The 72089-nt window shown below is 45.0% G+C and overlaps 1 protein-coding gene across 3 annotated transcripts; it reads right to left on the bottom strand.

Moving 5' to 3' along the window:
• Positions 1 to 34313: 34313 nt before the first annotated feature.
• On the bottom strand, positions 34314 to 69747 carry LHX9 (LIM homeobox 9). Of its 3 annotated transcripts, XM_035123182.1 has the most exons (6): positions 69574 to 69690; positions 66532 to 66734; positions 62437 to 62807; positions 62189 to 62194; positions 43614 to 43816; positions 40636 to 40893 (listed from the first exon to the last, which is right to left on the bottom strand). In XM_035123182.1, the coding sequence occupies exons 1-6, from the start codon at positions 69688 to 69690 to the stop codon at positions 40636 to 40638; spliced, it is 1158 nt and encodes a 385-aa protein (XP_034979073.1). The 3 variants fall into 3 exon arrangements, with proteins under 3 accessions (XP_034979074.1, XP_034979073.1, XP_034979072.1); XM_035123183.1 differs by lacking the exons at positions 40636 to 40893; positions 62189 to 62194 and adding an exon at positions 34314 to 34424 and having other exon boundaries at positions 69574 to 69747; XM_035123181.1 differs by lacking the exon at positions 62189 to 62194 and having other exon boundaries at positions 69574 to 69747.
• Positions 69748 to 72089: the final 2342 nt, after the last annotated feature.

Raw genomic sequence — 72089 nt, 5'->3', positions numbered from 1 at the left:
ATTCTCCGCTGCAGAATTGACTGGATAATTAGTGTGATTTAGAGCTGCTCCAATGCTATGGGTGTCCTGCATAGGAGGAACATGAAAACCGTGTACAGAGAGAGAGATGCAGGGCCAGCCCCAGAGCTTTTGCTGCCTGAGGTAAAGTATGAGGTGTCCCTCTCCCACATTCCATGTTCAGAAGCCAACCAGACCAGAAGCTGAATCAACACTGTGGGTGGGATAGCATCCTCTGCTGTGCATGAAGTCAGCATGCTAGTTTAGAGGATGCACCTTGGCTGGGGGTGAATTAGGAATGGCTAGAGGACTTCAGTTGGTGTGAAGCTGGTTTGCGATACAATGAATGAAACAGTAGTATCGTATAACAATGTACAGAATACATATGCATTTTGGATAACATCGTGTGAACAAAGATTAAAAACCCAGCACTGTAAACCCAGTGAGTTTACCATAAGTGGGAGTGCAAACATAGCCATGTAGTCCAATGTCACATTGTTGTCCAGAGTGCAAAACATTGCAGTGGTTAACCTTACTAACTACTTTGCAATACAACTGATTGATTTTCTGATTTCATCAGGGTTGGCAGCCACTCATTGATTGTGAATTGGATGCAGGAAAGAAAAGAGAAAAATTAAGAATGCACTGTCAGGGCTTTTACTGTGCAACGCCTGGATGTTTTTAATGATTTTTTAATGTTCTGTTGACAGGCATACGAAAAGCAGTGCAAAATGCAGAGATGATAAGACATCCCTGTAGGATTTACATAAGGGGGGGGGGAGAGAGAGATCATTTTCTATAGCACAGAACACAATGTAAGCACAACAGCAAAATTCAGCAAAATTATTTTTGCAAAACACAGGCGTGTTTCTTGTGTTTGGTTTCTAAGATGTTGTCGTAAATCAAATTTCAGGAGAAGCTTTTCTTTTTAATTCAGGCACAAATGTGAAGGAAGGTGTTGCCTTCGCAAGCGTGTGGGTTTCCAAAATAACCGGATTCCTTTTTGCCTAGCCCAGGAATCTGTGTGCAGCTGGTTCAGCACTCCTTGTGGCTTGAACAAATGGAGCACTGCTGCTGTGAAGGCGCATAGAGCACATTCAGACACAGGACTTCCCTGTGGAAAAGACTACAGCTTAGTGGTAGAGGAACTGCTTTGCATGCAAAAGGTCCTAGGTCCAATCCTCAAGCAGGGCTGGGAGCTGTCCTGTCCTAGAAACTCCTGCTAGTCCTTGCCTTGACTGGGCACTGCCGACACTGCTACGCCACTGGTGGGCAAGGGTGGCAAGGGGAGGTGAAAGTGTGTGAATGCTACTTCACTTCTTCAACAGCCGGTGACAGCACCTTGGCAGAAGTTGTGACCATAAACCTTTGAGCAGCATTTGCTATTGCAGCCAGAATACTGAATTGTGACCTTGTGTCCTATTGCAAGTAAAATTCCCCATTCAAAGCATATTCTGGATTTTGCAAGGACAGCAGCCAATTGCCATTTTTCATTTGCTGCTCAAGCTACCCTGGTGTGCAGCTTACATGCAATATATTGGGGGATATCTTTGGAGAAGGGCCATAGCTTAGTGGCCCTTCCAGCTTTTATTTCCCAGCATCTCCTGGTAGGGAGAAAGCCTCCTGTCTGAAACCCCAGAGAACTGCTGCCAGAATGTGGGCTCTCCATTTCCATGGCTGATGCGCATCAGCATGGGATGTTCTAAAACTCATTGTGATTAGAGAAAACTTCACCAGTCTCAATTGCATCAGTCTGGATTGAAACATCAAGGTGGTCCTAGTTCTTTCTTGTACACCTCAGTTTTCTGCTTTGGCTGCCTTCCTCCTTATCTGTTTACCTCCTCCCTCCTCTTCATTCAACCTGCTGCCCTTGATTCCTGAAGGGGCACTGCTAATTACACAGTAGCATTCAATTAGAAATATGATTGCCCTGTTCAATTAGGCATGCTGGTTTACCGGCTATTGTTTGCATTTTTTTTTAAAAAAAAAGCACACGAAGGAACATTGCCTTGGTTTAACAGTGTCACAGAGTGCATTTATTAATTGACAGCCACTTGAAATGCCATCTTGATGGTTGGTTAGACCGCTACTTGGTTTTCCTCCAATAACTCCAGCCTCTCGCTGTCTTTCGACTATTAAACCATGCGGCCATTGCTATCACAACACAATATGGCAATAGGGGGTGGAAGGGAAACCAGTTGTAGGAGAAGCTTTCTGTAGATGGCAGCACACTTAAGAACAACACTTTCTATACTCCTTCAGCCATATTAGATTGGCTCCAGTGCCACATCAGCAAAGACAATAATTATCATTGCAGTCACAGCCTGCTAGAGCTTAATGTTAAAGAAGGCTACTGTGAAGCATTTTATTCTGATGTACTATATTCTATTTTATTTTATTTTCAGCTGTCTAGGGAACTTCCAAATGAAAAGGCAATATAGAAAACTGTCTATCCTCACCAGGGGCCGCTGATTTCAATGGATCTACTCAGAATATGGCTTATACCACCACTGTTGCTATTCTTAAAGGAGGAAACGGTCCTGTGCATTTAATGCATGGCAAACTTTCTCCCTGAGAAGTTAAGCATAAGGATTTGTGGCAACCGCAGTCTTTGAGGATTCTAACACAGACAGCCCATTTGAAATAATTTATGCAGAAGCTAGTTTTATTGATTTCAAGCCTCCATGTATAGACCCTTAGAAATGAAGCCAGGGTGGAAACATTCTTTCAAATGTCTGTCACATCAGAACCTCTTTAACGCTTGCTCTTTCCTCACTGTAATGTTGTTAAAGAAATTGCCTGGAAAAGCTGGATCATTAAAACCAAATCCAACAAACGACGCTGTATATAAAAACGCAACAAGGAGTTTTTTAAACTTTTCGAATGGCAGAAGTAACTGTTGGATCTCACTCTGGAGCATTGACGAGATGGAAGTTTTAAATCCTCCTGTCAAAAGATGGTCACGATTAAAAACCACTAAGTTTACTTGCAGCATCCATCTCTGCTTCCGTAACGTTAACTTTAGTCTTTTCAAGCACACAGGTTGTGAGGAATAACTGGAACAATGTGTGTGTTGGTGAGGGGGAAGTATGAAAATTTATTTTGCCCCCTTCACTCTTCATCATGTTCAGAGGTGAGCATTGCTGGTTATATAGCCAAAACAGCAAATCTCACGCATGGGAGGGAAGTATCAACAGGCTTGTGGAAACCCCAAAGTTTGGGAAATTATTTTTAAAAAAATATTTGAAAGGGGGAGGAATCCCCAAACAGCTCAGTGGGGACAGAACAGTCAAAGAATTCTAGCTGACTGTTGCAGACAGGGCAGGGTCAGAATATGCAAGAAAAGGCATGGTTGAAGAAGAGCACTCCAGACTGGGACATTTCCTATAGGTTCTACTTGTAGAATTAGCTTATTAGCAGGAAAATGAAATTCTAGTTGCTCAGCTAGCAAGCTGAGGTTGTGTTCAGGTGCTTACTATGAACTAATATTAGACGGGTGCCATATCTCTTGCCTTTTCGGCACTTACTGATACCCTCCTCTTCCAATAGAGCTGTCTCCCAGATGCATCTGTATTGGGAATTTCACTTAATTATTTGATCCAGTGCTTTTCTTCTAGGAAAAAAGGTGCTAGCACTCACCATGAGGTTGTTACGGTAAGTGCCACACTTTTAACCAGTGCTTTTCTTCTAGAACCGCCTCTCCCCATCATGATAAACCGTCCCTTCATCATTTTAAGCCCTTCTTCGTGTGCCTCCTCCACGTGAGATCCAGAGGGTGACAACATGAGACAGCGCCTTTTCTGTAATGGCTCCCTGTTTGTGGAATGCTTTCCCCATGGAGCTTCTCCTGACACCTTCATTATATATTTTCAGGTGCCAGGTGAAAACAGTCCTCTTCAACCAGGCCTTTGGCTGATTAATATCCTACAGCCTTTAAAATGTATCTTTGGGAAGGGGGGGTATTGTTTTGGTTTAATTATTTACTTGTGTTTTATCTTGGATTTTATTCAGTGAACTGCCCTTAGATCTTGGGATGAAGGGTGGTATATAAATTTAATAAATAAAATTAATAAATTTGGGAGAGGGGTGCCAGTACTGCATACCCTTGAGAACCCCCACCAAAAAAATAACTGTTTTAATCTAACATTTGTGGAAAGGTGGGGTATAAATTTTAACAACAGCAACATTAACTAGATGACATAGTATGTATTGCTATATTATCCACATTTTATTTATGTTCCACCTTTCTGTTATAACTTAGGGCAGCATGTATGGTTATCTCTCCCATTACCTTCATTTTATACTCACAGCAAGTCTGTGAGCTGGGTTAGACTGGGAGATAGCAGTAGCATAACTGGAGAGGGCAGCAGTAAAAATACAATGAAAACCAGTAATACAATTAAAAATACAATCAAAAATCACACTGCATCTAGCACAGCAGATTTACAATGGTTACAATGGGCAGAAAAATAATTACATGGTCCCTCAAGACCCTCAGCTGTGTTCATGTGGTCCATGGGTGGGGGAAATGTTGGGACCCACTGGTCTATAGTGACCGGCAGTGACTCTTCAGAGTTTCAGACAAGGAATCTTCCCCAGCCCTACCTGGAGATGCCAGGGACAAAACTTGAGACCTTTTGCATGGAAAGCAGATGCGCTGCCACTGAGCCATTCTTTAATTTGTAAAACACCTAGTTGTAGGTGCTATATAAATAGAAAGAGCAGAGCAGCAGATGTGGCTAAGAGGGAACGCACTCATTTTGCAACTGACAAAATGCCTTGCCACTTCATAGACAGCAGAGATAAGTTACTTTCTCCATAGACTTAGCCAAGACCTGACAAAGAAAATGTCCGCGGTTTGACACTGCCAATTTTTGTAAGTGGCTCCTTAGGAATTGCATCTTCTACGAGCTTCTCTTAGCTTTCGTTTCTTGGACTGAGTCAGGAAACATTAAGCTTGGAGATACATCACCCCAACTCAAAAAATAAACGTATAATCTCTTTTCAAACTCCATTGTGGCCACTTTCAAACGGGGGGGGGGGCATCATTAAACCACTATCCTTTCATCCCTGTTGCCGCAATTAACTGTGAGCTGTCAGTAGGCAAAGCACTTTTCCTGTGGCTAAGAGAGGATTCAAATTTCATATTTAAAAAGCTCCTCTAATGAAGGAAGCAGAACAGTAAGAGGATTATCTCTTTCAGATCTAATACAGAAAGGCTGGAGGGCACTTTGATTTGTTTTTCCAAAGGCCGTCAACCTCCAATGCCTCGATGCATTATTTTGCCCTATTATTTATGGCGGCACTTTTAGCCTAAGACCGGATTCTGTACACATTTAATGAACTGGGGTCAGAAATGAAGGGACGCTTTCCTCATAACCCCTACTTCAAGAGCAGATCTTCTGGAATATTTTGATTCTAAAAACTAATTTGCTGCACATTCCAAAGATGAATGCTAGGAATTCTGAGTGGGAGAATGCTTTTACATTCATGCCATGCTTTTGGGCATGGGTGGCTTTTTCCGTCCATCTCTTCCCACAGTTCCAAAGACAAGTGATGTACAGTAAATGCAGGGAGCAGGGCTGTCCTGAGACATTTTGTTGCCTTAAGCAAAGAACACACGTACACATACACACACACACACCAATTTTCACACACAGAAGCTCAACAGAATCTTCCACTGCACCTGTAGGCAACAGACTAGCTCATGGGGCACAGGGCAGGGCACAGTGACCTCCAATATCTAGCCAATGCTCTGCCGCTCAGCATCTCAGGCCTCTCTATGTTTCAAGGTAGGGTTGGCACCTGCAAGGAGATATGTGCAGTTCGTATCTGCCATGCAGGAGCCACCCATCTCGCCCTTGGGATGAGGTCTGGATTGAAGAACAGAGAGCCCTATATGGTTGTCCTCTTGAGTCATGGTGTTCCTCAGTGAAGCTAGTCCAAGCAGATGAGAGAAAACACCCTTCCTTAACCAGATGTTAGCCTTGCTCAACGATCTTTGTTTCCTTTCCAGAACTTGATGCACTTGAACATCAGGAACGCTGCATGAACACTGGAGGACTTGGCCAAGGTGTGCCTTGGGGTGGAGGAGTTACAGCTAGACTTCTCACTGTGGGCAGTCATGAGGGAAACAGCCAAGGATGGGCAGTCCAAGATTAGCTCAGCCTATGCCAGGCTAACAGGTTGTTCACCCTGAAGATCCGCGGCATTACAGAACCAGTGCATGGAGACTGTGGGCTGCCCAGATGACAAGACCCCCCCCCCAACCGACCTCACAGATGTAGTCTAAAGGAAAGCAGAGTGATACGTTTGACCCCAGCTTGGCTGCCAGAGTTGCCAAAAGGATGCAAATAAGGTGCAATCCAACCATCTTGGGGACTCTCACTCTATAGGACTACCAGTTTAAATATAAAGCTTCTGGGGAGCTATCTTGGAGTTTTCTATTGCAGAATACTGCAAGAAATGAAGTTGGCTGTCGTTTCTTTGACAAATGATGCAAGAAAATGAATAAACAACACTGATGCAGCTTGGTTCAATCCAGTGCTGACAGTCGACATGCATAACCAGTTGCGATGACATCCACAGTGTCATGTTATTGTTGCCGAGTTTCTAGGGCAGTTCACAGTTCCAAGAGGACATCCTGCCCTTCTTTATTTGGTTGCTGAACAAGATGAAGGATGACAATTCTGGAAACTCAAAGCGAAGATTTTCGCAGGGAACTGCTGTTTCCTTAATGGTCTGGGTAATTATTATTCAACCTTCTCTCTCAAGGTATCTGGAGAGATCAGAGCTGCTGATGCCAGAGGCAGCTAAGGATAATACTTCTCAGCGCTGGCCCTTCCGCAAGGATATGTCTATGGAAATAATCCACCTTCCCTTCAGTGGGATTGTTTGCCATTAAATATACATGCAAGGCCTTGCTCCTCCTTGATTAGACAAGGCAATTTAACATTATGTTTTTCATTGCAGAGACGCAAACATCAGCATCTCATCTGGCCCCGCAGTGCGATCAAACAACTGATGTAAAAAATATTTTTTTTAAAAAAAACAAATCAAGGACCTTGACCAGGTATTTGAGCCGTACCTCTCTTCTGTAGAGTTTTCATTTGCTCTTTGAAAAGAGCACCCTGACATCTCTCTCGTTTGAAAAGCCACGTGAAATATTCCCTCTTTCTCCCCCACCCCTTCCCCACACATTGTGCTTACGTTGGATCAGCAAGAGTTGCAAGCACAGAGTGCCACACCAACATTTGCAAGGATTTGCTGCAGGCTTCTCATCCATTTCCAGTGACTTAAGCATTTCTTCACTTCTAGGGTGGTGAGCCCACCGTTTTTTAAATGGCAGGTCTCAGAAAGTGAGCAGGAAACCAGAACAATGCCGATTACCAGAATCATCGCTAAATGAACATAGCAGAATGAAACCGACCAGGTCAGCAAGGTTTAGGGGTATATGCCAAAAGCAAAGTATAGGCCGAAGACAATGAAATTTTCAGGCTGCAGAGGACAATTGAGCAAGATGCCCTTTGTGCATCACCACCCCAATTCTTGGCATCACTGTCACCCTTCCAGTGTTGCTCCACGTGGCTTGCCAGCCATACATAAGAAAGGGATCTAGGGGTCTTTGTAGACCACCAGCTTAACACAGGTCAACAGTGTGCTGCAGTAGCAAAAAGAAGAAGCTAATGCTATTTTTGGCTGCATCAACAGAAGTATAGTGTCCCTACCAAGGGAAGTATAGTACCACTCTATTCTGCCTTGGTCAGACCATACCTGGAATATAGTGTCCCATTTGGGGCACCACAATTTAAGAAGGATATTATCAAGATGGAACATGTGAAGAGGAGGGCAACCAAGATGATCAAGCAAACCAAGCCTTAAAAGGAATGGTTGAGGGAGCTGTGTATGTTTAGTCTGGAAAAGAGGAGAGGAAGAGGAGATATAATAGCCAGTTGAATTGCTTTTGGTTTTCATCTCCATGACATACTGGCTTCTGAAATTTATCTGCTGTCACCTTTTCTTTTTTAACATTTTAATCATATGAAAACAAGGTGTTATGAGCATTATTTTAATGGAAAGGTAAGTTATAAATATTTTTTATCATCTAACTTCCAATAATTGGATTTTGAAACTTTCATTTTATGAGCACAACTGAGTCAGTTGCCTTGGAATCAGAAAGTTTCAGCTTTACGATAGCTATAGTCAGGGTCTCCAACAAGAGAGAGAGAGAGAGAGAGAGAGAGAGAGAGAGAGAGAGAGAGAGAGAGAGAGAGACATAGTATACAACATGTTGTAGCTGGTGTTAGCTAATGGAGAACTAGACCCTTGATATGCAGTGATAAATGCCATTGTGGTTCTGAAAACTATCTGTCAGACTTGAGCTCCTTCCCCTAAGAAAAGCATTTATGCTCCTTAGGTTTCAGCAAGTGCCCTCTGCTGTTTTAGATTGGTGCTATCAGCATGTTACTCTTTATTCAGCATTAGTGCATCTGTGGCAAGGGTGTCATAGCAGAGGATACCCTTCAAAGTGATCTCATCCTAAGCTCCAAAGGTGCTTGGTGCAAATTTCTGTCCAAGCCACATTCTGCAAGGTGGAGAGACATGCTGCTGTTCGCATGCAAATTGGATTGGATGGGAACTTCTGGGCTGGCAGAAGATGTTTTTTTAAGGCCAGCATTGCAAAGAAGTGCATTTGTAGGGGAGCAGCTGGGTAAGCATTGTGGTAGTACACGGTGAAGGGTGTGGGGAATGTTGCTTCAGTGGTAGAGATTATGCTTTCCATACAGAAGATCCCAGGTTCAAACTGCAGCATGTCTGGTTTAAAAGATCAGGTAGCATATGATGGGAAAGGTATCTTTCTGAGACCCCTGGAGAAATGCTACCAACGATCCTATGCCAGATGGAAAAATCACCTAACCTGGCAGGAGACTGCTTCCTGTAATCCTATGACAGGAGCGGGGAACCTTTGTCACTGAATTACAACTTCCAAGGGTGATGGGTGCTGTGGTTCAGCAATCCCTGGAGACCAAAGGTTCCCCCCACCTGCCCTATGGAGTACCTGGCCACTGAAAACACTGGTGGTGGGAGAGGACAAAGTTAATTTAAACTTGCTAGTGTTGGGTGCAGAAAGTTGGGTGTTTCATCACTCGTCGTGATGAAAAGGCTGCTAGTCAGCCGTGGCCCATCTCAGCCACATAGCTGACATAGTACAACCAACAAGAAAAGACTCCCAGCTATAAAAAGTTGTGGAAAGCATTTGGGGAAGTGCAATATATTCCTCCACCAGAATTGCTCCCCTGTGAAAAGACACCTAGATCCCGCATGATTAGTCACTGCATCCATTGATTGATTTCTGTACACTGACCATGTGGAAATACACATTTTGCCACCTGCAGCCTCGCTTACTGGAGTCATGTGGCCCCAGCAGTGGTGGCAGGGGTGGGTGGAGTTCCGTGGGGGCATTGCCCAATGGGATACCACCACCCAAAGCGGTGGCCCTATTCAGGCATTTATACATAAAGAGTAAAAGCAACATGGAACCAAGGAAGGGAGCCATGCTGAGTAGTCCATTCACTGAGTAGATCCCTGCCCCAGGGCCGTCTTAAGCATATCTGGCGCCCTGGCGCCGTGGTGCGAAGATCCCTCCGGTGGCCCCCCCCCTCCCTGTTTCCCAGCGCAGCTGTCTGGCGGGCGCAGCGTGGCGCCCCCCTGGCGGCTCAGCACCCTGGCGCCCTGCACCACCCAGCCTTGCCATAGGGCCGGCCCTGCCCTGCATGTCTGCATGTACAGCAGAAATGTCTGCATGAAGGACTCATATATGGAAATGCCCTCTCCCTGCAGACACTTGCCCTGCACTCATATAGAGCAGAAGGCATTCCTCATTTGGGAGGCAGGGCTACTTGGCAGAGCGCGTAACGTGTTGTTTCACTCATAAACCCAATACCTGAATAGGACTAGTGCAATATTAGACATGTGTACTCAGAAGCAAGCCCTTCTGAATTCAGCAGGCCTTACTCCCAAGTATGTTTATGCAGGATTTCAGCCTAAGCGTGGCTTCATATGGCCATAGGATGGTTAAGAAATGTGGGTATTTTGCATCCTGAACATGATCAAAACCATATTATAAAGGAGACAGGGATATGTATAAGCTGCTTAGAAAGAATATTAGAATGAAAAGGTGATAATCCTATTTAATAGTTGTGGGTTGTTGTTGTTTTTCTAAGATGAAAACTTCAATTAACAGGGAAAGCTAAATTATACAGGGGCATGGGGAAATGTTAATTTTTTAAAATAAAAAAACCATGTAAAATGAGCTTGTCATTTCCTGCAGGGAGTGAGGGGGGGGGGGGACCAGACAAAAATAAGTGAAGTTTGATCTGTTTTGCTGTACTGTTTCATCTGAAAAACACAGACGGAAATCTTGCTGACAGATTCAGGGCACACCTTCCAGCAGTTAAAAGTGGTGAGTACTCCACAATGATGCTTCCCATTTTCTTCCATGCAGTTAATGACTTGCATGACCTCTCCGTCTACACCTCCTGAAAAAGGATTCCAAGACACCTTGCAAACCAAACCAGTGTGCCCTTTTCCCAGTCCCACCTCTGCTGAGCGGCACAGCGACTCAAACTTTCCTCGATCTCTTTTTTTATTGCCTCTTAATTTGTTTCCCAGCCTCTAATCCTGCTTTACCTGTTTCTCTTCTGTTTTAAAAAAATTAACGCTACCCTGCATGCGACACAGCAACAACTGTTTGCTTTGCTTTTTTTTTTGCTCTTTCAATCCTGCAAATAAGTGAGACGGAAAGCTTCATTAAAATGCAAGTGTACACCTGATAATGACTCCAGTCACCAGCCAATTTAACCCTGTAACCTTAGAAGAGCAGGTGGAAGCAATCTGGAGAATGACAAAGATGGTGGCTTATAGGTTATACCCAGTGCTATTTTTCTAGAAGAAAAGGTGCTGGAACTCACCATGAAAGCCTCCCTTGTTCTCTTGTAATGGCAATGGTGCCCACTTGAGAGATGCTGGAACTGAGTCCCAACTGGAAAAAGAAGCCCTGGTTATACCTCCCTATCCTACAGTAGTGATTCCCAACTTCTGTGTTGTGAGAAAACTGTTCATGTGCTTTTAGGAATGCCTTCGTTAAATCATTGCCCATCAAAGCAAGTGTGGTGTAGTGGTTAGCAGAGGAAGTTCATCCATTAAGGCAATTGGGGCACTGGCCCACCAACCTCAGCCTGTGCTCAGCAAGCCCCTACCTACCTGCCCTCTTCCTTACAAACAGTTGGAGATGTGTGTGGTTGCACTTACTGCTGGTCTCCCTGCCTTCCGCCCTGCCCTGCCAGTCCTAATGGGCATCAGCCACCACTGGAGGTTAGAACAAGGTATTCTAACCTTGTATTCTCCCAGGGCAATATCCACTCTTCCTTGGCCCTGGTCTGAACCCTCCTCAAGTGCTGGAATTGTCATTTTACTCCTTTTACTGCCTGGATAGCTCAGCTGGTTAGAGCAGGCATCCCCAAACTGTGGCCCTCCAGATGTTTTGGCCTACAACTCCCATGAGTCCTAGCTAACAGGACAAGTGGTTGGGGAAGATGGGAATTGTAGTCCAAAACATCTGGAGGGCCGAAGTTTGGGGGTGCCTGGATTAGAGCATGGTGCTGATAGCACCAAGGTTGCAGGTTCGATCCCCACATGCAACAGCTGTATATCTCTGCATCACAGGCGGTTGGACACCAGATGATCAACTCTTGCGTAACAATAAAAATCCTTGCCTATAAGAATGGTGGTTGAAAATATCACAGGGAATCTTGCTGTCGGCCAGCTAAGTCTGTGGAAAGAGCCCAACACTTTCGACTCTCATTCCCTCTACAAAGACCTAAACTTGGGGGGCAGGGGAACCTTGAAATTCAACAAAGCAGATGAGGAGACAAATCATATGAGGAAATCTTGAGGCACTGGGTATGTCTGTCCTATGGAACAGATGATTAAAGGTGGATATATGTTGACCATTTTCAGATACTTAATAAGGTAACAGTAGAAGATGGGGAAATAATTGTTCTCTCTGTACAGCAATAATTTTTTTAAAAGCATTTTAACTGACTGAAAAGTTAACACAGGGATCCACCTCTGTGTTCTGGGAGTGCTGGAAATAACAGGCTTTATGCTTTAAGAGGCCCACCCAGACTGGAAAGTTTAATGTCTTGGACACATTGCATTCATCCAGCCAAACTGCTCAGTACTTCTTCATGGAATCGTTCTGCCAGAGGGCTGATTTAGACACTTATCCAGTCCAATAATATTCTCAACATTGTGGGCGGATACCGTCGTGGCATCAGCATTTGAGATCCTTGGACAGAATCAGCGGCCCAGATCCATACCCTGACAGGGCCCACAGCCAATGCCTTCCCTAGCTTCTTTAGTGCCAGGCAGCACTAAATGGTAGCGCTAGCCACCATTTTGATTTCCACAACCAGCACTGAACCACTGATATATTACAAGTGAACTATTCATTTACTGTGTTTGCTATTGTTTAAGATAAAACCTGTTTGGGGGAAAAACTACTTTTGCCATTTTTATGAACATTTTTTGTTTGTTTACAGATAGTTGCCTTGGTGATATCATCTTGCATCAATTGCAGTAGTCACTATATCACCACTCTGTTCATTGTTTTACCATGTAAACCTGCCAGGGTCCACTGACAAAGAAAACTTTCCCCAAGGGCCTTGAGTCCTCTTGTGGAATAACCAGCCTCATATAACCAACATGTTTGCCCTGCACCCCAAAAATCATGGCTTGGCTTTCCCCCTCCCTATAAAAAGCTCAATAACTTTGACCTGAACCCAGGGCCGGCTCTAGGGGTAGTCTGGGTGGCGCGGGTGGCTGCGCCTGCCCACCAACCGCGGCAAGAAACGGAGTGGGGCGGGGGCACCAGAGCGATCTCTGCACCAGGGCGCCCGACGTGCTTGAGACGGCCCTGCCTGAACCCCGAAAAAGGGTGTAGATTACTGCCAGCTTGCAGTCTGTTGGGAGTTGGCCACCCCTGTCATAGAGTAAGCTGTTCTGTCAGGCTTAGCTATGTCCACTACCTTGGGAGGAACTAGGTAATAGGGCCTATTGTTCTCTCCCAGTCTACCCAAGGAGCTCAGTGTGTGAAGATGCCTGGCTCTCACAAGCCACTCTTGAGTTCCTATGCCAATAATTTAGGAACTTCCACTGCTTAGAAAACCATTTTTAACTTACCAAACATTTGGTCTTTTTCTATGCTAGGGGAAGAGGGAAGTTTTGGAACTCACAAAGGCATATTCCAACAGCCTGTATTTCCTGCATATTTTGAAATATTAAATATCTCTTGGGGGTTCTCCCATCAAAGAGTGCTTGCCGCTAACTTGGATCTCGGCATCCAAGGTTTCCCTGTTTATACCGTTTCCCACCTTGAACCAACACTCTCACTGCTATTTTTCTAGAAAAAGAGATGCCGGAACTCACCATGAAAGCCTCCTTTGTTCTCTCATAACGACAATGCTGCCCACCTGAGAGGTGCCGACACTGGGTTCCGGTGAGTTCCGGCTGGAAAAAAGCCCTGACAGCACTCACCAGGAGGCAGCACTTGTTTTGCTGCTAATGGCAGCCATCTTGTGCTGCCACTATAGCACTTTTTAGCAATGTATGAGTACCTCATATTTTACCAAGAAACGCCACTGTGCATAACATAACATAAAATGCTGGGATAGCTCAGTCGGTAGAGCATGAGACTCTAAATCTCAAGGTTGTATTGCAGGGGGTTGGACTAGATGACCTTTGTGGTCCCTTCCCATTCTACAGTTCTATTATTGTATAACATATGGCACAGGCCCATGTTTTCCCCTCAGACAATTGTTCGAACAATACTGATACTATAGCACTGAAGCATCTGAAAGAATATCCATCTATACATTGTGACCCTTCTCAGAGAAATACTCCCAACAACATCTCTCTTACAAACGAGAGGCCACTTTTATGCAACCTCCATGTGGAGCAGAGGCTGGATGCTCCTTCACTTTACAATGAGAATCATTGGGCTGGGTGAGTAGGTAAACAAGCCCATGGATACTATAAAATGGGGGAAGGAGGTCGAACCTTGTTCAGTGTAAGGGCCACATCCCCTTCTGGCCAACCTTCCAGGAGTGATGGGCAGGGCCACAGGCAAAATTGGCCAGAGCCATGTGTGTAAATTTCCCCCTTTATACCATAGGCTAGTTCCTTCACACAGCCCTCTTTATCTTTCTTCCAGGCAAGCAAGAAGGTATTTTCAGAGGACAGGTTCCAGCCAGGCGAAACCACCATATCAAGATGCAAAGCAAAGCTTTGGGAAGAGCGGGGTGTGACTGGGGAGGGGATTTGGCCTGGGGAGAGTCTCAAGGGCCAGAGAGAAAGACCTGGGGGGGGGGCTGCGCCTCAAATAGGGATGAGAGACACTGACAATTTCGGTGTCTCCCTTGACTGGAGACCTTGCATTCAGAGAAGAGCAGATTTTGAAGGAAAGCTGTGTTTCATTTCTTAGCATGAAATTTGGAAATTGCAATTAGGTAGATTTGCCTTTAAATGCAAGCTGAGCTGATTTTATCCCCCATACCTAGTCCCATCTCCCTTAAGTACCTAGCAATGCCCCTGCTTCTTGGACTTGGTTATATTAAATGGCCATCTGCAGCTAGGTTTTTGCACAGCCTGTCACCTAATGGGCTGTTAAGTCTGAATTACTGGTTTTGATTGCCCAAGGCTACTCCAAGCTACTGGAATATGTGCCTAGGTGGAAGCAGAGGATGTAGTTTTTGCAGTATGACACTGGGAGAGAGTAATGAAAATAACCTTTGAGTTGAGAGTTTACTGGGAAGGTCGCTAGGAGGTTTCTGGCTGGCAAGAATTAGCCTTTGTGTGTACAAGTGCTTTTCGGGGACGGGTGCTGGCTTGTACTAGAACTACCTATGCACATTTGCTTCTTATCCACTCATGAGGCACGTTTGTAAAATCTATAGACATTTTTAAAGCCCCACAAATCTCTGTTCACATGGGAACTGACCTTTTAAAAGGCGACTCCAGAAATAAAATAAATAATCGGATGGCAAAACTTCTATGTAAGATAACAATGTCCTTTGCTTCAGAGTGAATGGCAATGAGTTTGGGCTAACTAACCCAGCAGCATATCAAATCCTCAGGACAGAGACTGTGTCTTCTTGTAATGAGTCTTCTGTGCCAAATGCAAATAGAATGTATCATTTGTTGGTTAAGCTCTGACGGTGCCTAATAATGGAAAACAATGAGATCAGAATTGCAAATCTGACTTAGGCTTTGTATCACTTTTAACCACTAATCACTCACAGGATGAAATATCATCATCATCATCATTATTATTAATGTAGGTAAAGGTAAAGGACCCCTGGATGGTTAAGTCCAGTCAAAAGCTCATCTCGCTTCAGGCCGAGGGAGCTGGCATTTGTTCACAGACAGCTTTCCGGGTCAGGTGGCCAGCAGGACTAAACCGCTTCTGGCACAACGGGACACCAGGACGAAGCCAGACTTAACCGTCTGGGGATCCTTTACTCTTTTTTTACCTTTACCTTTACTATGACTGGCAGCCAAGGTTTCAGGCAGAGGTCCTTCCTACCTACTGGGCAACCCCACATTCTAGTATTATTGCATCTCAGGCTTCCTCCTAAAACCAGCTAACCAGGGAGGGAGGGAGCACCTACAGTGAAACACTCCCATATCTTACCTGCATTGTCCAAGGTAAGCAGAACAGCTCAGGTGGCTGCAAGCTGAAACCCCTGCTGTGGGAAGGGAATTCACCAGCCCTGCCTGCAGCAGGATCCTCTCCCTCCCTGAAACTTTCCTTTCCAAATGCATTGAACTTACATACCCAAGGGGACCCACAGCAGCGTAGCTAGCTGCTCGGGTGCCCGGGGAGGCATGTGTGCCCTACTCCTGGGGGTTTGGCAAGCCACCCATGGGGCGGGGGCAAGCCGGGGCAAGAGCTGCTTGGTTTTAAGCAATGAACACCATTAGAGCTGACCTCGCTTCAGCCTTATAAAAAAGCCCACAAAGGTTACTTGTCTGCAGAGCAAACAAACAAAATTACTAGCTGCTAAGAGGGGAGTATCAATTAAATCTTTATTATGGTCATAGACCAGCATAAATAGGGTGAGGTACAATCATTTAAAATCTATAAAACATTTTGGAAATCTAATGTTATTAAAACAGAAGGTATATGTAAAAGACTATAAGAAGCTAAAATAATCTAAAAGAAGGGTTGGGACATTTTAAACGAATAGGGAAGAACATACAAGGTTAGTATATAAAAGGCTATGACTATCAATTTACAAAGAAATTTACAAAGCACTCTGATATGAGTATTCATTCTAGTTTGTAGCGCAGGTCATCAGCCAACTAATTTTGAACGCTGCTATGCAGAACCTGGCAACATTGTACACAACCTGCTGGGTTGGTGTATGAAAGTAGCAGGGAGGTACAGAATTGTCCTGTGCGCCCTGGGTACTTATGGAGTGGTGGGGAGATGAGGCTAATATGCAGGGGCGTCTTAGCCATAGAGGTTAGTGGCGCGGGGAACCACAGCGACAAGTTCTGGAGGGCGCCATGGAAGAGGCGGAGGCTGGACCCGGTGCCTCCCCACATCAGCTCGCCGCCCTCGCCTGCCTCCGCCATACCGAGCGGCGCCTGGAGCCTCCATCCCGTCGGAGTGCTGCCCACCTGGAGGGCTGCCTCTTGCCTTTCCCATCTCCCCCTCGGCGAAGATTTGCCTAGCTGAGCCCTTAATTATAGGAAGACTGTATGATTACTTATCTCCTTGGCTTGGGAGTCACATAACTCCATACACCCCAACAATTCTCTGATTAAATTAGGAACGTCCTAAGGAAAAGTGGGACGTTCCGGGATCAAATCAGAAACCGGGACGGCTTCTGTACATAAATCTGGGACTGTCCCTGGAAAATAGGGACACTTGGAGAGTTTGCTTCTTTGCTGGCCATTTGCAATAACAAAAAAAGAAAGAAACCCCAACTATTCTACAGTTAAAGGCAAAGCTACGTGTAGTATGGTCCTGGGAGACCTGCCCCCACCAAAGCAAAGGGGCAGAAAAGCAAGATTACCAGCTTCCTGCTCGTCTTCCTTTTCAAGATGTTGCTTGAGATCGACTCAGCTTTCCAGCACAGCAGCACATACCTTTCATAATCAAAACACCCAGAAAGCTCTCTTTTGGATAGAAAAAGAACAAAGGAGGAACTTGCCCACCAGCGGAGGCATTTGGGGTGTGTGTCTTTCCTAACCTTTTTTATGGGCTCCTGCACTGCTCAGGAGCCAGCTTTACCCGGGCTGACATCTCTCTCCATAGAAACATGAGCGGGAATGGCAGCTAGCAGGAGACCAGTTAGATCTCTTGCTTACTTCAGATGTGGCTGTCAGGAGAAAGATGAAAGTGCCATTTATGGCCCCGAACACCACCCCTGGATAATGAGCAAGCAAACTACCAGCAGAAGCAACAACACAAAAGTTTCTCTCTTTTTTTGTCTAAGGAGGAGGAGGAGGAGGAATGGACGCTTTAAGAAGAGGCTAAGCATCATTTGTATTCCCGTTCCAAAAGATAACTGAACAGTGCTGACGTCACGGGAAAGAACAGCTTCAATGCAGCATCTGCCCAACACAACATGCGACAGAATGGCCAACCTTCAGAATAAATTATTTGTTTTTAAGGCTGTGCGTGTCACTTGGCACTAACATCTAACCAGCAGCTAAGAAGTGTCTTAGGAAATAAGAAGGGGACAGCGGAGAAAACAGAAGCTCAAAGACAGGCAAAGGGGGAAGAGAGACAGGCAAGGCATGTCGACAGCAAAGTTTTGATTCTATCAAATTTATTAGATGACAGGATAGAAGCTTGCCTACATGAGACTAGTCATCAAAAGCATACCTTGGCCCTATACGACATTACTGCTAATTATATTTGAAAGCATTCTTTAAAAGGCAATGCTTTTAATTGTTATTATAGAATCCTTATATTAATCCCCACAACAGCCCTATGAACTAAATAATGAATATCTACACTCGACTGCTAAGATTTTGGTGTAAAAATGAAGTAACATTGTCAGTTTTCAGAAGGCTTCTTCTTGAGAACAAGCAGTGAATTTTTTTAAAGGGTAATTGGAGATTTGACCTGTTATTTTGACAAGCAACATATTTCCTACATCTAATTATTATTAGCAATAATTGTTGTTTCAGTTTAGTTTAGTTTTTTTAATAAAAAAAAAATCCAGAGAGGCAGTTGATGTCGACTGATCCCTCTTCTTGGTTATTTTTGTTCAGTGCAAAGAGTCACTTGTTATTTCAGTACGAGATAATATGAAAATTGAGAGCGGCATACCCTCGCAGAAAGGGTTCAGAAATCACCCTTATGCTTAGGATGAAGCTGTAACAATGTGAAATGTAGTTATTTATAGAAGGCTGTCTTATACAAAGTCAGGCCGTTGGTCCATCTGAAGCAATTTTGTCTACACTGACTGGATGTGGTCCTCAAGGGATGTGGTCCTCAAGCAAACCTCCCAGGAGATGGTAAGGGGTGAGCCTGGGACCTCCTTTATGGGCTCAACCCCTGAGCTTTGGTGCTTCATAAATACCTCAGACCCCTTAGGAATACAGTAAAGTCTCAAGGTAAGAGAGATTTAAATGGAGATGGCACAGAAGGGTTTCCTGATGCCCCAAGAATGCAAATAATAATAATAATAATAATTAAAATGCTAATAATAGTTTGATGTAGCATTACCACCCCACCCCAACCTCCCCCTCTTCCCCCCTCTTTTATTCCCAACCTACGGTAATACTGTATACAACACTAATGTCTCACAACAAATGAAACTGATCTGTAGAAAACACAACTTGAAAAACTTGCACCTATTTTTGTAAACTAAGAAATCTTTAATACTTTTTGTAGTAGTACTGTAGTAGTAGTAGTTTGATGTGGGAAGTATGTTGTTTGCTAAAAAAAAACAGGTCAAATGTCCAATTATTTTTATTTTAAAATTCCCTGCTTTTTCTCCAGAAGAAAAGGCTTGTTACACCAAAATGTTAGCAACCAAGTTTGGATATTCGTGATTTACTTCATAGGGCTGTTGAATACAAGGATTTTATTTTTTTAAAAAATACAGGTATTATCAACCTGAATTCCCAGACCCTTTGTATTAAAGCTACATTTTCAATGATCCCTGATACTGAACAATTTTTGTTGAGTATTGCTGCACACACCACAATCTCCAAGCAGTAAGATTTCAGGGGTGACAGTGAAAGCCTCAGGTCTGGCTTCCTTGGAATGGAGGCTGCTGGAGACAGTGGGGTCTTTGATATAAGACATAGAGAGAGGCAAAGCATAACATGGAAAGACTCACAGCATCAGTACTCCAACACAGCTTGCCTCCCTCATTAGGTTTTTGGATTCAGCACAGAGAGTAAACCAGGCTTCCCCAAACTAAGGCCCAGGGGCCGGATGCAGCCCACGAGGCTCATTTATGTGGCCCCCGGCAACCCCTGCTGCTGCCGCCCGCTCTTAACGGCACGGCTGCCCACACCCGGGTCGCCAGAGCATCGGAAATAGATTGTGCACCTGAGCAAGCGTCATTTCCGGCACACTTCCGGGCCGGAGGAGGCCCATGCGCATGCGCACAAGCTATTTCCGGTGTTCCAGTGACCCGGAAGTGCACCGGAAATTGCGTATGCGCACAGTATGGTCGTGCGCTCTGGCCCACAGCGCAATCGGTGGTGGCGGCACCGGCCCTCGGCGAGGTAAGTAAAGCAAGCCTTTCTCAGTGCTAGCTCAAAATATGAGACTGCCCCAGATATTTTGTTACCTTGCACAATTGGTTCTGGTTTTCGTAGTGAGGAAGGGGAGAAAGAGCTATACATTTTCCTGAGGCCACATGGATAACCTCTTGACATCTTGACATACACGCCACCAGCTTTTGAGATTTCAGCTGGGGATCTTTCAAGCTTATTTTTTTCAGCCAATAAGGGATAGAAGCTTGATGTATTTCAAATGAGACTTTCTGAAGGCTAGATCCATTCTGGAGTCCATTCTGCACTCCTTGTAGAAAGGCTTTGTATTTCCCATAGTACAATGCAATACATTTTGTGTGCTCCAAGAATGTGACACTCCCAGAAGCGACATATCTTGTAGGTAGATCATGGATCTCAGCCGTGCAGTTTTCTGGGCATGGGAGATGGGAGGCACAATCTCACAGAAAAGCTTTTGCAGGCAAGAAAGGATGCTTTTAGGTCAGGAGGGGTCAGGAGGTGGGGCTTGTGTTGTGATCATGTGGGGAGATGTGACATAATGTTAATGGGATCCGAAAAGATAAGATTTCTGTGAACAAGACTATTATTGGCCTTATAGGGTTTGGTTTTGTCTTTAACTGCTCCCCCAGGAGCCACTTTCCTATTAGTCAGAGACAGAACAGTAGCTGTTCCTCTGACATATGTCAGCTCTGAGGTTGAACAGGAGAGCAATGATGCGGCTACTGGCATGTGTACCAACAGAGGCATTATTCTAACCACATTTTATGTCCAGAATGAACTGACAATCACCACACAGCAGATATTTTATACCCTAGTCTAGGTGCTATCCTACTGAGGGGGCATGTAAGAAACAGGGATTGTTTGTCCTTTGAAATGTTATTGTCATTCATTCCCATGAATAGATGGTACCTACCACATTGCATCCCTCGAGAAATGCTACTGGTCTCTTCTTGTCTCTAGACACAGGGGCAGATGGGCCTAGGCTTAAATATTTAACTTCACCAGCTTTTTCCATTCATGTCTCAGTGGGAATGATGAGCTTTTGACAGACAAGCTTACCAGTTAGCCATTCTTGTATCAGTCTGGTCATTCTGGCCAGTTACCAGTATAGGAGCACAGGAGCCAATTTCTAGAGGCCAAGGAGTCTTTGCCCCTCTCAATAAAATATTTGACCGTGTTATGTGATTGATTATGCTGGGTGGGGCTTACCTCCCCCCCCCCATATTTTATTCAAGTTAGCACCCCTGTATGGGGGTAAGTAAACCTCAGAACTCACTTGAAAAAGAGGGGAGGTTGTTGTTGTTGTTGTTCATCCCAGCCCAAGAGGAGGAGGAGGAGGAGGAGGAGGAGGAGAAGAAGAAGAAGAAGAAGAAGAAGAAGAAGAAGAAGAAGAAGAAGAAGAAGAAGAAGAAGAAGAAGAAGAAGAAGAAGAAGAAAGAAGAAAGAAGAAGAAAGAAGAAGAAAGAAGAAGAAGAAGAAGCTTGACCATCATGGTGGGATTTCTGTTCCACAGAGTACTCCACCAAATTATGCCAACCGCAGAAATCATGACCTAGGAAATATTTATACCCTTGTGAACTCATGACCAAGGGATGGTGGGAACTGCACTTCAGAAACATATGGAGGACACCACATTCACTACCACTGCCGGTGTAAACTATTCCTCTTGAAGGCCCAACTCATAGAATGATCTCTTGCTCTTTGACTCTTGGCATTTCCCTTCTGGTCATGTTACCTGTACATTTCTTAGCAATACCTGTTGCAGTGTTGTCATCAACCTTGTGGTGACAGATACGTGTTAGGCAGCACCTGTTAAGATGCATATAACCTTCCTGCTTACTTTAAAAATTTGATGTATGAAAAAATTTACTTGCACAACGTCTCAAGAACATAACAAACAATCACATTTTGCTGTCTCCAGAGCAGGTATGCTGGCGTAATTTCTTATTTGTACCACAACTATAAAGCTGACTCAGCTATATAGATCCTGGCTATGCATATTGTGAAAACTCTCATTTGTTTCATTTCCAGGGACACTCCCTTAAAGAAAAAAATGCTTTACTCCTTTTATCCACTATGATGATGAAAGCCAGGACAGACCCGTTTCTTTTTAAATGCCTCTAACATATTAGAATCATAGAGTTGGAAGAGACCACAAGGGCCATCCAGTCCAACCCCCTGCCAAGCAGGAAACACCATCAAAGCATTCTTGATATATGGCTGTCAAGCCTCTGCTTAAAGACCCCCAAAGAAGGAGACTCCACCACACTTCTTGGCAGCAAATTCCACTGTTGAACAGCTCTTACTGTCAGGAAGTTCTTCCTAATGTTTAGGTGGAATCTTCTTTCTTGTAGTTTGAATCCATTGCTCTGTGTGGAGCAGCAGAAAACAACCTTTCACCCTCCTCTATATGACATCCTTTTATATATTTGAACATGGCTATCATATCACCCCTTAACCTTCTCTTCTCCAGGCTAAACATATCCAGCTCCCTAAGCCGTTCCTCATAAGGCATCGTTTCCAGGCCTTTGACCATTTTGGTTGCCCTCTTCTGGACACGTTCCAGCTTGTCAGTATCCTTCTTGAACTGTGGTGCCCAGAACTGGACACAGTACTCCGGGTGAGGTCTGACCAGAGCAGAATACAGTGGTACTATTACTTCCCTTGATCTGGACGCTATACTCCTATTGATGCAGCCCAGAATTGCATTGGCTTTTTTAGCTGCTGCATCACACTGTTGACTCATGTCAAGTTTGTGGTCTACCAGGACTCCTAGATCCTTTTCACATGTACTGCTCTCAAGCCAGGTGTCTCCCATCCTGTATTTGTGCCTTTCATATTTTTTTTGCCCAAGTGTAGTACTTTACATTTCTCCTTGTTAAAATTCATCTTGTTTGCTTTGGCCCAGTTGTCTAATCTGTTAAGGTCATTCTGAAGTGTGATTCTGTCCTCTGGGGTATTAGCCACCCCTCCCAATTTGGTGTCATCTGCAAACTTGCTCAGCATGCAACTTGCACGCCACCACAATCACAGAGCGGTGCAAGATTCCAGGGGTTCCAGCCACTTACTCAGGGTTTGGTTTCCTCGGAATGAAACTGTGGTGTCTTTATGATATATGCTATATTTACACATATCTACAACCTGAACCTATGATGGGGGGGCTCACAGCATAAGGCCTTGCTTCTCCCATGGCCTCAGCCTTGGATTCAAGCAGAAATCAAGCATGTCTCTCCCTCTCAGGCTTCTGCCTGCAGCCTGCTTTCACCCCAGCTCCTTCTAAGTACCAGTCAGTTGAGGGAGAGAGTCCCACTCATTGCCCTCTGACGCAGAGCCACTTCCTTTGTCATGCTAACAACCCATACTTAGGGGGCCATTACCAAGAAGCTGGCCTGGCCATTCCAACAAATGAATCCTTGCTAGTTCCAGGAATTAGAAGGGACTCAGGCGTACAGCTTAACGCACACACAGACCCCAGCAACTCACTACAATATTGTGAGGCTTAGCTATCTTATTGGGCTGGTTTGACATTTAGAAAACAACATGTCATCCGTCTTTGAGAGAGAAAATGCTTTGAGCAGGCAACAAAGAAAAAGTTAGCATAGCAAAGAATGCTAAAACAACAAACACATCAAAGCCTTTCCTGAATGGGTGTGCGGGGAGGGAGAGAGAGATTATTCTGGGGGGAGTGGAGCACCCAGGTAGCTTTTACGACAGAATTAAAGCTGGTTTACTTTGGGGTAAGGACCATAGCTCAGTAGTAGAGCATCTGCTTTGCATGCAGAAGTAGCAGGTTCAATCCCCAGTATTTCCAGGTGGGACTGGAAGTGCCTCCTGTCTGAAAACTTGTAGGGTCACCACCAGTCAGTGTGGACAATTCTGAGCTATACTAGTTTGACTCAGTATAAAGCAGCTTCCTATGACCCCATACGAGCCCACCTGCCAAAGAGCGATCCAGCAGTAAATCACACTGTTCAGAGCTGGAGTTAGCAATGAGCAAAAGCACATATTTGCATAACTTGGCTGAGTGTCAGGCCTAATGAGCACAGTGGCTCATCTCCAATAGGTCCCCATGAAAGTCCCCTCCTCCCGACTGCTGTTGATAAGTTTCCTTCTCACCAGGGCTTAACCCAAGCAATCAGATACTGCGTCCGCGTGGAGCTTATCACTGCTCTGCCCTTTTCATGCCTCTTCTGGTTCTGGGAGACAAGGGGGAGAGGGGAGTTTGTTGCAGCAGCAGGGGGAGACACTCATGACTCTTCACCGGCCTGTCTCATCTCTGCCTCTGGGCCTCCCTCCCTGCCTACTCAGGAATCAAAAGTTTTGTGTCTCTTTTGTCGGAATTGATTACTTTTTGGTGCATTCTGCAGAACTGGCTTGTGCCTCTGATTCTGGACTTCTCTCTGCCACAGACTCTCCCAGCTCACTAAACCCTGTTAGCTCTTCAGTTTTTGACACCTCATCTTCCCAGTCTTCTCTCTCTCTTTTCCCTCTGATCATCATCCCACCACCACTCCCTGGGCTCTAAGCCTTTTTCCCTTGGTGGTTCCTCCCACAATTCCTCTGCATCCACCACATAAAGAATTCAACCTGACCAGGTAATAGTAATAAAAACTATGCACACCAACCACACTTCAGTGTCCTTTTGTGTGCTGGCTCTACCATTCACTTCCAACCTTCAGGGTCATGAAAGGAGGGCTGGCTCTACCACTCACTTCCAACCTTCAGGGTCATGAGAGGAGGGCTGCTACACACAGGAATGTTGTCAGAAGTCCTCAGGTGCAAGCCCTTGGCCTCCTGCACACCTATGCATGGTCAGGCAACGCGCCCAAAGAGGACTGCTCTGTTTCTCTTTAAGCTTGATTGTGTGAAAGTTTCATTCAAAGCTGTTATGCTGAAGGAGAAGAGCCTTAAACTGCTGTGTTTGATATAGCGATCATAAAGTTCCTGATCTGAAGATGGTCTCTGGTCATGCTTGTTTTTCCCTCTTGAACCCAGCACTTTGGCATTGCAAGATGCACCATCCCTAAATCCTCCTCCTACAGACTTTGCCAACTCAAGGGCCATATTCCCTTTCTAGGCAACCTTCTGAGGGCCACATGCCTGTGGTGGGCAGAAGCAAAAGTGACTCACTCACACACCCCCTCTCTATCCTCTATGAAGGTGTTATCAGAGTTCAAGGCAAAAATAATCAAAGAGGGTGTGGCCTAGGGTATGTGTGGGAGTGGGCTGGAGAGAGGGGGAGTGGCCTGGGAAGAGTTTCAAGAGCCATAGAGAGGGCTGCAAGGACACATACAGCATATCAAATAATTCGGGAAAGACTGTCCTTCTGAATGCACCTTAACTCTGCTTTTTCAAGAATTGAGTGGTCATTTTAACCAGTGCTGACAAATGCTGCCTTGCCAATACAGTATAAGAATGAGTTCAAGGGCCTGCAATAGGTGTGGTGCATCAGACATGAAATAAAGAAACAGCAGCAGACAAATATTTCCGGCACACATACTTTCTATTCTGTTGTAAAAAAAGAAAGAAAGAAAGAAATGTATCCCTATACGAATGAAAGTGTTTTTGTTCAAAACATCTAAGCTTTTTAGCACTGCTTTCCTGTAAAGCAAAAAGGAAATGTCTAACGTTAAAATTACAACTTCTGTTACACTGTGTATGGAGGTTTTATTTCCGTTTGAATGACTTCAATTAGAATGAGTGTGTTCTGAGTATCTGATGGCAAGCCTGGGAAATATGTATATAAGGTTATGTGTTTGGAGAAGGCTGCGTCAAGCGAAAAGCCTATAATTGCTCATCAGTGCTCTATAGCTGAGTAAGTTATCTGGCACGGTAGCTGTACCAGGAAATAGCAATCATACGATTCCTGCTCTGTATGTGGAGCTGGAAGATTTCCGAAGTCAGTTGTAATGTTCGTGAACGATGCGAGCTCAGCGGTTCATAGGGAGGACATCTTACTCACAATTTTGCCATTTTGGATGTGCCAGCATGTCCCGCTTGTCAAAATCAGGCTGCGGCTGTGGGTGTCTGTACTGGAAGTCAACGATTTGGTAGACTATGGGAGCAAAATTGCTGATGGGGGCAGGGAGAGTTAAGGGTTGGGTGCTTGCTGAAGTGCAGCATGCGGAACCGGCAAGGACACAAGGCTAGACTCCTGTGTATCATGTCTGACCAAGCTAGAGACTTTAACATTGCTAACCAATCATAGAGGCCAATTCTGGACCATGCTATTCCCTTTTCTGCCTGTAGGCTGGGTGGCCTAAGCTAAGTTCATAATACTAGTTCAGGTATTATGCTTTCCTTGCCTCGGGCTGGTGTCTCTAGCAATGATTGTGCAGCGGGCCGGAGGGCGGGGAAGCACACGCCCGTACGCGCGCACACACACTATTTCCGGTGCACAGCCGGGTCAGAGGAGGCCCGTGCACATGCGCACAAGCTATTTCCAGTGCTCCTCCGACCCGGAAGTGGGTTCCCGCGCCAATGCCATGCCGGTAATAGCGGGCAGTGGGTGGCAGCGGGGGTTGCTGCGGGCCAGATAAACGAGTCCCTCAGGCCTTATCCGGCCCCCTGGCCGTAGGTTGGTGACCCATGTGCTAGTTCATCCCTTGACTCCAGGGAATCCTCAGACTTCCTGTATGGAAACAATGGCTTGTTTGGGAACAGTGGCGAAGAATTCTCAGCACAAATTCTTTGGTGGGAAAACAAGGCATTTAAACTGCTGTAAATCCACTATATATTCACGATGTAAATAGGTTCTTCACTGAGTTTATAGGAAATCATGTTGATAATGATAATCTGAAAACAACAATTATAATTATTTACTGACTGTGGTCCAGAAAAAAAACTTATTTATTGCAAATTAATAAACTCTCCCCCTTTTTTTACCTGTCTTGCTCCAGGTATATGAATAGAAAGTGAAGGTTTTTTTGATTTTTTTAAAAATCCACCTCTCTTTTAAAAGATAAATTACATATGTAGAAAATATTACCCAGTCAATTCTAATGAAATAATGAATTTTAATATACATATGTGCATATATATCTGGGCATGTTGTTTGGGGGAGGGGGGAAAACCCACATTCACAACCGAGTTGATATGGTAGCTTAAAACATGAAAAGTTGTGAGTTTGTATGATCTAGGGTTGCCATATTTCTAGAAGTAAAATTCAGAAGACAAGAAATTCCAGACATATTGCAACCCTAGTACAATCACGATCCTAAATCCCACAGGGAGCCTATTTATGAAGCGAGCTGGCTCCCTTCTGGCTAGACCTTTCTCCTAGGTCTTCCACCCAAGCCAGAGGGTGTGCATGGCCAATGAGCATCCAACTGAGGGGCAGGGCTAGTGAATGTGTCCCCACTTCTCTTCCTCAGACAATTGTAGCGGCATCAGAATGCCTGAAAAGTACCTGTATGTGTTTCCTGTTTTTGTGTTTCAATGAAGCGCTGAGCATCCTCATGCAGAGTTGCACTCCTGTCCTGCTTGCAGGTCACTGTGAGAACAGAATTCTGGATCTTTAGCCGGATCCAGCAAGGCTCTTTGTAAGCTCTTGTTTTGGGGCCCATGCATCTCCACCCACTGCGGATGTTAACTTCAGCCCAGTCTCAATGCAGATAACCATGAACACAGGGCAAACTTGCTTATTTGCATTTCACTTTCCTCGGGTTATTGAAGGTGCAAAGCTAAAACTTACCTGCCCACCATATTCCACAGACCCTCCAGTGTCCCTATTTTCCAGGGACAGTCATGGATTTACAGTAGCATTCCTAGTTCTTGTTTCGATCCCAGAATGTCCCGCTTTTCCTTAGGATGTCTCTGTTTTCATCAGAGAAATCTTGGAGGGTATGGAGCCGTGAGACTTCCATGCCAAGGAGATAAGTAACTATACAGTGGTACCTCGACTTACAAAGATGATCCGTTCCGCGGCCGTCTTCGTAAGTCGAAGTCTTCGGTTCTCAAAGCGCCCGTTCTGCGCATGCGCAAAGCGCGATTTCGCACTTCTGTGCATGCGCCGACCGTGTGCGCTGCTTCTGCGCAAGTGCAGAACGCGCAGGCAGGGCGCGTGCGGCGAAAAGACCTCCGGGGTTGTCGACTTCGGAAGTTGAAACCTTCAGAAGTCGAGTCGTTCGGTACCACTGTATAACCTTTAGAAGACATCTGAAGGCAGCCCTGTTTAGGGAAGTTTTTTTAAAAAAATTTTTTTAATGTTTTATATGTTTTTATATATGTTGGAAGCAGCCCAGAGTGGCTGGGGCAATTGTGATGATGATGATGATGATGGAACAGGACTTCCCTATTTTCATCAGAGAAATGTTGGAGGGTATGTATTCCACTGTCTAACTTCTTACAGTTAGGATGCATCCTATCATAGCCAACATAACAGCTGCCATCATATCATTTTCACACATTACTTCTACCTTCTGGGCCCTAGTAATACATTGATTTCTTCCTTATTTCTTTTTGGAAACGGTATATCCAGGCATGTTCCTGGATCCAACCCTTTCATTGGAGATGCAGAATTATGTGAGGACAGTGGCTAGGTGTGCCTTTTACCAGCTTTAGTTGGTGAGACAGCTACCGCCATTCCTGGATCAGGATTGTTTGACCCCCGGTTGTCCATGGATTAGAAATCTCACAGTTGAGTTCCTGCAATGTACTGTGTGCAAACATTCTGTTTTCAGGATTTGCACTGGCTGTGAATCTGCTACCGGGCTAAGTTCAGGGTGTCAATACTAACTTATAAGGCTCTCTGTACAACTCTGGACTAGGTTAAGTGAGAGACTACCTTATCTCTTATACATCCAGTAGATAGCTGCAGTCTGCAGGAGAGTATCGCCTGCAGGTTTCAAAGATCTCAGAATCCCACCTTGCAGTAACTCAGAGCAGGGCCTTCACTGTGGCTGCCCCTGATCTATGGAATAGCATTCCTGTCAGCAGGTGCCCACTAGCTGCATTTTACGAAAACAACTGAAGGCATTTTTTTCCTGACAGGTGTTCCAAGCTGGATAAATAGGTATTTTCCATGAGGGCCTGTTTTGTATGGTTTTGCACTGGCTGTTTTTGTGTTTCTAGCTGTTTTCAATTATCTTTAGTGTACATTGAGACAGGTGTTTAGAAGGCTGTTAATAAATCGACAATGATGACGACGATGAAAGATTATTCCCTTTCAGCCTTTCTTAATATGTCTTATTTCAGAAAATCCCTCCATTGTCTTTGGTTCTTCATATCTTACCTTTTCCATAAACGCAAGTGTGCTGCAAGTCCTCCAACATTTCAGATAGCAGGAATACTCCGCCATTCCTTACCTTGAGTTCTCATCATTCCAATGATAACTGCCTGAGCAATCCTCCTCCACTCTCTCTCGTGAAGACCACCTCTTTTCTGCCGGTATTAACTTACAGTACTGCGCAGACTCCCAAAGCAGATGTGTAAGTAAAAAGACCAGCCAGCTTACTCTCACAATTCATCTGGTGGTTACAGAAAGCTTCATTTCAAACACATTCAGCAACCTTCAGTATCTGGGGCTGGGTGAAAGGTAATCCATAAACTGACATTTCTGCGTGTATGCGTGTGTATTTGATTGTGAGGCCCTTATATAGCGCATGCGCACTAGAATACGAAATATTTCTGCCCTTGCCCCCCCCCAACAGACTTTTGACGTGTAGAGAACAAGGCCAGTGTGCAGGGCGATGGGGGTGGAAAGACGCCTGTAGCGCATCTCAATAATTTTGAAACGCACCCTCAACTTCTTAAAAAACAAAGGATGGTCAGTACTGGAGCTGTGACTGACCAGGGATCATTGCCAGAAAGCACAGATTGCCCGTGTGAATTAGGGACAGTGGTCGCTTATGACAGGACACATACCATGTATTTAAAACACATGACTCCCAATTCTGGGCACTGTAGTTTACCTCTTTCAGAGATACAATTCCCAGCACCCTTAAGAAACTACTGTTCCCAGGAAATCATATGATTTAACTGTAACATGAGCACACTGCAGAAAACAGATTCTGTTAAACTCTCTCTCTCTCTCTCTCTCTCTCTCTCTCTCTCTCTCTCTCTCTCTCTCTGTGTGTGTGTGTGTGTGTGAGAGAGAGAGAGAGAGAGAGAGAAAGAGAGAGAGAAAGAGAGAGAGAAAGAGAGAGAGCACAGGAGGCCTCACAATCTACAGGAGTTGGGTTTTCGGTTCAGGAAGCACCTTTCTAAAATAGGCAGCAGTGGTAGTTTAAATTTCTGCTTACAAATGGGGAATGAGTGCTACCTAGTGAATTTATGTTGGGGCCGAGATTTTCATAGCTACTGTACTGCATGATCTCTGCAAGCCTGCTTTCACGCATAACTTTTAGGCAGGCCTTGATACAACAGGGTGGATTTCAAATTATTCCAAATTAACATATAGAATTCTCAATTACGGTAGCTCTACTCAACTCAATAGAGGTTTACACACCAGGAATCAGCATGAGTAAAAGGAGAACAAAAAGCAAAGGTAGCTATTCTAGCCAGTAAGAAACATTCTAAAAGGTAGGGCAATACCTTTCTGAGGCCAACCATAATGAGAGAATGAGCGGGAAAATGGCAAATCCAATGTAAACCAGTGTAAAGTGACACTTGTTGGAGCAAAAAAAAAGTTTAATAACACATACATACTCATAAGATGTCAATCCAGCGTGTGCCGGCCATGAAAAAGGCAAATTCCATGCCAGGTATTATTAGAGAAGGAACTGAAAATTAAAGTGCCAATATCATAATGCCATTATACAAATCGACGGTGGGCTGCATTTGAGTACTGTGTACAGTTATGGTCACGTCACCTCAAAAAGGATATTGTAGGTTGGAAAAGGTTCAGAAAAGGGCTACCAAAATATATATATTGCAGCTGTTATTTGTCTCCATCCTGAGATGAAAGATACAGATTCCTTGATAGGTGGAAAACACAAATGAGAGGGGAACTAGTTGGATGTTGTTGTTAAAATTTCCATGCCGCCCGCCATCATTTCAGGTGATAGACTTAAGTAATAATATAAATAGTATGGCATGTTCAGTGACCTGGGTGGTCCTTTTGAGTCGATGTAATTGTCACTTAGCTCCAGACTTGCCACTTGGCAAATGGAAGGGCTCCTTCTTTTTCTAGAGGAATCTAGCCGAGGCTCCCCACTGGAAGAAGCGCGGAGCCCATTTTTTTCAGATTCCCCCTGCAGGCCACAGAGCCACTGCCCCCCCCCCTGTGCCAGAGAGGGTCCCCCAGCCCTTTGAAGCAGCTGTTGTGAGGCCACAGGGTAGTGGAGGCACCAACCAAAAAAATTAAATTAAAACAAACCCCCAAAGCTGTCCCATTCCTCCAGCACAAGCAGAACTCTGCTCATTGCAAGTCTAGAGCCAGCAACTGAGCTAACTCTCCTCAAAATATAGCTTCTATTTCAGAGATTTCACATATTCCCAGCCCTCAAACTGCTGTGCCTCAGCCTCCTGCTGCTGTGGTGTTTTGTGACACGCGGCGCTATGAGTGTCAAGTGTGCAGAAAGGTCAGGGAGGGAGGTGGCGGTGCGTTCTGTTTCCACCCACATTTCGTGAGTTCGCTTCCATCCTTTGGGGCGGGCGTTTTCAGGTGTCCCGCTTCCGAAGGAACCTTTGCAACAAACCACCCGTGTGCTGAGCTACAGCGGATAACTCGTGCGTTGCAAAGGATTCTGGGGCATATCCTGGCATTCCCCCTTGGTTCACAACAACACCTGGCAGCTTTGGGCTGAGTGGACCCCCTCCATTTTTAGAAGGAGGAGGAGGAGGAAGAGGAGGAGAAGAAATATTCCAACCCAGCATTCAGAGCATCATTGGCTTGCTGGGCTAAGCTGCCAAGTCAGTTTCCCACAATGCAGCTGGCTTACCTTTGCTCTGGGGCATTGTGGGAAATTCAGCTGTTGGCTATACTCAGAGACCTTGGGATGCTGCCAGATAAGTCCAAAGGGTCCCACAGACCGAGGAAGAGGCCTACAAGGATTCAGTTGGCCTAAGTCCCCCTCAGACCTGGAACCGACCCCAAACCTACCTAGTAGGCCTCACCCCACATTGCCTATCTGTGAATTGAGAGTATACCCTTCAACTCCGACTACGTGTTGTGGGGAAGGCGGACAGTGACGGATTATGTTTTTAAAAGCCAGGTAGGTTTAAATACCATTGATTTTCTCAACAAGAAATTCCCTCACAAACTCCAGTGCTCTTAGGAACATGGCTTGAAAACCACTGCTTTGAGGAAACCATGGGGTATTTGTGTAGCTTTAAAGTGGGGGGGGGGGTCAAGGTGGCCAGAAAGTAAGGTTCCTCATTTCCTTTGTGGCATTCCCCCTGCATTTTGCTTTACAGGATTAAAGTGCTCCCTTTCCTGCCTCTGAATTTCACATCTCGCTTGATTCTTTTGAATATGTAGGAAATACGAGTGCGGCCAGGCTTCTCTTCCCCATTCTGTGGGGTGTGTGAAAGCGCACAATTGGTGCAGGATTGTTCATATAATCATACACATTAATATAAGCAAGGATAAGAGGTCCCTGCCCCAAAGGAGCTTACAATCTGTATTCACTCAGGATAACATCCAGAGTTTCTTTTTTTACAGGGCAGTCTCATGTACGCCTTCTCAAAAATTCAGTGCATCACTCACTCCTGGGAAATGTGAGTGTAGGATTGCAGCCTAAATAATCCAAACATTGTGCGATATACCTATGTTTTTCACCCTCCTAATCTGGATTGAGATCACAGTACAGTAGTCACATTTTCAACAGAAAGCATTTTTATAAGTTGGTCCACAGTGTTCACCAGTAACTGAGAACTGTTATTATAAAAGCCACAACCTTATTTCTGGTGTTCAGAACATTACTGAAGTAATTTCTTTGTAAATTTGGTACTATGTTGTTCAGAACGGCGTAGTTTTCTTTCTTAATTTCCCCCCGGCTTTCAGAAAACCAAAGCAGCTTAGGAAAACATTCAAAATGCTGAGCATACACACATAAGCGAAATATTTTAATGTCAGTTCATATTCATAAAAGTTACATTGTTTACATAGGGTTCATTTGTATATAATAAAATTTCATTTGGATGAAAAGGGATTATTTTTTTCCTTCTTCTTTTTTGGCAAGCCTGTTAAACAAATTAACATATGCTTTGGATGTACAGCTTAAGAGGAATATAGTTATCCAAAAATCTTTTGCAAGAGAGGTTGCCTTTGAACAATTTCAAGGCCTTTGTTTCTGAAGTAGTAATAGCATTTTAACCTTCGTAGCTGAAATTCAGCTATGGGTTGAATGGCGCACAGATCAGGTCTTCTATTATTATTATTTTTAAAATTGTGAAGTGAATTTCCTCATTGCATAGTGAACATGTAAACTTATTAGGGATCGTTAGGTTAACACCGCTAATGGTGTTATATACTGTATTATTGTTAGCCTTCCTAAAATGATGGATAAAATAATGTAGCAGGAGGGTAAAAATCCATTAGCCATTGCCACCTTAAATATTGGCAAGGAATGAGGGTGTATTCCCCATCCACAACTCTCTCTGGCTGCTAGAAAATCTTGCTGGCTCCAAAATTTGGGAGGAAGAATTACACTCCTATATCAAATGTTTTTTAAGCCATTGGAGAACAATCCGGCCAAATTAATCATTCTACAGTCCCATAGATTTCATTGGCAGAAATGTAAGCTGAAAGTTGGCTGGATCATGCCCATAATTCATGGTGGATATTCATTATGTCAGTTGTGAAGAAGAAAATGGGAGAATAAAATGAAAAGCAGGAAAAAATTCCAAGGAAGTCATTTTACATTGTGCAACATCCTTCGTTTGCTATCTAAAATGGTTCCCCCGCCCTTTGTTTTGGTGGGAGGGAAATGTACTGTCACACCATTTTTGTTAAATTAAATTAATTTCAACAGTTATGTCTGTGTTAACTAGGTTTGCATCAAGTAAAATATTTATTAATGAAACTACTGTACAAGAAACATCAAAGCGAAATGCATCATACAGAAAAAGTACACTCTAGGTGACAGATGAAAAAGTGCATGCAGATTGCTTTAATTTTATTTATTTTTAAGTCAGAAAACAGAATACTAATCTTGATCCCTATGGTCTTGAATTGGTGAGAATTTTCTTCTCTGAATTTACAAAATGCCATTGAACATATATGACGAATACACATTGGCAAGCAAGATGAATGAATTTCAATTTTTGGATTTTTTTTTTTTACAGGTATTTTTGCTTGACAATTGTGAGTTCTTTTAAATATTGTGTTTGTTTGTTTTTTTAAAAGGAAGAATCTTCTCATATTGGACTGGGTGGTACTGCCAGGTTGCTCTGATGCCATACACAGCCTTCAGGTTTTTAGTTAGACACCGTCAAATAACATATGTTGTGTTAACATTCAGGAAATGACATTGAGTCTATTTTTAAAAAAATTATTTTTGGCTCAATAAATTTTAAATGTATGGTTTATCATAACCTAATATTGTCTTTGTCTTCACTGCAGTGGATATCCGATCAAACTTTCCCCTTCTTTTAATACTTTAGGGAATTTTCAAACGTCGGGATGTTTGGCTGTAATGCCCCAAGATTTGTTCTCCCTGAAAGAAATCATAGTGACAATTTATTAAACTACAGAGCAACCTGGCTTTTAGGGGTCTGTACTTTTAGATTGTGCTCAATATACCTAGCAACTAAATTGTGATGCATTTCATCATCATTATTTGTTATATTTTTCATGCAATTACTTCCGCTTCTAAAGTGCCTGGGGTTGGGGGTTTGGTTTATATATATATATTACTTTTAAAAGAACATGGTCAACCTGACCCTAAACACAAAAGGCCACAATCCAGTAAGAGTTGCTTGTGATTTACAACACAATCCTATACACATTAACTCAAAAGTAAGCCCCGTTGAGTTTAGTGGGGCTTACTGCCAAGTAAGTGGGTACTGTATAGGAACGCAGCCTAAGTCCCACTAAATGCAATGGCATCCATTGATTTCAATAGTACAGTACTTGGTTTTCACTAACATTTCGGATTGTACCCCACAATAGCTTAGAAGTAGGTCCCACTGGTTTTCAATGAAACATAAACTTCCAAGCAACTGACCCAATCCACTTATAGTTAGTTGCATTTGCTTTCAATGGGACTTGACATAGGCTAGTTGCAACTACTTTATCCAATTCATTTCAATTGGATTTAAGCACAACTAATGTTCATTGCATCAAAGCCATTGTGTTTAGCATTGCAGCCTAAGACAGGGTTATAATATCAAATCAGTGGGGCATTACTTTACTTTTTTAAATTAAAAATAAAAACCTCTGAAATTTCATCATGGATATGTACTATGAAGCAAAAACTTAAAAATAAATCCTGTTTTAATATAGCACTAAGATTCCCTTTACTGTGTCCACCATCACACACTCACACATACACTAAAAGCAACACAACACACTGCCATGGGTAAGACTCCATTTTAAAAAAAAGAGATGAAGACAAAAATTGATGGTAAATAAAACTCCTTCAATTCAAAATGGTTTATTCACACAAATTTAATAGGATATATCACAATTGTTTGGTCCATAAATATTTAGGGGAAATAGTTTCTATACAATGCATTTCTCAATAAAACAAAGAAACATGGACAAGTTTGCTAGACCACTTAACTGTACTAGAAACACGAAGCTCAATATATAAGATTATTGAATTTATCAACTATATCCGAAAGAGTGCACAACTGCTTTCTATGACATGTTTGTCCCCTCTACCAGGATATACACCATAAAAAGAGTTTCAGAAATAAGAGGTAAAACAGTACAAAACTAGTGAGGTGTCAAAAGGGCTTAAAACAGTTAATTTAACAAACAACACATATATATCCTGATTTTCCCCCCACAAGCTTACTCCCAAGTTATCGCATAAGGCACATTGTAGAACTGAGTTATAATTAGTCTACTTAATAAAGTAGATCTATAGTACCATATAGTTGTTCTGTCAAAGAACAAAATTTATAAGTATCAATATTTTTTTTTGTACCTGTAAAAGTGTATTAATAAAGATCTCAGCCTCTCCAAGGTTGTTTGGTCTGGTTAGTGGTAAATGCCCATAAGGTAAGAGAAACAGGAAACGTCCAAGGTTGGCACCTCAATCCTAAATGTATCAACTTGGAAGTAAATTCCACTCAAGTCATTTGAACTTACTTCCATCTAAACACGCTTTAGGTCAGCAAGCCTTAAGCGTTCTAGAAGATGATGACCACACTTGCTAAATATATAATGACAAAGACACATTTTCCTCTGTTACAGTGTTAACATCTCTTCCATTGTTTTCTTTTAAAAAATAAGCTACTTTTCTGTGCTAATTTTCTAAAAACCCTGAGCAAAAGTTACAATAATGCACTTTAATGTGGGCAGTGAAGTGTCAGTGTATGTATCCACGCGTTAGTAGAAAACAACAAAAAGAATTCCTTTTTTTAAATACCAAAAAATAAAATTTAAAATGAAAAAGTAGATTCGACTGAAGGGAGGTTTGGAGGAGGAGGAAGGGGTAAAATCCAAAGTACTTGTGCAAAAGTTATTCTTAACAATCCACCCAAACCAATATCTTCTTGGCGGATTTTGGTTTGGTTCTGGAGTGTCTCCCGTGTCTAATTAGGGGGTTACTCGAATAAAGGATACAAATGAACATTCACCACTGCCCAGACCATTCAGACTTTTAGCTTAAATTAAAAAATTTAAAAATAAAATAAAAACAAACACTTGCAAATGTAAACTAGGAAAGGTATTTCCAATTAGCAATGCATCCACAAGGCTTCTGAGTTTGGCAGCTTCAATCATTGCCAGCTTTAAATCCCTAGGGGTTCCCCCCACCCCAATGCATTTTCTCTTCTTCTACAATATTTTTTTAAGGGAAAAAGCTAGATTTAGCACAAAGCCCTTTAATTTAAATGGGTTCAGCATGCTTGGCTATGTAGCCAGTGTGTCTATCAATGTACATGGTAGTGTGTTTATTATATAAATACAAGTATACACACACATAGATAGAGAGATGAACTGACGATTTGTAGAGGGCACCATTTAGCAAAAGTTTGCCATGATTGGAAGCCATTGGAAGCCACAGAACAGAACTTAGTAACAACTAGCTGAAGTTCTGTTGATTTTTATGGGCCTTGTTTAACCAGGTCTTATGCATGTTTACTTAGAAGTAAGCTCCACGAAGTTCAAGTGGGCTGACTTCTAGGCAAGTATACAGCTGCCGTCTTACATTTGCTGGTTTGTGCCTTTTGAAGTTAATACATTAACATGGCAGACAGACACCATCTCATGGAAAAAAATCAGAAGGATGCTCAAAACAGCAATGAATACAAGATACTGGAATCAGCTCTTAAACGTCTTAAGAAATTATATTTTGCTTATTTCCATCTGTTACCTTAATAGTGGGTAGGAACACTTGAGCCAGAATTGTGTTTGTGATTTTGTAAAAGAAAAGCCAACAGCACCTCCTCCCTGATCTCAGGTATGTTCCAGCCAGCCCCATTAGGACTTAAAAGTGTTTCATGTATGCTGGATTTCAGGAGCAGGAGAAAAACCCAGCTCAGAAACGTTTCAATCTTCAATTGTTTAGCAACCATCCCCAAGCCTCTTAACCCAGAGCAATCTCATTCATTTCAATGGAACTAGCCCAAAGCAAGCATGTAGAGGACTTTAGCCCTTTTTATAATACCCAGGCTTGCTATGGAGAAATATTTTCCTCAAACTACCCAGATGATGCAAGCTCTATTCATTGGCCCTCCAATTTTAAACACTTTAGGAGTGATCCAGCCAAAGCTAAACCTAATGAAGACTCCTAGTAGTTCTATGGGAGACAGATTTAACTCTCTTGCTGAAATCAATGGAACCCAAAGTGTTTAGTTTGTGTGGAGTGTGCCAATTAATTGTTCCATTCTGAATCAATGAAATCTTGATCGGATATTTGTTTGTTCCGAACAGGGGTGCCAACTTGAATAAAATATTGGGGGGAGAGGGAGGTTAGCCCCACCCAGAATAATTGATCACATGCCACAGTGCGCACACACCATTTGAATGGCAATGCCCATCCATTTTTGGGGGGCGACTCCCTCAAATATTTTATGGGGGGCGAAGACACACACACCGCCCCCTAGGAGTTTGCTCATGTGGCTCTGAAGTAAATCCCACTATTTGAATTAGGATTATTCCCAAGTGTGCATAGAATCAGGGGGGCTGCATCTAAAATGGGAATTTTAGAAGAAAGTCAAGTTGGTGCTGTCTAAGCAGTAGGAACTTCACAGCTATGAAGTGCATTAACTCACCTGGGGTTTTCAACATACCAAAGAGTTGTATAATTGATCTGTGGAGTCTTTCTCACACAGACACAACTTCTGAAAACAAATTGTCACTTCCTTCTAGGGAAACTTTCTACAAATTCTTGATGAAAATGTGGTAGTGGGAAGTTGGATCTGGCCCTCAAGTCACTAGCTAGTGACCTGAGCTGGACCCAACCATCCGTCTAAGAAAGTCTCTAGGTCAGGAATAGGCAACCTAAGGCCCGTGGGCTGGATGCGGCCCAAATGCCTTCTCAATCCGGCCCTTGGGTGGTCCGGGAATCAGCGTGTTTTTACATGAGTAGAATGTGTCGTTTTATTTAAAATGCATCTCTGGGGTATTTGTGGGGCATCGGAATTCATTCATTATTATTTTTCAAAATATAGTCCAGCCCACCACATGGTCTGAGGGATGGTGGACTGGCCCACGGCTGAAAAAAGGTTGCTGACCCCTGCTCTAGGTATTCCCACCAGTGGGGAAGAGTTGATTTCATAGTTTATTGGATTTAGACTCCACCCTACCCAGGACACACTTTCCCCATCTGATTTCCTAACTCACCTACATTAGGCCTGATAATAACTCTGCAAACTTCAATTAAACAAAAAAACCTGCTGCTATGCATTAACAAAAATCTTACAAGGGTTTTGTCTGCATAGAAAATAAAAAGAAACAAAATTTAAATGTCCTGATCATAAAATAATAGCCAGCATTGGTGACTTAGATATGTATTTGGACACCAGCTCCCATCATCTGATGGTGGCTGATGCTGTCCCATCAATCTCTGGAGGGCATCACTTAATTTGCCCCTGCTACAAAATGAGGATTAGGAACCTAAAACTTAAAGTCGTTCCCATACAATCTTTCAATGGTGATATACTGGTGTTGATTGAAAATGGCCACAGTGTTTTATACTAAAAAAAACTGACTGGCCACAGAAGACTAGGCCAGAGTGAGGGTATATCTGACCTCCCGATGTTAAAAGCACAGACCATCTACAAGTCAAGGTGCAAATGGTGGTATTTGAAGGGTTGAGACCCATGTTTTGAAGGGTTGAGACCCATGTTTACTTGCAAATCAGCCCCACCTCCAGGATTCTTGATATCCCCATGTTTGAGGGGGAAGGCAGACCCAACTCTTTTACCATACCCCTATACCTGAGGCGAAGGGGGGGAGGGAATCATTATTCCAAGTAATATGGAGATGACCTCAGGGTGAAAGAACTCTCTGTGAGTAATGACTCTAGTACCTAGTCATCTGTCTGCACCCCAGTTTACATCCTATGCAGTAGCTCCTTTCCCCTTCTGCCTTTGGTGGCTCTCTTTGGACAGCACCATTAGTCAGCTGCCTGCTGGGTTGGCAAGTCAGCACACACCACCACTCTGGTACAACTGGCAAATGAGTTGGAAAAGTGAGCCACCATGGACCAACGAGGAAAGAGGAGAGTATCTGACATAAGGTCTGCAGTCACACATGTCATCGTGGCTTGCAAACTGTTAAAAGGTATATACTCCTGACATCCATTTTAATCTGCACTTTTGTAAATGAGTCGGATTTAGAGCAGAAGTTGTTGAACCCCAACTCCCATCACAGGTTCCCTATCTCCAATTCAGAGGCAGCTTTTAAGGCCACAAGTTGGACCACGTGCATACCATACATTGAAAGCACATTTATACCACTGTAACAGTCACGGTTCTCCGCCACCGCAAGAAACCTGGGAACTGTAATCTACCTCTCACAGAGCTACAGTTCCCAGCACCTTTAATGAATTACAATCTCCAGGGTTCCCTGGGGAAAGGCATGTGCTTTAAATGGACAGTGTGACCTATCCTCATTTACATAGGATTATGTTCAGCTGATGTCAATGGGAGGCCTAGCCCTGTTATGTGGCAGAAGGGGACAACTGCCTCAGGTGCCAGATTTGGGGGTGCTAAATTTGTGGCAGCTTTGAGACTTTCTTTCTCAGGCACCAAAATACCTCGACCTTCTTTGACCAACAGGAATTTCTTACATGTATATATGTTCTTTAAGAATAAGTTTGAGAATAACAATCCATGCCTTTTTTTGTAATAACACAATTTTCTGACTTCCATGGTAACCGTTCACCCACCCCCATAAAATAAAATAAAATCTGGAAATAAGGAACATACAATTTTAAGAGGCACTTAATAGAATGATTCAATAGTTTCCCTTTAATTAGGCAGTGGTTTAAAAAAAAATTCCAAAGACAATTTAGAGACAAAGAATACGTAGTTGTAGAACAGAAGTCTATTACTGCAAACTCATTTACCAAGTGGCTGCAGATGCTACTGACCAAGCTGGTTTTCCCCAAACATTTTGTGGGTTTGTTTTTTTCCAAAAAATAAAAAGTCTTGCAAATAATATTATTAATAATATAATTATTATAATAATGGAGAAAAAAGAAGAAGAAGAAGAAAGTAAGAATATTTCTCTTTTTTAAAAGTCAAATGTTAGAAAAGGTTTGTTAAGGTAGTTTGTGAGGGGCTTCCGGAATCGTGGCTGTCCAAGTTAGAGGTCACTGATGACACTACAGTGATAGTGGGATTGGTCAGGTCTGTTAAAGTGGTCGCAGTGCCGGGTGGAGTGAGAGCGCCGCTGTCTGCTGAGGGCGGGGCCGGAAGCGACGTGCCATCAGCTTTATCAACACCCCCATTCTCCTGCCGCAAAAGGTTCCTTCTGAATTTGGCTCGTGCGTTTTGGAACCAAACCTGCAAACCAATCCCAGTTGATTTCTTTACCAATGTTTGCCTTTTGATTTTGATGGTTTTCATAGAAATCATAGACTTGTAGGGTTGGAAGGGACCCCGAGGGTCATCTAATTCCAACCCCCTGCATTGCAGGATTCTCTTCATTTCTCTCTCTTTCGTAGAAGTTTAATGCATTTTAAGGGGTGTTTCGGTGGCCCTTTTATAATTATTATTGGCAAATCCTCTCTTCCAGGCTTTCCACCCATCAATTAACTCTCTTGATACCAACTTGTCTTTGGGGAAATGCCTTCAGGCCCCTGTGTGTTGTGGGTGATCCTAGGGCATGGTCTCTTCACGCACAGCACTACCCAAGCGGCTGTGGTGCCTTTGTTGCTTCATCTGATCTGAGAGCGCAGTGCTCAAATTACGTGTGTGTGTGTGTGTGTGTGTGTGTAAAGGGGGCCCTTGATGAAATCTACAATCCACACCTACTCATCCACCCACTTTTAAGCTTAGCTAAAAGCTCAGGCCTCCTGTATCATTTTTACATCGTAAAAATGTCCCTCAAAACACCAACACACAATACTTTCCTGCAACTGTGCATTGCAGAGAGAGTTTGATAGAGGCAGGCAAGCAACCTTTCAGAAAAGCTTGCTTGCCATTACTGACCTTCTCCCTAAGGAACCTATGATGTGTTCCTGCAAAGTCCCAGTTTCCCTGGGACACAGCTGGAAAACCACTGATCCACATCATAATTGGAGTCATTATTTTTTGGCTTAGATTTGTTCTGTTTATAATGCTAAGCCGAGATCTATAGCTGCTAATCCATGTCTTTCTCCAGGATACGGTGAAGCACTGTTAGAAACTGACCTGAGAAGTTCTGCTCAACTATTCATGCTAGAAGATCATTGCTTTGATAGGTATGTAACTTGCTTTAGCTCTTTTCTCATCTCTGCGACAATATCTGAGTTTACTACCCCAAACACAATTCTTAGGGTGGAATTCGGTGTCACATTATTGTGATTCTCCTGTCATCCCAAGCATTCCTGCTTGCCAGATGGAACTCCCCTCCCCTCTCCTCCCACCCCAAACCCCCCACAAACTGTTCTGGAGGTTCTCCAGAACTCATTGCGCGGGTTCACATTCGTGCAACTATTTAGTTGAATCCAGCCCTCAGTGTTTTATCCACCAAAGTGGTCCCATCAGTGCAAGGACTTCCACTTGCACAATGGTGCTTTCCCTCCTCTCCTACCCCCCCCCAACTCTCCCAAATTACTTCTGGGGGGTCTGAAGAACCCTCAGAACAGAGGAGAGGGGTGCAGGGAAGGGAATTAATTTTGTGCAAGTGGAAGTCCTTGTGCTAACTGGTTAACTTTTTTGGACACAACCCTAAAAGTTGCATTTGGGGTGGTTAACTTACACAGACATTTTAAAACATGAAGAAGAAATTCAAAGGGAAAGAAACTATCTCCCAATAATGAACTACTTTTCTTACACTCTTTGTATTCTGTTTCACTATCGGGTGAGTTACTGCTTTTGCTCAGACACTACTATCCCTTTGCATATACTTTGCTTAATTTTATTTAAATATCTTCCATTCATTGGTGGTGGTAGTTGATAGCTTCTACAAAGCTGGCTTACAAGATGTGATAAACTATGGGCAATTTAAAGGTGTGATTAATTTATTTTTTACAAATGGGGGAAAGCCGCCTTGAGTCTTATTATCATTCTTGCATGATTATCATTTCTTTTCACTGAGTTACTCAGTAGACAGACCTTAGATCTATCACATTCCCAAGAATAACCCAAAGTTGATCAATGGGAAACATTCCTAAGAAATGCTCAGTTTGTGGGAAAAGTCAGGTTAAAGGTGGATTTCCCCCCCTACATAATCAGCAAACCTGTGAGATTTATCTGTTGCTGGATTACACTACTATGGGCTTCAGGAGTAGCAGGGTCAAATGTTTGAATGCGCCCCAAGCAGAGTGAAAATTAGCATGTCAGGGAGAGGACCAGGCTAATACCTCCTCCCTGAAATGCTAGCTCTATATGTGGAGACAAGTTATTTTTTTCTGGAGGTACATTGAGGAAATCTATCCATAGCTGCCAAGTTTTCCCTTTTCTCGCGAGGAAGCCTATTCAGCATAAGGAAAAATCCCTTAAAAACAGGGATAACTTGGCAGCTATGTCTATCCCCTGCCCACATTCTAAAATAGTACAATCCAGCAACAGATGTGTCACATGGGGCTGCTGATTATGCATAGCAGCCCTCCATTCTGTTTAATAGGGAGGCCCCTTAACTGACAAAAAAAATGGGGAACTTCCATAATGAAAAATTACTACAGGGGGAAACAAAAGTTTGCACTCAGTGGCTTGACTGGATGCCCAAGGATTGTAACTTTCATTTGCCTTCAACAAAGCCTACTAGTTCCTGTTTTGGTTAAGAAGGACGCTACATGAAGGTCCTACCCTGGTGAGAACAGAAGATCTGCTCTTCTGAGGGCTGGATGCTCCTTCAGCGCTGGGAGGTGTTGGCCCTGGAGGGTAGCATCATGCTTCCCCTGAGCATTCCCTGGGTGCATTTGGATCTGAAGGTATACATGTTTAGCTCTGAACCCTCTGTATCTATGGAGGGACACAACTCAATGAAGCCTAGCACAAGGGCAATGGAAGGTGTTGTAAGTAAGGGATGTGCTATTTTGAAGTGGAGGGGGGGGAGTTTCATAATGGAAGGCTCTTACCTGCAGAACTCTCTTAGTTAGGCCTGTCTTCTGGGCAAGCTGCTTGAGGTCCTTGGCATCTGGGTTGTGGTTAATAGCAAAGTAGGACTTCATGGTGCGGAGCTGGTGGTGCTTGAAAGAAGTGCGCATGCGCTTGGTCTTCTGAGATGGGGGATAAGGCTGCTGGTCTCTGTCCAGGTGGTCTGCCTCGTTCTCATTGCAACCTGTTTGGAGAAGCCACAGAAAATGCCCAAAGAGTTGGGTAGAGATCCTACATGAACATCTCAAGCAAGCAGGCGCTATGGAGGGGAAGGGCCATAGCTCAGTGGCAGAGCATCTGTTTTCCATGCAGAAGGTTCCCGGTTCAAGCTCTGGCACTTCCAGGTAGGGCTGGGAAAAGACCCTTGCCTGAAACTCTGGACAGCTGCTGTTAGTCAGTGTAGACAATAATGAGGTATATGGGCCAATTGTCAGACTCAATATAAGGCAGCTTCCTATGTTCTTAAACCTTTTTAAAAAAAAATAAGGGAGAAGAGAAGGCTAATATATTTCCCCTAAGTATGGGATTACATGTTTACCAGGCCCATATAATACTGTGGTGTGTTACATTGACTGAATGCAGTATTATTCCTACCTTCTGCAAAGAGCACATCTATATGTCACGTCAAATAAGGTGGTACAGTATTGGACTACCACACTTCAGATAAAAGGTATGGGGAAGTGCATTTCTGAATGCTCTTGCCGGATTAAAATAGGAATAAAGGTGGTGCCTGAATATAATATACTAATGTATCCGAGAGAAATATTTAACATAGCATACTCTGCCACATTTCTCTGATGAAAATAGGGACATCCTATTTATTATTATTATTATTATTACCCCACCCATCTGACTGTATTGCCCCACCCACTCTGGGAGGCTTCCAACATATATAAAAACATAATGAAATGTTAAACATTAAAAAATTCCCTATACAGGGCTGCTTTTGGATGTCTTCTAAAGGTTGTATACTCATCTCCTTGGCTTAGGGGTCGCATAGATCCATACCCTCCAACATTTCTTCAATGAAAATAGGGACACCCTACAGTAGCCTCCAAGATATCTCTGATAAAAAAGGGTCTTCCTAAGGAAAAGTGGGACACTCCAGGATCAAATTAGAAACCAGGACGGCTTCTGTAAATCTGTGACTGTCTCTGGAAAATAGGGACACGTGGATGGCTGCATAGACCTCTCCCTGATGCATTAGCTTACAATATGCCGGGAAGTGTTTTGTTTTATTTTTAACATGGGGAAGCTTTAAGAAATATGACATGGGGGCCATTTTCATACCATGGACATAGCTAAGGGAGTGCAGGGGGGCAGCTGCCCCCTCCCAAATCAAGCAAACATATAAAAATACTTAACAAACTGACCAATTGCGTCACAGATAACTCGGTTCTGCCCCACCCCAACATAAAGCCTGTCCCCCTAAAATAAATCCTGGCTGTGCCCATGTTTCATACCGTGCATTTAAATCACCATGATACCACTTTAAACAGTCATGGCTTCCCCCAAAGAATTCTGGGAGCTATAGACCCCTATTCCCCACACATAACTGCAATTCACAGAGTAATTTATCGGACAGTCTCCATTCTCAGGGAATTATGGGAATTTCATTTCTGAGGAAACAGTCTCCCAAGAACTCTCAGCACCCTTGACAAACTACATCTCCCAGAATTCCTTGAGCGAAGCCATGGCTGTTTAAAGTGGTATCGTGGTGCTTTAAGTGTGTGGTGTGAAAGTGGCCAGGGAGAAAGACTCCACCAGCAAAATGCTGAGACAGAAGTGGTACAGTCCATAATTCTCCCATTTCATTTCACATTAAACCCCAGAATAGTAAGCGAAATCACTTGTGGGGGTAGGGGGAGAAGTGCTGTTTAGGCGGAAGTGCCAAAGGGTCCACCTTGGCCTTTTCCTGTTTTAAAACATTTATTATGTTCACTGCTTCCACATCTGTTAAGGGAGCTGGTGTTTTGAGAACAAGCCTGCCAGGTTTCACTCCTTTTGCATTATTATTTAAGAGAAGCCTCTTCCCCCGGGGGCGAGGAAGAGCTTTGCAGCGTGTTCCCAAGGAATTGTTTAAAATCTCCCTCATCATTTTGAACAGCAAAAGGGAGGAGAAATTCACTCACAGAAATTGGCCAACTGTGGCAAGAACTGAACATTGCGCAGCCCTCTCATGTGCGGGTGACATCCTGAAACCCACTTTCTCTACCTGGCACAGGAGGGGGCAATTTGCACCAGAGAAGGAGGAGGCCAAAAGTGACGGGAGCAATTAACCTCCCCACAACCACCGTCGCTACCCAGAAGCTTGCCCAACATTTCTCTGATTAAAATAGGGGCGTCCTATTCAAATAAATATTAAATAAATAATAGGGTTACTCCAGCACCAGCACAGAGGCTTAAACATGACCTCTGCCCTGTCTCTTCCTTTAGTTCTCTTAGATTCTCCTCCCCTTGGCCTCGGAAATGTAGGAGGTGTCAACAAGCACCCAGTTTCTCCTCTTCCATGCATGAGACTCTTAATCTCAAGGCTGTGAGTTTGAGCCCCCTGTTGGACAAAAGATTCCCACATTGCAGGGGTTTGGACTAGATGACCCTCGTGGTCCCTTCCAACTATGATTCTATGATTCCTTGCCTCCCAGAACTAGAGCAAAATCCAGGACTGGATCTTCCTCCCACCTGCACCTGCCTGCCATACGTGGGACTACAAGCATTGCAATACGAGAAGCATTTCCTGGATGGATGCTTACACAAGAGCTTTTGCTCTGCAACTCTGATAATGCATCTTGCTTGTCTGAGTGGAGGATGGAGGAGCTGTATGTGAGAGGAGCCACCACAAAAAAACCTGTGATTTGCGTGCGACTGGAATGTAGCCCTGCCAGAGTTGCACCCATTGCTTGGCACATGTTTGCCTCTGGCTGCACCCCCGCTGGGATATGCCTCCCCTCAAAAGTGGCAGATGAGGGAATGTGACCCTCAGGAGGGGTTCCCCATCCCTCTCACACACAAACATTGCCTGCACGCTTGAGCAGCAACTTCAAGAAACTGGCATGTAGACTCTCACATCCTGGGGCAGCTCAAGTTGGTACAGCATTAGACTCTTAATCTCAGCATTGTGGGTTCAAGCCCCATGTTGGGCAATAGATTCCTGCATTGCATGGGCTTGAATTAGATGACCCTTGTGGTCCCTTCCAACTCTACGTCTTTAAGATTGAAAATGTGGTTTTGTTTGTTTGTTTCGTGTACACGCAGTGAGCTGTGACTCCCGGCATGTGTGCATTCTAAGTAAAACAGCCTGCATCTCAGATTACCATGCATCCTAAACATATACTGACATGGTGGCAATAGGAATTCTGCAATGTGTAATGATGCTGTACACCAGGCATCCCCAAACTTCGGCCCTCCAGATGTTTTGGACTACAATTCCCATCTTTCCTGACCACTGGTCCTGTTAGCTAGGGATCATGGGAGTTGTAGGCCAAAACATCTGGAGGGCCGCAGTTTGGGGATGCCTGCTGTACACCAAGCCTGTGCAAGTTACAAGCCTGGATATCAAGTGCAGACTGGCTGCCATTAAGGGCAGCCTATCAGGAGCTGGGCACATATTTTTGTTTCACTGCCTTCCAGAGATTGGGGTGGGTGGGTGGGAGAGACCAGTAATCTTACTCAGTTTGACAGATCCCAGTTCTGTAAGCCTGGCCTACATGCATATTAAACCAGGTCAGATTACGAAGTGATGAAGAGTTGTTTTGTACTGTATAGGATTCTAGGGTGGAATTAACCCTGTAAGCAATTCACAATACAGCTGTGGCATCAAAAGTCCTTTGTGGGGTAAGAAACAGAGGTGAGTTGTTGGCTCATCCCTGCCACCACAACACTTAGGAAACTAGATCACACCAAGTCAGATCATTGGCACAGTATTACCTACACGAACGGAAGAAAGGTTGTTCAGGGTTTCAGGCATAAGAGTCTTTCCCAAGGCTGGTTCATACACAGCCACAGTATGTAGCACCTGCACAGAAGTAACCTTCTGATTGGTGGCTCCTCCCTGCCACATATGGAACACAAATATGTGCCACAAGGTCCACATACACCCACAAGCCTCATTCACCCTTGCCCATCCCCTTGCCCATCCTTTTCCTGACAGCAGTTGGCCTGATGGGTCAATCCTACACACACATGCATGGATTCTCTCTCACCATATGCTCCCATGCGCCCATCCCTGATAGTCTAGTGCAGAGCTTTCCAAAGTGTGTCACGCGAACGCTCCCCATGCTCCTCCCAGGGCTGGAAAGGGGTTAGTTTAACCTCCGGTTTGCTAGCAAAACTGAATTCCCATGTCACGAAATGATGTATGTCTAAAAGGTGTGTCACCCACATGAAAAGTTTGTACAGTCTATTGACTAGGATTAGTCACTTTCGCAGCTCTGACTCAAAGAGGACTCTTTGAAGAAGGGGCGCGACTCCGTGGCAGCATATGTGATTTGCGTAAGAAACATCTCCGGCGCTGGAGGTGCTTCCAGATGGGTGTTTATTCTGGGGAATGGGCTCTCCTTATGCACATACCTTTCTTTCCTTTTTTGCAAGGTCCACGCAAAATTATTGTCATTAAAAACACATACCTTTCTTTCCTTTTTTGCAAGGTCCACGCAAAATTATTGTCATTAAAAATTACCAGCCTGTTTTTTCTTCTTCTCATTTTAATCCAGATTTACACTTCCCAAGGGAAACTTGCAATATCTCAGCAATACATTTACAGTATTAAGTCCCCATCTCGAAGCACCTGCAGTCTGGATTCACAAATGAATAGGTGGTACGGTAGTACTAGAGAAAAAGGCCAGTGTGGAAGCTCCTGCTTCAGTTTCCAGCACTGATAAAACAGGAAGAAGAATAAACTAGTGACACAGAAGGCTCCTCCACACATCCTCTTGTTCTGCTGCTTTCCCCAGGAAGCCCACTCCTTACTGATGAATTGGAGCAAACGTCAATATGTACAGAGATTGATGTTTGCTCCGATTCAGCGGTAAAGAGTAGGCTTCTCCAGGAATAGCAGCAGGGGAAACAGAAAACTGTTCAGTTTTCTAGGCATAGGACAAGCAAAGTGGATGAACCCAGGGCGTCTGAGAAATTTGGTTGTGCACTAACAGCACAAATCTGTGCATGTATACCCAGAAGTAGACTCAACTGAGTTCAGTGAGACTTAACTCCCAGGTAAGTGTGCATGAACTGCAGCCCCAAACTGATACATATATTAATTAGAAACCATGGAAAAACTGACTGCAAAGAGATAGCATTGTCAACTTTAAAGTAACATAACGGTTCTTAAACTTTGTACTGGAGATCACTATATTCCAGCTTGCTTTCTCTCTGTGGACCACCTTCTGTGTGAAGGTGCGACAAAGGTCACCTTTCCTCAGTTGCTTACAGCTACCAAACCCTGTATACACACACACACACACACACTTTCCCAGTGTACTGCTGAAGAAGCAAACGGTTTCAAGTTTAGATTTTTTTCAATTAAAAAGTGGCTTGCCTCTTCATGTAGTGAAAGCTTCTTTAAAAGCTCTGGCTCTTCTGTATTTTCTTTTAAGCAATTTTTTCATGGTCTCGGGGATTATTTGAATGCATGGGGCACTTAAACCAGCCTTTCACAGTGGCGCTGAGAAAAGCAGCTTTAAAATGCTGCATGTTCTTTTTTTTTCCTTTTGGAAGGAGAGGGTAAATGCAGATGTGAGATGCTTTTGCCTCTTTTTAATATATAAACTGTAAAATCTAAGTCTCCATGGACTGATGTAATGCGCAGAGTATAATGTATGCTTTTCCAGCTTTTTCTCAGGGGTTGGGGGTTGGCTTAAGCTTTGTGAATAAATCCAGCCAACTGTTGGGAAGCAGTCCAAGGTGTCTCTCTGTGTGCAAATCAGATGATACACACACACACACATGCTTTAAATATGGACTAATTAAATTCCTTTAGAGCCAATCATTTCAATTAAACTTAATTCACATTGTTTGCTCTGTGACATAAGCAGGACCATTGAAATCTCTATAGCTGTTCCCACATTGAACAGATCCTGAAAAGTGATCTAATTTTTCATGCTAAATAGTTAAAACAAATCTACTTCCCCCACTCCAATTCCTAAATGCATTGCATGATATCAAGTCCTGTTGATCTCTACAGGGAATCTTTCCACATAATAGGATCAGGGTGTTAGAAGATGGCTAATTTTGTAGGTTACCAGCTCATTTTATTCATTTTTTAGCTGTGCAAGATAAGCTACAATGTCTGCAGCAACTAAAAACCCATGAAACAATGGACTGCGATAGAATGTTTTTCCCAAAGACCTAACCCTTTTGAGAATATTGTTTTAGGTCTCATGATGCAGTGGCTGGTTTTGTACAGAATGAAAATTGACTATCCATTCTAACACAGTTCCTATAATTTCTCCAGATGGTTGTGTGACTTGTTTTTAGCATGTTTGGGGCTTTCCATAGACAAAATAGTTGAGGTCGTAGCTAATGTGACACTATCGCCCCACTTAATTTGTTTGTAGAATTCAAGTCATGCTCAGTCGGTAGAGCATGAGACTCTTACTCTCAGGATTGTGTGACCAAGCCCAACATTACACAAAAGAATCCTGTGTTGCAGGGGGTTCAGTAACCTAGATGACCCCTGTGGTCCCTTCTAACTCTACAATTCTATGATTCTATGAAAAGGAGTATAATCTCAACCCATTTCCACTACCTGTCTGTCCCTTCCTCTATGTTGCACATCCTAGAAATGAAACTAGAGCATTTCTCTCTACAGATTCACCAAGGAATGAGGAATAAATTTTATAAAACACTATTTTCAGTTCAGATGTTTCAAGTGTAGGTTACTGAAAATATAATATCATTTTAATTTGATGAGATGTAGGACACCTTGGGAATCATATGGTCAAATGGCAGCGTAAAAATATTGCAAATACTATGGACTAATAGCAAACTCATTGGATAGCCAAAAGGGCATCCTCCATTCTCAAGAGGGTGGTTATCAGCAGACTCAAGAAAAAAACCCAGGTTTCAGAAGTACAACATAGGTGGGGGGAACAGCCCAGTGCAGACTCAGCATGCTCATTGCCCATGGATTGCAGCTTGAATGTTGGAGGGGAGAATAGAAAACTAGGAGTATTGGCAGGGATGGGAAAAATCTGTCCATTTCAGCTCCTCTCCATTTCTTATACTTCCACTCAGTTTTCTGCATTTCCATGTTGGTTTCCAGGGGCAGGGGGGCAGGCAATAATTGTTTAAGTCCTCACAAAAAAATTAAAAATAACTTAGCTCGCTACAAGGGCTCTTATCCTGCTTGCTTGGTTTTCTTGCCCGCTGTGTTTCCAAGACAGGACTGTGGCTGATGCCAGGTTAGAGCTCCCTCTTGCACAGACACCCTGAGTTGGCTGCTTGGTGGATGCCTTTCATTCGAAAGCATCTCTGATTGGCTCTGAATGGGCCAGATTAAGCGTCCGTAGTGGCACTGTCTGGAACAGAGAAGCCTTTTGTATTATTTGGGAGCTAGTTCCCTTGCGGGAATCCTCTTTCCAGATTGTTCCTATCCAAATCCCACCGCTTAAAAGATGGCATCTGTTCTCTTCTCAAGACAGGCAGAGGCTGGGTCCCTTTGGGTCCCCTCCAACTCTAGAGTTCCATGATTCTAACCCAGGGGCTTTCTCCTCTCCAGAGAAGCAGCAATAGCGGAACTGTGATGAGAAGGCACAGCACCAGGTTGCATGTTCTGCAATTAGGCTAGGGGTGCCTGCGGCCTTCTATTGTTGGACTCAAACTCGCATTTTCATCATCATCATCATCATCATCCCTCACTGGGGCTAAAGGAAGTTGGAGTCCCAAACATCTGGAGGGCACCAGGTTGAGGAAAGTTGGACTTCAGCCTGTCGGTTCCCTTCCAAAACTATTTTAAGAACAACACCTTGTCCTCCGTATATTTCCTTTTCTGCCTAGAAGAGCAGAGCATTTGGTAAAGGGATCACGGGTTCAAATTCAGAGCTGGAGACATTCACATCTCTTTGAAATCCCAATGTGGCAGGCAAGGAGGCAAGGGCAGCTCATGCTGACCCATTCCTCCCAGCTCTGACATGCATCTCCCCCTCCTGCTTGCTGTGTGGCACACCTGGAAGTCTGTGAAGGGGGAAGAGAACAAGGCTAGGTAGGGAATGGGCAAGAAAAGAAGCTGTGGCCGACCACACAGAAGGGCTGACCGATAGGAACATAGGGAAGCTGCCTTCTACTGTGTCAAAGCACTGATCCATCCAGCTCAGTATTGTCTGCACTGACTGGCAGCAGCTCTCCTGGGTTTCCAATTGGCAACATTCCCAGTCCTACCTGGAATTGCTATTGGGGTTTGAACCTGGAACCTTCTGGCTGCAAAGCAGAGGCTCTGCCACTGAGCTATGGATATTCTCTAGATTTAAATCTGGCACCCCAAGTTCAAGCGCCAATCCAAATATCCAACCATGTGTGACAGTCCCCTGCAGGCTCAAGCAACCTGCTCTTTTTCCTCCTGCATGGGACTGCAAGGAGAGAGGAGATGTCGAGCCACAAGATGCAGCTGGTGTGCTGCATTTGATTGAGGAGGGCCACATATTGAGCCAGCCTCCCCTAGAGTATGAGAAAACAAGGTGGCGTTCCCCCACTTCCCCATCTACAAAACATTCTGTAATTCTACAAACAGAAATTTCATGCAAATAGACCCTTTGCTTTCTTGAAGCACTGTAGGCAGGGATAAGGGACCTGTTCCAGATCCTTCTAGACTCCATCTCCCACTAGCCAGAGCCAGGAAGTCCGCTAGTCAGGGATGATGAGATCTGAAGTCCAACAACATCTGGAGGACCACAGGTTCCCTGGCCTGTAACATTTGTAACAAACAGCCTGTTGATCATGCGTTAGGGAGGCCTCTCTCCCACACCGCATATTCCACTGCCGGTTGCCATCTTTTGCTACTTTGCATCAGGATTAGACACTTGATACCAGCTCAGACTGTTTGTATATCTAGACCACTAATGTCTACTTTTACGGACATTGCCTCTATAGTCTCAGGCAGATCCCTGCAACTTTTGTTCCGCCAAATGAAGACGTAGTGGTACCACCTGAGACCTTCTGCAGGTCACTTAACTATAGTCTCTCTCTCAAGTTCTTCTGCAGCTTTTGGTGCCATATATTCTTTTGGCATTTGCACAATCTTCTCAAGTTTCAGCTACGAAGTTACTGCACTCTCAATTAAAAGGAGACTTCTAAAGCAACGCCTTTGTAACACATTTTCGGGAAAAGGAAATTGCCTGGACTTTTTAGAAATTCTGATAGGCACTTGCCTTTGTGATATTTGTCAGCTCTGGACAATATATTGTCACAAATAGTCTCCAAGTAAAAACACTACATATAATACACATCACATAATATGGCAGAGGCCTTACATTTATGCTTAGGGTTCACACACCATGCCCCCCCCCTGCTATATCACAGAAATAACTAACCACAAGTGTACAATATAATATTACTATAGTGCAAGATCACAACCCATTGCAGAGTTAAGCCTAGCTGAATGCATTGATTTTTGCATGCAGAGTGTGACCAAGAAGGCTTTCTCTTTGCCCCTGTAGACCTCCACTATTCAATTTAAGTTTCCTACTGACCATGCATACCTGACGAGTGGGGGGTTGGCCAGACCTGCTCTTGTGCCTTTAACAGCTGTTGTAAGCTGCAAAAACCAGCAGCTGGAGCCTTTTTGTAGAACGGAGATCGGCATCATCATTTGCTATGTTTGCCGTTGAAGCTATGGTTGATGTCAAAACTATAGGGGCTGGCAGAAAAGTTGGCAATCCTTCCTTGCTATAGAATTTGAACACTGCCTTTGCACAACAGAGACTGGCACCGCTGGGAGCAATTTAAAGTCACCGTTATGTTTTTCATTCATCCCAACCCTTCCTTGGAAGCACAAGGTGGACATAACCTGAGTCTGCCGTCCTAAGCAGACACATTTTCTGAGCAAAGCATTTAGGATCAAACTTCATGAAGCTATATAGGACTTACCCACACTTCCTCTTGTCCTGCTGCTTCCCCCCACCCACCCTCGAGAAACCACTCTTTAGCACTCAATCAGAGCCCCTCAATCGTGTCCCCTCCCATTCCCATTTGTTCTGACCTATCGCTAAAAAACATATTTTCCCTTTGGAAAGGAGCTGGTCAAGAGGAAAACCACTCTGACCCCTGCTTTCCAGGCATGGCACAAGAGGAAGTATGAACGAGCCCATAGTCCTGCCTTTGCGCTTGTGCGCGCACACACACACTTCCTCATAATTATAATATTTTGCTCCTTGGATCAACATGTTGCATTCCTTTTTTGTTGCATTCCTTTTTTAAAAAAGAAAAGGTTGTGATAACAGCAATATGAGTTTATTAAATCCAGGTACTGTATCATGATGAGTAAAATCTTAACGTTTTCCAGAGTTTTGTTGATTGGCTTTCAACTTCCCCCTCCCTATATTAAATCTATTTTAAACCACTTGGTATCCCTTTTTAGAACAAACCAGCTCACTTGGACTGTGGTCCTAAAAAATTATAGTCCTCTTTTCACATACCGTTTCACATACCTTTTTTAAAAAGGTCCTCTTTTAAAGAACAAAAAAACATATAACTAAAGCAGAAAATTGAGAAAAACCTAATTTAAAAATAAATCCATCTACAATGTTTGCCACCTGATTGCATGTGTGTTTACTCAGAATTAAGGCCCACAAGTGAAACCTGCAACAAATTGTTGCAGTGGAGAGTGTTACTATTCAGGCTTCCAATCCGGCTTTATTTTGGGACACTTCTTTTTGTTCTCTCCCCCACCCCCGTAAGTCAGCATTGCTGAGCATTATCATAATGTGCTGGTCTACGCGTGCACACACCCCAAAAAATAATTTGTTGTACTTTTACAAACGTTAGGATTCCATCAAGCATGTTGATAACTTCCCTCTTATGTGTGGCTGGGGTTGTTTTTGACTACATAATAGCCTGCACTTAGAGAATGAGCTCAATATTAACATGGAGGGTTGAGCCCAGTGAATATGACCTCCAAAGCTGCTCAGATCAGGAAAATAAAATGGGGTGGGCTAGAGCTTGCTCCGTTATTCTCTGGTTTTTTCCCCCAGATGTGAGAACCATTAGTGAACAAAGGCCAGGTGAGACAGAGGAGAGGCTCCTGCGCCTGTTATTGTCATGCAGAGGTGACATCAGCAGGTGTGGCTTTTGCATGACAAGCTGCCCCACTGGAATCCCTTCTTCCATACAACTATTAAAGGTTCAGGAATCCTGGCCTCTTTGGCATCACGCTGCCTTACTTAAAGCATAGCTGCCAAGTTTTCCCTTTTCTCACGAGGAAGCCTATTCAGCATAAGGGAAAATCCCTTAAAATAAGGGATAACTTGGCAGCTATGCTTAAAGCCTTTTCAACCTCCTGCAATTCCCTACCTAGGAAAAATCAACCAAGCTGCTACTTCCTTACTTGATTCCTCCCAAAACCAGGTGAAAACATTCATAAACAATCAGCTTTGCTGTTCAGTTTTTAGCTGGCATGTTAATTGTTTTAACTTACATATTATATGGTGCACTTAACTAAGATGATTAAATGAAATAGAAACTTTGTAGCAGAAGGAATTTCAGTAGGTGCAGCTTGTTAATCAAGATGCACCAATGGGAATCACTTCTGCCCCACAACCATCAAAGGGGCAGGAGCCCAGTTTCCTTTTTCATCTAGCCACCCTACTTTGAAAACTTACTTTCATGAGAAAAGAGATCAGCTACGCAAACCTAGCCATACCTACTCAGAAATTAAATCATATTGGCTTCAATGGGGCTTACTCCCAGGTAAGCTGATATGCAGGCTAATAGTTTTGTTAGCATGATGAATAAGTGATCACAGGGCTGCAGCTATGCAGCCCGATATGTTAGATAAGAGCTTGTCTGAGTTCAATGGGATTTACTCCCACCCAAGTACTGTAGGCATGCTTACACAGGACTGTAGCCTCAGGAAGGACATTTGTTGTCCTTCTTGTTATATCATAAAAATGTTCTTTTTAAAAAACAAAAACAAAAATATTCACATCCTAGAACCAGAGGTAACACAGCTGCCCCTGAAAATTGGAGAAAATGAACTAGTGGACCAGAGTTATTGATCTGATCTGGAGAGAACGTTTATGAATGTACCGTACATTTAAAAACTGGATCTGAATCAAGCCACATTTCCTAGGAAAGGAACAGTTGGCATCTAGCTCATTAAGGGAAACAGAACTTTGCCTCACCACTATAGTTGGGAGTGGAGGGTGAGCAGCATACCTGGCAAAAATCCTCCTTCTACGCAACACATGAAAAGCATGCAAACCCCTCAAAGTCTGAAAACACACAACAGCCTCAAATCCAGTCAATTTCTGAACAATGCTCTGAATATAAGGCAGCTTGGCAAACAAGAGAAAGTTGGCCTATTAAAATATGCCATCTTTTCTTCGCTGTCTCTCACATTTAAGGCCAATGCAGCAGCTGCAGACAGCTCCTACACACACACACCCCAAAACCCTACGTTTTAAAAAATAAATATTCTGCTTCCTCTCTCTGAGAAAGGCTTCTCCCTGCAGAAGCCACCAGAGGTCACTGCTACATTCTTTTGACAAATCCCAGCATGTTGGGAGTTTGAATTTCGGAGGAGACAGCAATCGTTTTATTGGTGGAAATGTTACTACTTCTGTTTTAGCTACAACACCCGAAAGGGGTGAGGAGGGAATTGAGGTCAACAGCCACATAAATTCAGCAAGGCCTTTTATAAATATAAATAAATAAATAAATCCCAGTCTGCCTTTTAGTTATCTCCTTTCTGTTCTGTTAGAGCTGCTGGATTGGCTCCTCTCAGTTAAACTTCTTAATCCACCATGCAGGGAGCCATCGATCATGAGAAAATAGGGTTTAGGCTGTTATTGCCCTGTGAAAGGGTTTGGTGCCCTAGATCCGAATATTTCTGAACCTATCCTGCACAAGTTTCACTCAAAAGGAACGTGTTCAGTGAGGGCTGATCCACAAGCGTCCGTTGGGACGTAGCCTTAAAGGCTCTGGTTTCAATTATACAATATCATGACAATAATTGTCAAGCCATTTTCACACGCTGGGTATATATCAACCCAAAATGCAAAGGTGAATTGGGGAGGAGAGGAATCTGAAAACAAGCATGACGAGAGCCCAGCTGGACATGTGAAGGAACCAAAGGGCACATTCAAAAGTAATGGAAAGGCTGGACACAGACCTAGAACTAAGTCTAACTCAACATCCATAGCATCAGGCTGTGGCCTGATATATGTGCTCCTTCAATTGGGAAGAAGTCCTGTTTAACTCAGTAGGCTTTTCCGAATAAACAGGTCAAAATTAGGCTGCAAGAATGCCTCTTGGCTTACATTGTGTCACTTGTCAACATTATTAATTCAAGAGGAGAGAAAGCAGAACACAAAGCCATTTGGAAAATCAAATGTACATTATAGCCAGTGGCCTATGTTGTGGTTTTGCTTGAAAACTGTAAAGGCAGCACAGGTGATTAATAAAATGTGCCGTATGTTTTGAAAGTGGTCCAGGGTAACAAAGCACCGTAACTTTGCTGCCCAACAGGTAGGCTTTGCCCATGAACAGGAGATCTTCCCACTGCAGGGGGGAACTTTCAAACTAATAGAGGCCCCTCACCCCAGTCATTAGCCAAATGATACCATAATATGGGAAACTGGACCACGTGTGCATTGCAGTCAGCTTGCAGTTCTAAGCAACAATGCAAACCTGTGCACATTTCCCAAGAAGCATGTTTAATTCAATGGGACTTCAGCTGCAGTCCTATCACCTGGGAACAAGTTTTATAGAGCTCGGTGGAACTTCCTTCCAAGTAGACTTGTACAGGGTGTCGCTATTACACCAAAAGATGCATACACAGAATTCCATCTGGAACCTGCAATTTTACCCGGGAGCTTGCATCACTAGGAATTAGAGATCAGGCTATGCATGCATTTGGGATGGGTGGAAATCTAAAGTGGCCCATTACAGGCAAGTAGATGGTTCTCTCTCTCTCTCTCTCTCTCTCTCTCTCTCTCTCTCTCTCTCTCTCTCCACTAACAGCACACTGGAACCTCATTCCCCCTATTTGTGTGTCCTTTAGAATATTGTTAATGGGGAACAGAAAGCAGAAGGCAGCTGTTTCTAAACATGGTACCTACTTTGGTCAGATTTACCTGTAGGTGTGGGGGAAATGAGAGGTGGCATTGTGCAAAGATGACCTAGGTGCCAATCCTGTACCCATTTACCTGGGAGTAGGCTCTAGGCATGCATAGGATTGTGCTGCTAACTGGCTGATCTGACTTGAGATTTCATAGGCAGAACCTGTTGCCAGGTTCTTTCCTCCAGCTAAATCAGGTATGGGGAACATTTAGCTCTCCAAATATTACTGGACTACACCTCCTATCATTCCTGGCCATTAGGCATGCTTGCTAGGGCTGATGGGAACTGTAGTTCATTAACATGGGGGGGGGAAGGTTCTCCACACCTGTGCTAAATAAACCAGTTCCTCTATAATTACAGGCCTAGTGAAGACAACAAAACTAAGGGAGGATGACAGCCTTGACTCCCTGAATGCACTCTTGCCTTGGGATTCTTACTTCCTAGTAATTCTGATCAGAAACAGAGTAGAAAGCTGAGATTTAGCTTATCATTTCTGCATGATTGGAGCACTTGCTTACTTCTACATCCTGAAATAAGAAAGTGCTCTGTATTCATTTTGCACAGAATCTAGCCAATGTTAAACACTTTAAAAGAAGAGGGAAACATTTATATATTTGGGCAAAGATGTAAGCAGGTGCTTCATTCTCCTGTTGGAAACCATGGGACCTTCAGACCACAATCCTGTCTGTAATTAATGTAAACACCCCTTATTTCTGCAGATATGTGTGTTCATGATTAAGGTTTAATTCTCTGAAATTAACTCAGCAACATTCTAGGCAAGTCCCTTCTGCCTCCCCTTTGGAGACACGGATCTGCTCTGCAATAAATAGCACAGTTATTACAGAGAGGCAGGTTGTCTAATTTGGGGACAACCCACTCCAGTGGTTTGGGGTTTTGCCTTTCACTTTTCCAGCCAAATTAGAATAAGCATCAAAAGATGAACAATGCCAACTTGACTCCTCTTTTCCCCACCCCCTCCCTATCAAGTTTATTATATTTAACCGGTTGTGGACATGGTCCACATGGATATTCTCCTACACACGACAGCCAAACGAATGAGGGCCGATTTTCAATTGGGGAGGAGTTGGAAGCCCTTAAACTAGTGCAGGCCGTCTTCGTATAGTCTTTTCCATCTGTCTGCTCTGTCTCTTGCTCTCTATCTCCAAACTAACATGACTTTCCAGTAAACACTGAACACTTTTTCTTTTGTCTCCTGTTTTAAGAGCGATTTTCTAGGGAGGGTTGCTTTGTTGCTTGAAAAAGGAGAGAGAGAGAGAGAGAGAGAGAGAGAGAGAGAGAGAGAGAGAGAGAGAGAGAGAGAGAGAGAGAGAGAGAGAGAGAGAGAGAGAGAGAGAGACGCTCTGAAGCGAAAAGGAATGATCGCAACGAATCCGATGCTCCCAAGCCTTTAACGAAAGTTGCCCAAGGCAGGAACTTAAGCCGTCACTGAAATCAACTATTTTCAAACAACAGGGGGTCGTGATTCTGGTGTGGGAGGAAAATGGTACAATCCAACCTGGTCGAATCACTTTGATGGCTTCTGAAGTCCTACGTGCTTTTTACCTGAGAGTAATGTCTGATTCTTTCTTCTGAATAGACGCGCATAGGGTTGCGCTGTTCGGCATCGGATTTACTCAGAAGGGAAATGTCACTGTGTTCTACTGGAAAGTAGACCCAGGCATAAGATTTCAACGGAAAGCTCCTCCGTACTGGGGCATTAAAAAATGTTTCCATTTCGGCTGGATCGTGGCCCAACCCTCTTCAAAAGGTAGCTAGGATTCTCTGGCAAATATGTTTTTGGGTCGTTCGGAGCTGGGCAGTTGCAGGATTTTTTTTCCCCGAGCGGGCAAAGTAAAACCCTGAAATTGAGGAGCAGTCTACGTTTTCAGTGGGAAGATCCGTACCGTTTGCCTCCTGTCTCCGGTTCTACAAATGCTAAAAACCTAACTATTTTTCAGAGTAAAAAGTAGAAAATGGGGGGGTTGAGGGGTATGGTTTAAGGTGAGGGGCAACAGGACTGCAGCCCAACCCCACGATTTCTGCCCGTTGCAAGATTGTATGCATGCATTGTTTGAAATCTATATTCCATATATTGGCTGGGGTTCTGTTAGTTTGAGGTGGAATGAAAACACATAACGCTCTGAAAGCAATCCCAGTGCCTTGCCCAGTCCCCAGCCCTTCCTTCAGTCTCTTCCCCCCCCTTCTGCCCAGCCCCCTTGGAGAGGAGAGGCGCCTCAGCGCGCTCTCTCGCTTCGCCTTCCTACATCTCGCCTAGCCTAGAAGCGGCTCCGCTGCCAGAGATTCCAGTGTCATTTCCAATTAACAGCCAACAATTAAAACTCGGCTTCCTCCTCTTCTAGCTCCCCCCTCTCCCTCCGCATCAGAGGACACGAAATTGCCTCGCTCTTCCTTGCCAAAGGTGGGGGGGGAGGAAAGAAGGAGAGGCTTCGTGCCTCCAGCTAGCGCGGGAGAGTGAAATCCGGAGCAAGGCGCTTTCCAGTAGACACGCAAGCAAAACTCGTTTAGCGCGGATTGGAGCCGGGCGCAGGGAAGGGCAGGAGCGCACTGGCACAGCATTTGTCTGCTTTGCAGGCAGCAGGTCCCGGGTTCAGGCCCCGGCATCTCCAGGCAGGGCTGGGAATGCCCTCCATCTGAAGCCCTGGGGGAGCAGCTGCCAGTTCTAGTGGACAATAGATGGCACTGGCAGAATGAGGCAGATTCCCATGTTCGTTAGGAGAGCGGAGCACATCATTTCAGGTTAATCCGTACAAAACAGAAACCCCGGGCCCTGACTTTCTTTTCCCTGAGAATGCTCCAGATTCAACAGGGTCAACGCCCCCCCCACACACACACAATTTCATTTTTTTTGCCTCCTATGAGCTCAGATTCTCTCAAACATACATCCAGCTCTGGGTTTAGCTTTAGTTGCGCGCATTCACCATCCGCCCATCCAGCCAGGGACAAAGCAACGCGGAGCGCCTCTATTCGAGCAAACCACAAATTTCATGCTCAGGGACCACCTCTGAGGGGGCGATTTCACGGCTAAATTGGAGGTCGCGGCACAGTCTGCGGAGGCCCCGCCGAGGCTTGCGCTCCCCTTTAGGCATCCGACGGGCAGCAGTCTCGGTTTCGAATTGAGGCCAATATATCCTGAAACCAGGAAGGACCCTAGGCTCTTAGAAACGGGACTGGACCCGGCAGAAAATGGGGTTGGGCTGTGCGTCCTGATGATAGTCACACTATCACCGGAAAATAATTGTCACTTGCGTTTCAGGCGAATTGCGAGGGTTGTTTCCCTCCCAAACAACCCCCAGTAATATGATATTGCTGATATTTCAGCAAGTATAATTGATCGGGCCATGAGAAGGGATGGGAAATGGCTGAGAAATGAACTTTTCGTTGCTGTAGCTTAGTGCGTAAATTTACGCGCGTTCAGCGAGGCGCTGGGAGTAAAGCCTGTTTAACACTGGTGAACCCGCTTCTGAAGAGAGATTCAGAGGATCCCTTCGTGAGAAACATCCGATTCCCCAGCCCCGATCTCTCCTCTGCCACACAAACTTTAAGGAGCTTCAAGTAAATGCCCCTCTCCTTTGCTTTTATCTGTCACCTGCGGATCATAATATTGGCATAGCTGCCAAGTTTTCCCTTTTCCCGCGAGGAAGCCTATTCAGCATAAGGGAAAATCCCTTAAAAAAGGGATAACTTGGCAGCTATGAATATTGGCCTGCCTTACAGGGCTGGTTCAAGGATTACAACGAAGTAATATGTGGAGTGCTTTGAACGTTCGGAAGCACTAAAAATTAGCCCCCCAACCGCCACCGCCGCCACCTCTATGGAAAGCAAGCTGCTTCTGTTCTGATTCAAACAACTCTCGTGTCCCAGTGAAGTCGAGTTAAATCAAAGGGTATTTGTGTCCTATCTTTAAAGTCAAAGTAGGTTGTAATTCGGTCCTCTAGGAGCAAAAAAAGAGCGTTCTAGAGAAAATAAGAAAGATCCAGATAGTTTCCCCTCCTTAGGTCAGTGAACTGCTTGGGATATTTTTTTCTCTTTGTGCTGAATCCTTAACCTAAATCTGAAAATAAATGCCAAGGACAGGGTGGAATTCAATGGAGCACACGTTGCGTCAGAAGAACTAAATCCCATGGAGTTAAATGGGACGTGCCCTCTTTACACCGAATATTTTACCTACACTGCATCCGATTCTCTCTAGCCCACAAAAAGCTCATGCAAGTCAGTTTGCTAACCTTCAAGATGCCACCCCTTCCCCGCCTTTCTTCTCTAGAACTAAGCACTACCCAGGGGGGTTTCAGAGAGGAAGAAACCCGTGGGAAATCGAGCGAGTTTGCCACCCTCCCCCTGTCGGCAGCGTGTCACGTGTGAATCTGCCTTTATAGGCGTGTAGGGCGAGTTTGAGGCCCACGCCCCACCAAGTTGGGCGACTGGTTCCTCGAGGAAGGCTGACCCCTCCCTTTCCCCCGCGGTAGCCCCGGCCCGGAGGTAGCCCCGGAGGCTAGTTGCGGGGTCGCCACCCACCTGAATTGTAACTGACGAGGTCCACGCCCAAGGCTGGGCTCTTCCTCTTCCTGGGCCGGCCTTTCTGGACCGTGCCTGTGCCGTTGAAGTACGGCAGCGCCAGGCCTCCTCCCTTGGCCGCCAACTCGGTGTAGCTCAGCTGCGGAGGCGGGTAGGAGGCAGGATCGGTGCCCTGCAGCAGGCTCTCGAAGTGCGCCCGGCAGTAGACCACGTTGTCCTTCATGCCGAAGTGGTCGCCCGTCGTCAGCGTCTTGTTGCACGTGGTGCAGGTGAAACAGCTCAGGTGGTACACCGAGTCCCGGGCTCGCATCACCATCTCCGAGGCCGAGATGCCCAGGTGGCAGCGGGCACAGCGCTGCACGGAGAACCTTCTGAAGGGAAGAGCGCACAGCGTTAGAGCCACCGGGCGGCAGGAGGGACCAGCGGGCACGCCGAGCCCATCCAGACGACCACGCCTGCGGACCTGTTGTCGCGTCAAGCGGCCTGCGAACGCTCAGGAGACCGAGAGGTGAAGATGCGCGTAGTTTTCATAAGAAACCAACCGACGTGGTCGTCTGCATGGGTTACACGCGTCAAGGGCTTGCGAAGTTGTGACGAAGGAGAAACGGGGCAACGCGTGGCAAGGGTTTCGTTTTTCGTTTATTTTGTTTGTTTGTTTGTTTGTTTTAAAAGCTTTTGCAAGGGTGGCCTGGCCCTCTTCTAAATCCGGAGTAGCAAGGACTTTTAAAAAATCGGGCAGAGAAATGAGACTTCAGGTGCCCCATTTGCCCCATTTCAAATATGGGAGGTGAGAGAGAATATTAATCAGTGTTGTGGGGGGGGTGGTTAAAGACAGAAGGAAAGTTAAATTGAAAAACACACACACAGTAGAGTGGGTATGATCATTCTAGCTCAAGGGGAGGGGGATTTTCCCGGTTCTACTGCTCCTCCCGGGGCGCCCCGTTCCCTGAGATTACGCCCCATTGAACCCAACAGGCTTTCCTTCTCCGTCCACAGGCAGAGGAGAGAGAGGGGGGGTGCAGAGTAAGGCCACAGTTCAGTTCCACTGGAGCCTGGAGAGGTCAAATCTCTCCTTTGGAATTAACCGGACTTCAAAGCCATTACGTTTGGGCCGGATCCTGCCCCAAACCGTCACAGCAACCTCTCTTAACATGCTCCGGGGTCCCCACCTGTCTTCCCCCGTTATCTCATGTGCCTGCCTGAGTTGCGCTGTCCTCCGAGCGATTGTAGCGAGACTATCCAGATGGCAAAAATGGCGGGATCCTCCCCCCCCCCGCATTTTTAAGGAGGAAATATGCTTTAGGCCCTTGGCACACGTACTGGTCCCTACGGTTGTCACCCGATTAAAAGGACCGTCCCTCGATTGATCACACTTTCAAATCGGCATGCATTGGAAAGGAATAAACTGAAGGGGGAGGAAACGAAGTGTGCCAGTGTGATTGCTGCAGGCCTCATCCGAGAATGAAAAATATATAATACAGTACAGTACTATATATGAATACTTTCGTTAATGGAAACCCTAGCACTAATGTATTGGCATGCATCTTTCAAGCGTTTCAACGATTCAGTTGATCGACTAACTTTTTAGGTTTACTTAGCACGTCAGCCCATATCTCTGTTTTTGTAATGAAAGATGGAGACAGCCCACAGAACCAATATTATGACGCCCCCCATCAGGCGTCATCAGTCAACTCATACAAGTTGCTGGGAGGAGGTCGAGGAGTTTCTGGGATTCAACTGCGCACCGAAACCTCATATTTGATAGTTCCACGGTTGCCTTTTTAGTGGCAACTGCACTTTGCACGCGTTTAGACGTACTCTTTACGACGGTTTAAGCTGACAGCATAGCTGCCAAGTTATCCCTTTTTTTTAAGGGATTTTCCCTTATGCTGAATAGGCTTCCTCGCGAGAAAAGGGAAAACTTGGCAGCTATGGCTGACAGGCTCAATTAAGATGCGACTTCTAAGTGGGAAACCTAAAAAAGGTCTGAATCTAGATATACTGGAAGTTCCTCCTGACAAATCCCCATAGCTCTAGAAACCCAAATCTGATGCTCCAGGACATTTCGCAACATCCCCCCATCAGTTTCGTCCCTTTTCGACTGGAAGAGGGAGGTAGAGAGCAGGGAGCAGGCTCTGAGTTGACAACCGCAGGACCTCCAAACTAAGGCATTCTGTCCCCTCCGAAATAGGCTAACTTTGCTCATTCCATCCCGAGAGACGAAGAGTTTCACACATTACACCGGTATAATGTACACTGATCATGCTCTCCGGGGGAGCAGTTCTGTGGAACCGGGAAGCTGGCGTGGTTCTAGGCACGCATATTTGTTTTGGCTCTACAGTATAAGGATTGGTAATCATCTGAGCCTTTTAGCAGATTCGTTTTGCGGAAAGGCTGCGAAATAAAGCTGAGAATACAGAGGGACATCGTCTTTAAGTTTAGGTTTCCTTGGGAGTTTTGTTCTGGGGATCTCAAAAGCTGTCCAAAGGAAAGGAAAGGGGGGAAGGGGACAAGTAAACAATACCCTTTCCCATAATTTTTGGAAGATTTCATTAACTGCAACCCTATGCACCATCCCTTCGAAGTCAGTCAGTGGTACTGACTCCGAAGTGCATCTCTGCTTCCAGGCGCACGTCTCTTGGAACCGTTTCTCTTGGCGGAAATCAATGGGCAATTGTTCTAGCTTCGGGCCGGGGTGTAAATATGAGTGTTATAATTCACTCAGAAAGGCTGGGAGGGACCTGGAGAAATCCGGATGCGTCTCTTTAACAAGGAGAGGGGGGTGGCACACAAACAAGGCTTGTCTGAGGGCAGCTCAGCGCTAACAAGAGCGCGCGGCCAGGCTGCCCAGCGGGAGGGCAGGATCCGGTTCAGCAGCGAGGAGCTGGCGGAGTGCAGGATGGAGAGCCAAGCCAGGTCAGGCCAGGCCAAGCTGTCGCCCGCCTGCTGCGGGCTCAGGAGAGCGTCTCCTCCGGACCAGCAGTGTGGCCCGCGCCGCTGGTTTCAAGGCCCCTAGTATATTACACAGCCGGCTTAATGAGGGCAGCAGCCCTGCTGCTCAACAGGGACTAGCAGCTCGATCCTAACGGCTGAATCGTGCGATGGGGCTTCCTTCCAAGCACGCAGGGTTAGGGTTTGCAGCCCAGCAAATCTCACTGAAATTCAACACAAGGAAACTTGGCTTCTTGAGCTGCAGAACGCGACCCGATTCAGGCTTGGAAGCAAACTCGGATGAACACACAGCTTAGTGTGTGTGTTGGAGGGGTGTTTTGGCAGGAATGTTTTGGGAAGGATATAGCCCGCCCATGCCCAGGACCGTTTTTCAAGGGTCCCTCCCGAATTGTATCCCGATGCTTTGAATTGTATCCCGATGCTCTGGAAGAGGAGGCACTTTCTCTGCCAGCGTCCCAGCCCTCTACTAGGCTCTTATTTGCACTCAAGCCGAGGCCTTTGAGGGCGTATTTACACGTGCGCAAGGGGTGATTATTTTGCATGTGTGAATGGTCCCCTCGCAGACCAAGCGCTACCATCCGCGCTTTTTTCACATACACCAGATTGATGCACGCATTGGTTCTTAAATCTAGAGCGGGACTTTTACATGACCCGATGTTTGTTCGTTTCCGCGACGCAACATTTCACACACACGCTCAGTGCTTCACACGGGCATCATATGCGTCACTTTGATTTCGCCACCCCAGCAGCTAAGCGCCTGAAACGATGCCCTCGAAAACCACAACAATCGGAGAGGACATGAAAGCTCTTGCTGAGCTTCCCACATTTTGGGGAGGGGGGTTCCCACCATTCACACGTGAAAGTCATTTTCAGGGGGCAGTTGAATCCCAGTGTGTAAGCAGTTGAGCCAGCGCAGACTGATAAACCCGTATCTGTGCGAACGCGACCCAAGTGGAAATCATGCACGTGTGAAGTGCTCCTCGGCTCCTGGTTGATTTCTCCCAGGAATATCCAATTGAGCCAGGATTGTAGAGGCACCTTTTCTGGTCGGGATGAGGGGGGGGGCGGTCTTTTGCAGTCCCAGAGGGCCACGTGGCGCTCCCCAAACGCGGTCCCTTCTTCCCCCTCCCTGGGGTGCTTTACCTGTAATAATCCTCCTTGCAGTAAATGCTGCCGTCCTTGGCGAAGCAGGTGAGCTCGGACTCCAGCGCCAGTTTACATTCACAACACTTAAGACACCGCAGGTGCCACTGCTTGTCCACCGCCAGCAGGTAGTATCTGTCGGAGATCTTCCCTCCGCAGCCGGCGCACAAGGCAGGCTTCTCCGGGCTCAGCGGGGGCATATTCTGCGGAAGGAGAGCCACACTCAACAACAACTCCGGGAGGAATGGAAACAAAGCAGGACTGCGGGATCAGACCCACCCAGGATATCCACGAACCCCGATTAAGTACATACGCAGTGGGTCTCAAGGGGGGGGGGCAACCCCTAAATAACTTTTGCCAAGAGAATCTGCAGGGGTTTCGTCGTTTCCAGCACCCAAAGCCTTCCTATTGCTTAGCCATGGCCTCATTCCCGACTACAAGGCGGTTTTGGTGGGTTTTTTGTCGCCTTTTTCCAGACTCTCTGCGCTTTCCAAGGACCCAGACTTGGGCCTTTCAGCCGTACGGCCTCGGAAATGCGAAGAAGCCGCTCTTTTACCGCGGAAGATCTGGACTTAGGGAGCGGGTTGCAATGCAAGGTTTTACTTCTGCGTTTTCTCTGCTCAAAAGATACCGAGTTTAACTCCCCCCCCCGTTTTCTTGCCCACCGCCAGGATCTTTTTATTTCCCCCATTATTATTTTTCTTTTTCTTTTTTCATTTTGCCTCCTACAAAGGAGAAGCTTCTTCCCAAGCAAGACCTGAAGGCGGCAAACCGAAAGCAGCTCTATTCTCTTGCAAATAATCAGAGGCCAAGCTTTAAAAAATACTTGGTCCGAAAGACTTCATTACCAAAAATAAAGGGGGGGGGCTGAAGAACGACTTCCCCGAGGAAGTCTAGCTCCAGTTTAAAAGTAGGGTTTTAAAAGCTCCATCCAAACAATGTTTACTGGAAAGAAAATCCCTTTGATCACACCGGGCCTAACATCCCGAGTTGGACCGGATTGCAGAAGTTTGGAAAGAAAGATCAGATTCTTCCGAGTGGTAGAAATGCCAAATAAAGACGAAATGCCCTGCTAAAACGTCGTTTCCCACCCATTTCCCACTTATATATATATAATATTTTTGCATCTAAAATGCGATCAGTCAGGAAGGCGGGAGAAGCTCTCCCAAGCCGACGACATCTTATGAAAATCTGAATGGATGCAGGGGGTTTGTGAGTTGCTTTTGTTTTCTCCAAAAGTTTATCTTTTGAAAGAAAGAAAGAAAATCAGAGGATTCTTTTGGGAGACGCCACTAAGGCTCCGGGCTGATTAAAAATACGAATACCGTTGAATCCCAAAAAGAGAAGGGAAAATCATCTGCCTACCCCCAGCCCCCAGCCCCCAAAAAGCCCTGGGAGGAGGGAAGCGCTTGAAATGCCAAGTAGAGCCTCCCCACCCCCAGCCTGCTCCAATTCCTTAATGAACTTGGTGGGGGATGGGGAGAGGACCCAGAGGCCAGTTCAAAGAGGCGAGGCTGAATTTTCTGCAGGCCTTTCCTTCGGTTCATTGTGGGTGCTCAACGGAAGCTCTGAGATTTAGGAGCAAAAGGAAACTTCCTTCATCTCTCTCTCACACAGAGAGAGTTCTCGGGGAATTAAACCATCTGAAAGGAAACGGCTTAGTCTGCGTGCAGCTCTGGATTTACTTCATGCTCCTCAATGCAATTCCGGTGAAAATTATGAGACATTTTTATTACCATTTCCGGAAGTGGGGGGGCGGGCGCAGAGAACCAGCCCTTTCTCTAAACTTAATATCACTACCGATTTCTGTTCTGTTTGAGTGCTGTACTCCCCCCCCCGCCCCCAAGCTGCGCCGTTAGGGTTGAAAAGCGAAGGTAACCTATATATTAGCCGAAAAGAATTCCTTCCCAGCATTGGAAGAGTTTAAAAAGAGAATATTTCGTTTTAAGTCGGGTCTCTTCACCCTCTCCACAAACACTGTATGTTGATAGTTATGTTGGACTTTAAATGGGCCTTTGCAAATTGTTCGGGAGGAAATCTTGTCTGGTTTTTTAAAAAAAGTCAAAGGAAATGCGTTTATATAAATGGCGATGTTGGTACCAAGATGGGTTGGGTATGCGGATGGGAGTTAAACTCCGCCAAGGTGTAGAAATTACGGCAGCGCGCAAATTACTGCCTCCGCTTCTTGCTAGGCACGGCGATATTAAACTTTACTTCCTGCCCTGTTGCAATCAGATTTAATCCATAACATAACAGAAGGCAAATGCCCCTGGACTTGCTTCCGAATAAATGCGTTTTATTAGGACCCGGCTGCTAAGCGTAGGCTATACTGGACGGTATACAGTATATAAGTGCATGCATGCGTGCGTGTGATAAATATATGGTTTTAACCGCAACCTGCAATGATCCAGAACAAACTTGTTCGACCCCCGAGATTCTTTATTCGGAAGTAAGTCCCACTCAACTCAAGGGGAGCGTCTTCTCTAGTAAATTTATATATATTTTACTTAATTCAGACGGGCTGGACTTTTTGATTAGATCCCGCTTTCATTTTTATTTGCATCATTTTTTCAAAACAAAACAAAACCACCACGAACAGGACTGAACTCTTCCTTGACCTTACTTGGAATGAAAACTCCGAATGGACTCAAGCTGATTTCACAATATTCGTAGGCTCTATATAGATAGTGAAATGTGGCTATTCAAACTGCCGAATAAAAACCCTCCCGAATTTCAAAGTGGAGAAATGCTCTTTTTAAAACTGCAACTTTCGCAGAGTTCAGGGAAGCCCGCGATCTCGGCAAGCTCGGCTTCGATGTAAACAAGCAGAAAGCTGACTTTGCGAGGAGAAACTGTCGCTAATGGGAACATGAGGCTCAGATGCCCCTGCAATATTTTGGTTGATTGATTCTTCTAGCTACACTTTTATTTTATTTTTCTCCCGCTCTTCCTCTTCCATTCCCTTCCCGTCCCTCAGGTTGGCGACCCAAGTCTTCCCCCGACACCCCGACACCCCCTATGCCCCCCGCCTACACTCCTTACCGCTTCCCGGCCGTTCATCTGGGCGCCTTTAGCCAGGCGCGACTCGGTCTTGGACCTCCTCTCCATCTCCTCCATGATGCCTTGGATGTGGCCTCCGGAGATGCCGTGGAAAAGCATGGCTGGGGGGCGGAAGGGGCAAGCGGTTCCTTCGGCTCGACACCCCACTATTTCCATATACAGGCCCCAGAGTCTTGGGCTAGAGCATCCGAAGCGCCGGGAGGCGGAGGCGGCAGAAGAGGCGAGACAGTCCGCGGGGAAGCAGCGTTGCGGCTCCGGGCCGGAAGGCAGGCGAGGCGGGACGGACGGACGGCGAGCAGCAGCAGGAGGAGGAGTAGGAGGAGGGTCTCTTGCGGGGCTGCCCCCCGCCTCGTGGCGCAAGGAGAAGGCGCCTTCCTGGGCGGGCAAGGAGGGAAACGACGCCGGACCCCAAAAAAAGGGAGGAAGGAGGGGGAAAAGAGTGAAGAAGAAGAAATAAAAGAGGAAAAGTAGGGATTGGGCAGAGCAGAGACGAAGCAAAAACCCACGAAGCGGAGACTTGTCTTGCAGCTTCCTGAACTAGAAAAACGGGAGTTTTTTTGCGGAAGGGGGAGGTGAGCAAAAGCTATTATGGCCCCCCAAAGGAGAGATTAATATACTTATAAAAATCAAAGAAATACACAAATTAAAACCAAAAAAGGGTTTGTAAGGGGGGTGCAGGGGAAGGGGGGTCGGTTATTTCTCCAAGCAGTGATCCCTGGTTGCTTGAAAAGTTCCCACTTGCCTCTAGGTCGGATTTGGGACTGCTGCTCTCTGCGGCTCCGTCCAATTTGTTGGAGGCGAAAGCCAACCCATTTTGGATAATTCAGGAGGAGGAGTTCTCGCCCGCGAGCTGCCACCAGCTCCCCCCCCAACTCTCCCTCCCTCCCCGCAAACTCCCTTCTTATACAGACAACAAAGAGCTGTCAAACTCCTCTCAGCCCCCACAGAGATGGACAAGAGCGGTGACAAATATTCCTAGGGAGGGGGAGAACCAGAACCCCCCCTGCAACCACGAGGAGGGAGGGGGTCTTTTTTAGGGGGCTGGCTTGTGTGGGCCCAGATTGTATTCCTGCTCCTCCCACCCTCACCCCCACCCACTCCTCCCCTAGTCCATCTCCCATCCTCAAATCCCTATCCGGCGTTCAGTACTCAAGTTCAAAACGCATTTTAACAATGGGAAAGTGTGTGTGTGTGTGTGTGTGTGTGTGTGTGTGTGAGAGAGAGAGAGAGAGAGAGAGAGAGAGAGAGAGAGAGAGAGAGAGAGAGAGAGAGAGAGAGAGAGAGAGAGAGAGAGAGAGAGAGAGAAATAAGGCGGATTTCTTTGAATGAATCTGGGCTTTGGAGGGACTTTGCTGGAAAGAAAGAAAGAGGCACAATCTTCTCCACCTTAAGCAAATCTCCAAGTCCCACCTTGAGCTGAGCAAGCCGGGGAAGCACGTGGCTGCCATCCTGCGCACGCCTTCTTGGGAGAGGGAGGATTTTAAGATCAATCCACTGACCGACTTCCTGCCCAAGGTGCACAGGATCGCGCAGCGCACATTTTTTTCGCGGTTAGCAATCTCCCAGATGCTTCCGTTGAGCGGGATCGCGCCCTCAAGAGTGGCAAGCCGGTTACTCTGGAGGGAGCCCCTGCTTCGCTTCCAGGGTCCCCAATTCCACTCGAAAGAACCGAGGGAGCAGATTTAAGAAATCTCGCGGGTTGGGGATCGGGAAGCGGGACTTTGCGCGTGTTGGGAGACGCCTTTTCTGGAGGAGCCCTTTTCAGCTCTGGTAGGCAAACCCGGAAGAAGAAACTTCTCTGTTTCTTACCGTTTTAGTGTTCAAAAGTATGGGTTTGATCTAATTCCATACCTCCTAAGATCAGGGGATGCGTGGTATAATGTTAGAGTAAGGGAACAATTGAACCGAGAAAGATACTAACCTCAATTTGAGAACATATTTGAAGTAAGGAATAGCAGGATTAGGGAACTCCCTAATGGGGTGGGGTTTAGTAGTTGAGGATTCAACTTTTTAATGGCTTTCAGCCATTATCATGTGATCGAGAAAACCCCTTTCACTGGATCAGCGGAGTTGCTCAGCTGTGGGGCGCAAGTTTAGAGTCCCACAGCGCTCTTCTCCAGGCAGAAAGGAAAGCGCACCTGGGAAGCGAGCTGTTTCCGCCCTCCGGACACAGCTTGGTCCATGACAGGTGCCAGACCCTTCCACCTTGGGAGTATCCCATAGGTTTGGGGCCAACATAGGAATCCTCATCTACTGTTTCACTCCCCTCTCTTTGGTACATTTATTTCCCCTTTTCGCCTCCCTGTTGACTTTTCACACCGCTGCCCCGACCTGCTGTTTCCTGACCTCCCCTGAAGCAAGTCTCCCTTCAGAAATACCCGCAGCAGAGTCTAGTGTGACTCCTGAAATGGCATCACTAGCCTCCACTGCCTTTCCCCCAAACACTTTCATTCCAAGCCACGGACCTTACAGGGCTGGAAGAGATAACCTTCGTTCCC

Source organism: Zootoca vivipara, chromosome 7 (assembly GCF_963506605.1).
Source record: "Zootoca vivipara chromosome 7, rZooViv1.1, whole genome shotgun sequence".
NCBI lineage: Eukaryota > Metazoa > Chordata > Lepidosauria > Squamata > Lacertidae > Zootoca > Zootoca vivipara.
This window is presented reverse-complemented; position numbering and strand designations above follow the sequence as displayed.

What these genes read in the sequence shown, in the direction of transcription:
- LHX9 (XM_035123181.1), bottom strand. Translation starts at nt 69,747, where the DNA reads ATGGAAATAGTGGGGTGTCGAGCCGAAGGAACCGCTTGCCCCTTCCGC. An exon ending in AGATGAACGGCCGGGAAGCG is followed by an intron (nt 66,735 to 69,573) that starts GTAAGGAGTGTA and finishes CTCCTTCCGCAG; the next exon opens with AATATGCCCCCGCTGAGCCC. An exon ending in CCTCGTCAGTTACAATTCAG is followed by an intron (nt 43,817 to 62,436) that starts GTGGGTGGCGAC and finishes TTCTCCAAACAG; the next exon opens with GTTGCAATGAGAACGAGGCA.